This window comes from Oryctolagus cuniculus, chromosome 1 (genome assembly GCF_964237555.1).
Source record: "Oryctolagus cuniculus chromosome 1, mOryCun1.1, whole genome shotgun sequence".
NCBI lineage: Eukaryota > Metazoa > Chordata > Mammalia > Lagomorpha > Leporidae > Oryctolagus > Oryctolagus cuniculus.
Genome location: NC_091432.1, coordinates 58524390 through 58580517, shown reverse-complemented (window position 1 = coordinate 58580517; position 56128 = coordinate 58524390). Strand labels below are relative to the sequence as shown.

The following is a 56128-nucleotide window of genomic DNA, read 5'->3' as shown; positions in this document are numbered from 1 at the left end:
AAAGAAATAAAAGGCATCCAAATAGAAGAGAAACAAAATTATGTCTGTGTGCCTATGACATGATCTTGTGTGTAGAAAACCATAGTCAACAACAACAATAAAAAGTGCCCAAACTAATAAGTGAATACAGTAAGTTTCTAGGATCGAAAATCAACACACAGAAACAAGTTACTCTTACAGATACAAACAATGAACTATCTTAAATAGAAATTTTAAAAAAATCTCATTTACAAAAGTATCAAAAAGAGTGGAAGAAATATAAATAAAATTTACTAAGTAAAAGATTTATATGCAAAACTGTAAAACATTGGTGAATAAAATTGTGAAAGATGTAAATGGAAAGACATTTCATGTTCATGGATTGGAAGACTTCATAGGTTAAAATGTCCTTACTACCTAAGTGGTTAAAAGATGGGAAGTAATCTTTATTAAAATTCTGTGGAGGCCGGCACCGTGGCTCACTTAGTTAATCCTCCACCTGTGGCGCTGGCATCACATATGGGCTCCGGGTTCTACTCCCGGCTGCTCCTCTTCCAGTTCAGCTCTCTGCTGTGGCCTGGGAAGGCAGTGGAGGATGGCCTAAGTGCTTGGACCCCTGCACCCACATGGGAAACCAGGAAGAAAGACCTAGCTCCTGGCTTTGGATCGGCGTAGCTCTGGCCATAGCAGCCATTTGGGGAGTAAACCAATGGAAGGAAGACCTTTTTCTCTGTCTCTCTCTCTCACTGTCTATAAATCTACCTGTCAAATAAATTTAAAAAAATTCCAATGTTCTCTAATAATTTGATGGTGTCAGGTCGTAGATTCAGGTCTTTAATCCATGTTGAGTGAATTTTTGTGTGAGGTGAAAGGTAGGGGTCTTGCTTCATGATTCTGCACGTGGAAACCCAATTTTCCCAGCACCATTTATTGAATAGACTGTCCTTACTCCAGGGATTGGTTTTGGATCCTTGATCAAATATGGGTTGGCTGTAGATGTTTGGATTGATTTCTGGTGTTTCAATTCTGTTCCATTGGTCTATCCACCTATTTCTGTACCAGTACCATGCTGTTTTGATTACAACTGCCCTGTAGTATGTCCTGAAATCTGGTATTGTGATGCCTCCAGCTTTGTTTTTGTTGTACAAGATTGCTTTAGCTATTTGAGCTCTCCTGTGTCTCCATATGAATTTCAGCATCATTTTTTCTAGATCTGTGAAGAATGTCTTTGGTATCTTGATTGGTATTGCATGGAATTTATAAATTGCTTTTGGGAGAATGGACATTTTGATGATGTTGATTCTTCCAATCCATGAGCATGGAAGATTTTTCCATCTTTTGGTATCCTCTTCTATTTCTTTCTTTAAGATTTTGTAATACATATCGTAGAGATCTTTAACGTCCTTGATTAAGTTTATTCCAAGGTATTTGATTGTTTTTGTAGCTATTGTGAATGGAATTGATCTTAGCAGTTCTTTCTCAGCTGTGGCATTGCTTGTGTATACAAAGGCTGTTGATTTTTCTGCATTCATTTTATTTTTTTTCCTTTTTTTAAATTTTATTTAGTAAATATAAATTTCCAAAGTACATTTTATGGATTACAATGGCTCCCCCCCCAAAACTTCCCTCCCACTCACAACCCTCCCATCTCCTGCTACCTCTCCCATTCCATTCACATCAAGATTCATTTTCAATTATCTTTATATACAGAAGATCGACTTAGTATATATTAAGTAAAGATTTCATCAGTTTGCACCCACACAGAAACACGAAGTGTAAAATATTGTTTCAGTACTAGTTATAGCATTACTTCACATTGGACAACACACTAAGGACATATCCCACATGAGAAGTAAGTACGCAGTGACTCCTGTTGTTGACTTAACAATTTGACGCTCTTGTTTATGGTGTCAGAAATCTCCTTAGGCTCTAGTCATGAGTTGCCAAGGCTATGGAAGCCTCTTGAGCTTGCCGACTTCGATCTAATTTAGACAAGGTCATAGTCAAAGTGGAAGTTCTCTCCTCCCTTCAGAGAAAGGTACCTCCTTCTTTGATGGCCCCATTTTTCCACTGGGATCTCATGCGCAGAGATCTTTCATTTAGGACTTATTTTTTTTTCCAGAGTATCTTAGCTTCCTATGCCTAAAATACTCTCATGGGCTCTTCAGCCATATCTGACTGCCTTAAGGGCTGATTCTGAGACCAGAGTGCTATTTAGGACATCTGCCATTCTACGAGTCTGCTGTGTATCCTGCTTCCCATGTTGGATCGTTCTCTCCCTTTTTGATTCTATCAGTTAGTATTCGCAGATATTAGTCTTGTTTGTGTGATCCCTTTGACTCTTAGACCTATCAGTGTGATCAATTGTGAACTGAAGTTGATCACTTTGACTAGTGAGATAGCATTGATACTTGCTACCTTGATGGGATTGTATTGGAATTCCCTGGCATGTTTCTTTTTTTTTTAAATAAATTTTATTTTTTATTTATTTTTTTATTTTTTGACAGGCAATGTGGACAGTGAGAGAGAGAGAGACAGAGAGAAAGGTCTTCCTTTGCCATTGGTTCACCCTCCAATGGCCGCCGTGGCCGGCGCATCGAGCTGATCTGAAGGCAGGAGCCAGGTGCTTCTCCTGGTCTCCCATGGGGTGCAGGGCCAAAGGACTTGGGAGATCCTCCACTGCACTCCCTGGCCACAGCAGAGAGTTGGCCTGGAAGAAGGGCAACCAGGACAGAATCTGGCGCCCTGACCGGGACTAGAATCCGGTGTGCCGGCACTGCAAGGCGGAGGATTAGCCTAGTGAGCCACGGCGCCGGCCCATCCCTGGCACGTTTCTAACTCCACCATTTGAGGCAAGTACAATTGAGCAGTGCATTGATTTTATCTCTTGCTACTTTGCCAAACTCTTCTATGAGTTCCAATAGTCTCTTAGTAGAGTTCTTTGGATCCCCTAAATAAAGAATCATATCATCTTCAAAGAGCGATAGTTTGACTTCTTCATTCCCAATTTGTATCCCTTTAATTTATTTTTCTTGCCTGATGGCTCTGGCTAAGACTTCCAGAACTATATTGAATAGCAGTGGTAAGAGTGGGTATCCCTGTCTGGTACCAGATCTCAGAGGAAAGGCTTCCAACTTTTCCCCATTCAATAGGATGCTGGCCATGGGTTTTTCATAAATTGCTTTGATTTTATTGAGGAATGTTCCTTCTATACCCAATTTGCTTAGAGTTTTCATCATGAAAGGGTGTTGTATTTTATCAAATGCTTTCTGTGCTTCTATTGAGATAGTCATATGGTTTTTCTTCTGCAGTCTGTTAATGTGGTGTATCACATTGATTGATTTGCGAACGTTGAACCATCCCTGCATACCAGGGATCAATCCCACTTGGTCTGGGTGGATGATCTTTCTGATGTGTTGTTGCATTCTATTGGCAAGAATTTTATTGAGGATTTTTGCATCTATGTTCATCAGGGAAATTGTTCTGTAATTCTCTTTCAATGCTGCGTCTTTCTCTGGCTTAGGGATTAAGGTGATGCGGGCTTCATGGAAAGAATTTGAGAGGATTCCATCTTTTTTGATTGTTCTGAATAGTTTGAGAAGAATTGGAGTCAGTTCTTCTTTAAATGTCTGGTAGAATTCAGCAGTGAATCCATCTGGTCCTGGGCTTTTCTTTGTTGGGAGGGCCTTTATTACTGTTTCAATTTCTGTCTCAGTTATGGGTCTGTTTAGGTTTTCTTTGTCTTCATGGTTCAATTTAGGTAGGTTGCATGTGTCCAGGAATCTATCCATTTCTGATAGATTTTCTTGTTTGCTGGCATACAAGTCCTTGTAGTAATTTCTGATGATTCTTTTTATTTCTGTGGTGTCTGTTGTCATGTTTCCTTTTTCATCTCTGATTTTATTGATTTGGGTCTTTTCTATGTTTAGTTAGTTGGGCCAATGGGGTGTCAATTTTCTTTATTTTTTCAAAAAACCAGCTCCTCGTTTGGCTGATTTTTTGTAATTTTTTTTTTTGGATTCAATCCTATTGATTTCTTCTCTGATTTTAATTCTTTCTCTTCTCCTACTATGTTTGAGTCTGGCTTGCTGCAGTTTTTCTAGATCCTTGAGATACATTGAAACTCATTTATTTTGTGCCTTTCCAATTTCTTGATGAAGGCACCTATTGATATAAACTTTCCTCTGAACACTGCTTTTGCTGCGTCCCATAAGTTTTGGTATGTTGTGCTGTTATCCTCATTTACTTCCAGAAAATTTTTGATTTCTCTTTTAATTTCTTCTATGACCCATTGTTCATTCAGGAGCATGTTGTTCAATCTCCATGTGTTTGCATATGCTCTAGGGATTCCTGAGTTGCTAATTTCCAACTTTATTCCCCTATGGTCTGAGACGCTACATTATATGATTCTAATTCTTTTGAATTTGCTAAGACTTGCTTTATGGCCTAGTATGTGGTCAGTCCTAGAGAAGGTTCCATGTACTGCTGAGAAGAATGTAAAATCTTTAGCTGTAGGATTGAAAGTTCTGTATATATCTGTTAGATCCATTTGGGCTATAATGTTGTTGAAGTCTACTGTCTCCTTATTGATCTTCTGTCCAGTTTATCTATTTCTTAGAGTTGAGTATTGAAGTCCCCGAGTACTATTGTATTGGAGTCTAAGTCTCCCTTTAAGTCCTTTAACAAATCTTTTAAATAAACCAGTGCCCTGTAGTTAGGTGCATACACATTGATAATTGTTATATCTTGCTGTTGAATTGATCCCTTAATCATTATATAGTGTCCCTCTTTGTCTCTCTTAACAGTTTTTGTGGTAAAGTTTATGTTGTCCGATATTAAGATGGCTACACCCGCTCTTTTTTCATTTCTGTTGGCATGGTATATCTTTTTCCAGCCTTTCACTTTCAGTCTGTATGTATCTTTGTTGGCAAGATGTGTTTCTTGTAAGCAGCAAATAGATGGGTTTTGTTCCTTAAGCCAATCATCCAATCTGTGTGTTTTAACTGGACAGTTCAGGCCATTAACGTTCAATGTTATTATTGATAACTAGTAACTTTGCCCTGTCTTTTGCCAAAGATATTTTCTAATATATGTTTTGGACTTCCTGTAATCTTTTGCTGTGAAGTTTCCTTCCTTTACCTTCTTTCATATTGATGATCTTGGAAAAGACCTTAGAGGCACAGGCAGTCAAAGCCAAAATTAACATTTGGGATTGCATCAAATTGAGAAATTTCTGTACTGCAAAAAAACAGTCAAGAAAATGAAGAGGCAACTGACAGAATGGGAAAAAATATTTGCAAACTATGCTACAGATAAAGGATTAATAACCAGAATCTACAATGAGATCAAGAAACTCCACAACAACAAAACAAACAACCCAGTTAAGAGATGGGCCAAGAACCTCAGTAGCCATTTTTCAAAAGAGGGACTCCAAATGGCCAACAGGCACATGAAAAAAATGTTCAGGATCACTAGCCATCAGGGAAATGCAAATCGAAACCACAGTGAGGTTTCACCTCACCCCAGTTAGAATGGCTCACATACTGAAATCTACCAACTACAGATGCTGGAGAGGATGTGGTGAAAAGGTACACTAACCCACTGTTGGTGGGAATTCAAACTGGTTAAGCCCCTATGGAAATCAGTCTGGAGATTCCTCAGAAACCAGATTTTAGTGGTAATGCTTCTAGCTTTTCCCCATTCAATATGATTCTGGATTTGTATTTGTCATATATTGCCTTGATTATATTAAGGAATGTGCCTTCCATACCCAATTTGCTTAAGGTTTTGATTATGAAAGAGTGTTGTATTTTATAAAATGCTTTCTTCGCATCTGTTGAGATAATCATATGATTTTTGTTCTTCAATTTGCATCAAATTACTAGAGGTAACATTCGGGAAACTGCAGCACATTGGCATAGGCAAAGACTTCTTGGAAAATACCCTAGAAGCACAGGTTATCAAAGCAAAAATAGACAAATGGGATTCCATGAAGCTAAGAAACATTTTTAGAAAGCTTTTATTTAATAAATATAAATTTAATAGATACAGCTTTTGGAATATAGTGGTTCTTCTCGCTATACCTACCCTCCCACCCCCAAACCATCCCACCTCCTACTCCCTCTCCCATCCCATTCTTCATTAAGATTCATTTTTAATCATTTCTATATACAGAAGATCAACTCTATTCTAAGTAAAGGTTTTGACAGTTTGCACCCACAAAGACACACAAAGTATAAAGTACTTTTTGAAGACAAGTTTTACCATTAATTCTCATAGTACAACTCATTAAGGACAGAGTTCTACATGTGGAGCAAGTGCACAGTGACTCCAGTTGTTGATTTAACAATTGATACTCTTATTTATAACATCAGTGATCACCTGAGGCTCTTGTCATGAGCTGCCAAAGCTATGTAAGCCTTTTGAGTGCACAAACTCTGTCAGTGTTTAGACAGGGCTATAAGCAAGCTAAGAAACTTCTGCACTGCAAAGGAAACATTCAGCAAAGTTAAGAGGCAACTGACAGGATGGAAAAAATATTTGTATACTATGCAACTGATAAGGGATTAATATCCTAAATCTATAAAGAGCTCAAGAAACTCAATAATAAAACAATCTATTTAATAAATGGGAAAATGACTTTAAGAAGCATTTTTCAAAGGATGGAATTCAAATGGCCAAAAGACACATGAAAAACTTCTTGGGATCACTATCCATCAGGGAAATGCAAATCAAAAACACAAGTGTCACCTCACCACAGTTAGAATGGCTGTCATACAGAAATTAACAAACAATAAATGCTGGTGAGGATGTGGAGGAAAAGCTACCCTAATCCACTGTTGGTGGGAGTGTAAAGTAGTACATCCATTGTGGAAGACTTTATGGAAATTCCTCAGAAAGGTAAAAATAGATCTTCCATATGACCCAACCATCCCACTTATAGGAATTTACCCCAAAGCATGATGAAATCAGCATATGAAAGAGTTATATGTACTCCCATTTTTATTACAGTTCAATTCACAATAGCTAAGGTGTGAAATCAGCCCAGATGCCCAACAACCAATGACTCAATAAAGAAAATATGATACATATATATACACTATGGAATACTCCTTAGCTGTCAAAAAGAATGAAATCCTGTTTTGGCAACAAAATTGATACAACTGGAAACCATTATACTTAGTAAAATAATCCAGTCCCCAAAAGACAAATATTATGTTTTCCCTGATCTGTGGTAACTAATAGGGTCCAAAAATGTAATGTACATGAGCAAAATCGACACTTTGTGATTTGATTATTGTTTTACAGCCATTGTCTTTACTGTTGAGAAACAACGCTTTTCTTTCTTACTATTTGTTGAATTCTTAATGCAGTTTTAAGCTTATGATTATAAACTAAACTAAAGTGTGTCGTTGTAAAAAGTTAAAGAAGGAAGTGGGAGGGTGGGGTGGGAAGTGTTACTGTTTTTAAATCTGTATATATGTAATACATGAGATTTGCTCCCCTTATATAAATACAAATTATTAAAAATAAAATATATATCTTGGCCAGCTCCGTGGCTCAGTAGGCTAATCCTCCACCTGCGGCACCGGCACACCAGGTTCTAGTCCCGGTCAGGGCGCCAGATTCTGTCCTGGTTGCCCCTCTTCCAGGCCAGCCCTCTGCTATGGCCCAAGAGTGCAGTGGAGGATGGCCCAAGTCCTTTGGCCCTGCACCCAATGGGAGACCAGGAGAAGCACCTGGCTCCTGGCTTAGGATCAGCACGGTGCGCCGGCCACAGCGCGCCAGCCGCGGTGGCCATTGGAGGGTGAACCAACGGCAAAAGGAAGACCTTTCTCTCTGTCTCTCTCTCTCTCACTGTCCACTCTGCCTGTCAAAAATAAAAGAATAAAATAAAATAAAATATATATCTTTTAAATTTATTGAACATGTTGAAATAATAATAATAATAAATGGAATGAGATATGAGCCAACATTATGGTGGAGTGGGTTAAGCTGCTGCTTGCAATGATTGTATGCCATATCAGAGTGCTGGTTCAATGCCTGGTTTGACTGCTCCACTTCTGATCCAGCTCACAGCTAGTTGCTTGGAAACTTAGCAGAGATTGGCCTCAGTAATTGAGCCCATGCCACTTGTATAGGAGACTGAGATTAGTTCATGGCATCTATCTTTGGCATGGCCCAGACCTAGCTGTTGTAGCTACTGGGGGCGTGAGTCAGGGGATGGGAGATATCTCTTTCTCTGACTCTCCCTTTTGCTCCATCACTGTGCCTTTCAAATAAATAAATCTTTAAAAATAGGTTAAATATTTCATGTATAACTGGAAACCTTGGAACTCCTAGAAGCAAACATTTAGTGAAAGCTTCATGACATCGGTTTGGTGAGTGATTACTCAGATATGATACCAAAGCAAGGTAACAAAAGCAAAAGTAAACAAGTGCACTACATCCAACTATGAAATTTCTTCACAGCAAAGGAAATAATCAGTAAAGTGAAAGGCATCCTATGAAATGTTAGATAATATATGCATATCATATATGTCATATATATGCTAACATATAAATATATGTTAATTTCCAAAATGTGCAAGGAAATATTTTAAGCAAAACATAATAACCTTATTACAAAATAAGCTAAGAAACTGAATAGACATTTCTCAAAAAAACACAGATGATCAGCAAGTATATTAAAGATTGCTCAGTGACGCTTATCATGACGTGAAATACAAATCAAAAGCAAAATGGGTATCATCTCACACTTGGAAGAATGGCTATGGTAAAAAATGTAGATGAGGTGTTGTAGAGGATGTAGTGATTTATAATTCTTGTACACTGTTGGTGAGAATGCAAGATGGTACAGCTGGTACAGAAAACAGTATAGAGATGGGGCCAGCTCTGTGGCGCAGTGGGTTAATCTTCTGCCTGTGGTGCAGGCGTCCCATATGAGCACCGATTCTAGTCCCGGCTGCTCCACTTCCAATCCCACTCCCTGTAAATGTGCCTGGGAAAGCAGTGGAAGATGGCCCAAGTCCTTGGGTCCCTGCACCCATGTGGGAGACCCAGAAGAAGCTCCTGGCTCCTGGCTTTGGATTGGCTCAGCTTCAGCTGTTGCAGCCATTTAGGGAGTAAACCAGTGGATGGAAGACTTTCCTCTCTGCCTCTGCCTCTCACTGTTTGTAAGTCTACCTCTCAAATAAATAAAATATTTTTTAAAAGGTATAGATCTTTTTCAAAAAAGTAAATATGCAAAATTTGTGATCCAGCTCTCCCATTTCCAAAAAAATGAAGTCAGTATTTCAAAGAGATAATAGCACTCCAATATACATTGCAACACTATTCACAGCGATGAAGATGTAAAAACAATCTAATGTGTATTGACGGATGAGTGGATAAACAAAATTTGGTATGTACATGTGATGGAAAACTATTCAGCCTTACAAAGAAGAAAAATTCTGCAGTGAGTACAAAGTTTGTTAGCAAGACAAACAAATTCTAGATAACAGCTGTACAATATTGTATTTACAGTTAACAATATTTTATCATAATAAAAATTTTGTTAAGAAAGATCACATGTTGTGTACTCTTACCACAACAAAATAATTCTTAAAAATTATTAATTAATTTGATACTATGTACCCATCCCCTGTAGAGTTCTATGAATAGAGTGTTGAACTAGGCAAATGAGATCCCTCCCTTATGGTAGTTGTAGGGCAGTAGGTAGTAATGACCTTATTTAAACTAGTTCCTATTTAATTTAAAGTGTTGTAAGTGTAAGATGCATTTTAGGCTTTTCTGAAACTGTTTACCAGCAGAATATGACTTAGTCCAGACTGTCAGGGCAACCTTCAATTCCAAAGCAAATTTAAACTTGAGACCTAAGACTCCTATGACTAGGAGTTACATTTCCATCAGGAGGGTAGTAGTGAGATATGTGAGAAATCATAATACCATTTGGCCATAGCACAGTGACTGTTACATAAAATATTTATTTTAGTAATTCAACACTAATTCAACAAAGATCTGTTTTAGCACCTCCTGTATTTATAATATTAGACCATTAAATATGTATCCAAAACTAGTCATAACACTGAACCTTTGTACCAGGGAAAGAAAAAGATCTTCCACTATAATGAGTACTGATCAAGTGGCTTGGGAAAATGTTTCGTGGAATATGTGGTGAAAGGAATTATATTCTCTCAGATATAATCTGGAATACTTTCATGGAATCAGCAGCCTCCTATTTATACCATTCATCAGCCACAGTATTGCTTTAATACAACCTAAATGAGTTTTTTTTTTTCTAGGACAGATGGAATTTCACATCATGTCTGTTTACTCATTTGTTGCAGTTTAAGTGTATGAGTTATAAGATTCTCCTAGCATGGATCATCAGGCTTAACTCTGTTATGGAGAAAGTTGACCTATGTTGAAATACCAAACTATACCACATAAATATGTATAATTGTTGGGTTACTAAAAATTTAACTTAAATACTAAACAAACTCTTCCAGAAAACCCAAATTGTCTTTGAAGATAGGTGACATGAAAACCTGGTCCACAACAAATTGTCATATTTCAGAAATGTCACAGATTTCTGCAGCCACACCAGTCATTTTGATCTAAAAATCAATTTCATTGAAGAAAACTGTTGTAATTTCTGTTTCAAATCATTTACTTCAAAGACAAAATGGAGCCCTTGAGTATTTAGGAAAATTTCATTCATACACCTTCACATAATTATGTGTATATTTTATTTCTGTCCCAATAGATGTGTACATGTAATTTCTCTGTCCTAGGGGATCATCAGTGCAATTTTTCAAAACAAGTGAAGTAATTAATTTGTAATTTCAAGTGAAGTAAGTAATTTGAGGCTATGTCCCAAATGACCAAAACTTCACTTAAATAACGCTTTGCTGTACAGCAACAATTCCTTGGAGCCTGTCCCCAGTCTTGCAGCTAGATGTATCACTAGTTTGTGCTTATTTGTATGGATACAGAAATATTTGAATCTCCTCCATATACTACAAGTAACAAATTGACTATTTCAAGAAAAATTATAGAAATTGAGAAAATATTGCTTATATAAGTAGTGCTTGGTGTTTTCATCCACATCATATAAATAAACACAACAATTGAGGTATGTATTATTATTATCTCCTTTTTTCAGGAGAGGAAATGGAAGATCAGAGAACTTTTGCTAAGTTGCCTGAGATTCCATAGATGTAGTAAGAGGCAGAGCTAGAAATTGATTCTAGTTTTAGATGGCTAAAAGGTCCATGCTATTTCTTTTTGCACACCACTTTTCCTTCAAGAGAACAACCACATCCAACTTGGAAAACATTTTTGTCTTTCTTACATCTATTTTCTTTAAAAATATAAAATTCATTTCTGGCTTGGGCCTTAGAGAATTCTGACATGTACTCCTGTACTATTCATACCATGGTGTACCATTGTCATGATTCACATGTAACTTTAAACAGTTTGATAGAATGGTGGCAAAGAGCATGGCTGCTAATAATGATTCTTCAAACAAAGTTTCTTAAAGAAACAGCACATTATTTTGAAGAATATATGGTCTTTAGAGCTATGGGAAAGGATGAATACGACTGACATGTTCTCCTTGTCCTTCATCATGTGCTGTATTTTGAACAAAGGGATCATTATTCTGAAATGCAGATTAATCTATTTTTCAATGTAATTTGCTGGCTTCTCTGGACTGGCTACTTCTGTCCTGGCCATCCTAAGCCTCTCCCCTGTGTAAACTCTCCCAATTCTTATATCCCTATGGATGTTTACTAGAACTTTTATAACTAAAGCTTACCTGATCCAAATCCCAATTGCTCTTTGAATTATTTAATCCTAGTTCATAATGATTTTTATTGCCTCACAAAATCCCATAAGTATAGAAAGGTTTGGTGTAGGAAATACATCATAGGGTACTTTGGAAAATAGCTAGGATATTTGTCCATAAAACAATAAAATTGTCCTCTTCATCTTAAATATAGACACTGGAAAGCTCTTGGTATCAATGTTATAACTAATGATGTGGTATATTTTATTCCAAGAAAAGGAGAAAGAGAAAAAAGGGAGGGAAGGAGCCATGGAGGGAGGGAATGAGAGTAAAAGAGATAGCAACTGTATAACCGTTTCTTGTTCTAATTAACTATATAAATGGAAATACCATTTATTAAGATAGAGAATACTGAGAAAGCATCATATTTGGAATAATAATGAAGAGAATCAAAAGCTGACCTTTCTGTGAATGTTTAAGTTACCTTTTATGTTATTATAGTCAATGTTGTTATAAATAACTTATTTATATCTCATGTGCACATGAGGATTAGACTTGTTATGTGGCAACAAGTAGGAATACAATAGTTGGGTCCTAAGATAATTGAGCCTTCAATTTTAATACTCTGAAAAAGAAAATTTGTGTGCACAGAGTATTCTAGAAATAAGGCAAAGTTATTAAAAAATTAATTACAAGATCATGTTTAGATATATACATTAATAGTGGTGTCATTTCTACCAATTTAATCTTCTCTGATTCTAGTTTCAACAGGCACCATTAAATGGATAGATGGAGAATGACAATGACACAGCAGTGACAGAGTTCATTATTTTGGGATTGACTGATAACCCTATACTATGTGCCATCTTCTTTGTGGTTTTTCTAGCAGTTTATGTAGTTACTATAGTGGGAAATATCAGCATAATCATTTTAATCCGTTGCAGCCCACAGCTTCACACCCCAATGTATCTTTTCCTCAGCCATTTGGCCTTTGTGGACATTGGGTATTCCACATCTGTCACACCAGTCATGCTCATCAGTTTCTTAAGAGAAAAAACTACCATCCCTGTCACTGGCTGTATAGCCCAACTTGGCTCTGATGTCACTTTTGGTACTACAGAGTGCTTCTTGCTGGCCACCATGGCCTATGATCGCTATGTGGCCATCTGCTCGCCCCTACTCTACTCCACCCACATGTCCTCAACTGTATGTTTCCTCCTATTAGGGGCTTCCTACTTGGGTGGGTGCATGAATGCCTCATCATTTACAGGCTGTTTCATGAACCTGTCCTTCTGTGGCCCAAATAAAATCAACCATTTTTTCTGTGACCTCTTCCCCCTGTTGAAGCTCTCTTGTGGCCATGTTTATATCGCTGAAATATCTCCTTCCATCTCTTCTGGGTCAGTCCTTATAAGCACATTGTCTACCATTATTGTGTCCTACATCTACATTCTCCACGCAATTATGAAGATGCGCTCAACTGAGGGAAGGAACAAAGCTTTCTCTACCTGCACTTCCCACCTTACTGCAGTCACTTTGTTTTATGGGACAGTTTTGTTTGTTTATGTGATGCCCAAGTCGAGCTACTCAGCTGATCAGGTCAAAGTGGCATCTGTGATTTACACAGTGGTGATTCCCATGTTGAACCCTCTCATTTACAGTCTGAGGAACAAGGAGGTGAAAGAGGCATTGAAAAAGTTGGTGGCTAGAACACATTGGTTTTCCTGAATTAAATCAGACAGACATAACTCCGTATTTGAGAAACATTTGTGTTTGATATTTTAATTATATTTATGATTAATTTTATTATTTAAATTTTTATACCTTTTTAATTTTTTTTAAATTTCAGTGTTTAAAAACTTTATGCATTTCATATATACAGATTCAGGGACATTGTGATACTTTCCACCCTACCCTATAGTGCAAAGCTCTTATAATAACTCCAATGTTTGCTTTCATTTATAAAGTTGTGTCATTTATAGGACACATGCCAGATTCAAATTAAATGTGGATTTTTAAGATAAAAATATTTCAGAAAATAGTTTCTAACTTCCCTTATTCAACAATTACAGAGTCCAATTTCAATAAAAGACTTAATAGGGCATTTGGCTCAGTGATTGGGATGTCACTTGGAATACTCACATCCATTATCACAGTACTGGAGTTTGAGTCCCAATTCTGCTTCCAATTCTTTTTCTGCTTATGTGCACCCTGGGAGGTAACGGGTGATGGCTTGAAGGCTTAGGTCCCTGCCACCTATATATTAGACCTAGTTTGAGCTCCTGGTTTCTGGCATCGGCCTGCCATAGTTCCAGGTTTTGTGGACATTTGGGGAATGAAACAATATAAGACTGATATCCATTTGTATATCCCTCTGTCTCTCTCCCTTTCAAAAAAATCAAATAGAGACATATTTTTATCAAAAATCCAATTCCTATAAATAGTCTCTTGTAAAATAACATTTAGGAAATAAATTTTTAATTGATGTATATAATTGATAATGTTGACATGACAGATAATTTGGGTTACTTTTTCTAAAGATACTATCCTGCAGTAGTCAACAGATAATTAAACTTTTGGAAACAGTAATGTTAGTATCTCAGAAAAACTTCTATTTTTTAATCATTTTATTTAAGCCAAGGCAAAAATCCTGATTCCCTCTCTTGGCCATTAAGATTTTCAACCAAGATAACACAGAAGAAAATCTGAATAAATCTCAACTGACTCTTCTCATCACTGAAGTCTTAGAATAAGATTTTGGAAACAGACATTTCTTTGATTTGACTGGGACAGTATGACTTCTTTGAACAATAGCTTATGAATAGGAGAAGTTATGGTTCAGGCAAAGATTTAAGTGCCACACATTTTTGTAATGTCTTTCAAGGAGATGTCATTGCTGCCTCTCCCACAGCCTGGTTATTGTTTTTGCCTCCAAATTCATTCAGATTTCTCATTGACTACTACTGGCACACCTCTTCATCCTGCCTTCCACACTTCACTCTTCTATAGAGTTCATCCTCAGCTCTCTGTTTTTCTTCCTGCCTCCAAACAGCACCCTTGGATGACCTCATTTTCTCTTAGGAGGTCAGCTGCCACTTGTGTGTTGGTAGTATCCCTGTCTCCAGATAGAACTTTCCTTGGAGGACAGATGACTTCTTCATCAGCCTTTTCCCCAAGACTCTCAATTGTCCTAACTGAATATATTGTATTTTTGCAGAAATATTCCTTCTCCTCTATCTTCTTTCTAAATAAATGCCACCTCTTTGTGAAGCCTGGTTTGCTAACAGTTAGGATGGTCTTCACTGTACACACATCTAAATGGCTGGCCTCCTTTCTTCCTTTTACTTCTCTCAAAAGGAAGAAACATCACAAACTGGCTTCATTTTATCTAAGTCCCTTTAGTTTACAGGCTTAAGTGGTCACCCAACGACTGTGATATGTCCTGGAAAATATCTCTCCTGTGTATTTCAACTCGAAGGAATTCAGATAATTTAGTCACCATTTGTACAGGCTATGGTTGTAGCTGATGTTGTTAGTACTTTTTGGGTAGGACATATGTTTACATTAATTTTCTTCTCCGAAGTTCTGAATCAACTAGAGAGTGACAAAAGGAGAAGGTACATGGAAGAACAAAATATTACCTATAGAAATTAAAGATCTGAGAGAATGCAGTATATGGTTGTGAACACATGTGTTTTCATGTTCTGAATCCCAGAATAAAATGTTCTTTGCTTCCCTATCACTGGCAGTACTATGCCTTTACCCATCAGCATACAGTATGCCAGGGCAGTCAAGAGTATCAAGAGAAGGCTTATTTCCAAGAAACAGGAGGAAGGAGAAGAGTTAGGATGCTTTTGGGGAGTGAATTGTATCCCCCATATTATTATCCTAACTTTTAATCCCCAATACCTCATATGGTGACTTTATTTGGGAATAGGTTCGTTGCAGATATAGTTTGTTAAAATGAAGTCATACTAGAGTGACCCCTGATCCAATGATGGATATCCAGTTGAAAGGGGAATTATGGACACAGACAACACAGAAAAATGTCATGTGGAGATGAAGATAGAGATCTGGAATATACTGCAAAATGCTAAAGGGTGCCAAGGATTGCCAGCAAACATCCAGAAGCAGGGTAAAAGACATGAAACAAATTCTGTCTCGCTACCCTCAAAAGGAACTAAAAGTGCCAAAACTTCGGTCTTGGACTTCAAGCCTACAGAACTGTGAGACAATTCATTTTTGTTGTCTAATCCACCCAGTTTTGGCCTTTTGTTATTGTAATCCTAGCAAAATAATGTATCTGTATATCTAGTTTTTCCCTCGAAACCCACTTTGAGTTAATTACTCCTTCCAAGAGAGGAGGAACTGAAGACTTAGAAAGAAGCCACATGTGAGGTGTGCTAGTGAATGCCTCTCCAAAAGAGGGGGAAAGCATTAAGAATGGTACAAAGCATGTTATTCAAAGAAAAAGAGTCAGTAAGTAAAGACCAATGATAATAACAATATCCACATTGGGAACAATCGGAAACCCATTTCATCAGTTATTTTCAAGTCTTTGATTTACTGAGGAGTACAGATTGTTGCCTAGAAAGCAGGGATTTGAACTAGAATGATTTTTTTTAAAAGATTCTATCCTGCTATGTTATCAAGAGCCTCTTAGCCTAAAACATTTTGTGGAAACTGTTCTCTTCTGAAATGGATTGGTACTTCTGGAGTTGTAGACGTTTCTTATGATTCTGTGAAACACTTTGTGTAATGGAATATTGGAGGTTAAAAGCAAAGGAGCAAGGGGTGAATTCTTTGGGGTAATAAAATCATGCGTATATTATGATTGGTGGTGGTTATTCTGGTGTATATATATATATATACACACACACTCAAATACATTTATATATATATATTTGTCAAAAATCATCAACCTGTAAATATATTTAAGTTCAGTATGTGGAAATTATATATCAATAAAATTATTTTTAAAAGGGTTCTACAAGAGAATTATTTGTTTTACCTTTCATTTTTCCTCCCTTTTATTTGCTTTTTAGTTATAAAAAAGGAAGAAATGCCATGTATTTTATTAAAAGATTTTTTTTTAAACTTTTATTTAATGCATATAAATTTCCAAAGTACGACTTATGGATTACAATGGCTTCCCCCCCATACCGTCCCTCCCACCCACAACCCTCCCCTTTCCCACTCCCTCTCCCCTTCCATTCACATCAAGATTCATTTTCGATTATCTTAATATACAGAAGATCAGCTTAGTATACATTAAGTATGGATTTCAACAGTTTGCTCCCACACAGAAACATAAAGTGAAAAATAATAGATGATTTTTTTAAATGATGATGAAATCAGAGCAGACCTATTGTCATGTTTAATCCCAGTGAGAGTCAAGTTGGGAGTTGATAATTTCTTCTTCTTTTTTTTTTTTTTTTTACAGAAGATCAGTTTAGTATGCATTAAGTAAGGATTTCAACAGTTTGCACCCCCATAGAAACACAAAGTGAAATATATTGTTTGAGTACTCGTTATAGCATTAAATCTCAATGTACAGCACATTAACGATAGAGATCCTACATGAGGAGTAAGTGCACAGTGACTCCTGTTGTTGACTTTACCAATTGACACTCCTGTCTATGGCATCAGTAATCTCCCTATGCTCCAGTCATGAGTTTCCAAGGCTATGGAAGCCCTCTGAGTTCTCCGACTCTTATCTTGTTTAGACAAGGTCATAGTCAAAGTGGAGGTTCTCTCCTCCCTTCAGAGAAAGGTACCTCCTTCTTTGAAGACCTGTTCTTTCCACTGGGATCTCACTCGCAGAGATCTTTTGCCAGAGTGTCTTGGCTTTCCATGCCTGAAATACTCTCATGAGCTTTTCAGCCAGCTCCGAATGCCTTTAGGGCTGATTCTGAGGCCAGAGTGCTATTTAGGACATCTGCCATTCTATGAGTCTGCTGAGTATCTCACTTCCCATGTTGGATCACTCTCCCCTTTATTTACTCCATCAGTTAGCGTTAGCAGGTACTAGACTTGTCTATGTGCTCCCTTTGACTCCCAGTCCCTTCACCATGACCAACTGTGAACTGAAACTGATCACCTGGAACAGTGAGATGGCATTGGTACATGCCACCTCGATGGGATTGAATTGGAATCCCCTGGTATGCTTCCAACTCCACCACTTGGGGCAAGTCAGCCTGAGCATGTCCCAAATTATACATCTCTTCCCTCTCCCATTCCCACCACCAAGTTCAACAGGGATCACATTTCAGTTAATTTTCAACACTTAAGAATAACTGTGCATCAATTACAGATCTAAACCAGTCATATTAAGTAGAACAGATAAAAAAAACTACTAAGAGGGATAATGTATTTAGTTGTTCATTAACAGTCAGGGCTATGCTGATCAAGCCACCATAGATTTTTATTTATTTATTTGACAAGTAGAGTTACAGACAGTCAGAGAGACAGAAAGAAAGATCTTCTTCCTTTGGTTCATTCCCCAAATGGCCGCAATGGCCGGAGCTGTGCCAATCTGAAACCAGGAGCCAGGTGCTTGTTTCTGGTCTCTCATGTGGGTGCAGGAGCCCAAGCACTTGGGCCATCCTCCACTGCCTTCCCATGCCATAGCAGAGAGCTGGACTGGAAGAGGAGCAACCGGGACTAGAACCAGCACCCATATGGGATGCCGGCACTGCAGGCGGAGGATTAACCTACTGTGCCACGGCGTCGGCCCCAATGCCATGTATTGTTTTAAGAACACTTTTATTTAATGAATACAAATTTCATAGGTACAACTTAGGAATATAGTGTTTCTTCCCCTCATACGCGCCCTCCGACCCCCCACTTCTCTCATCCCATTCTTCATTAACATTCATGTTTAATTAACTTTATATACAGAAGACCAGCTCTATACTAGGTAAAGATATCCACAATTTGTACCCACACAAAGTATAAAGTACTTTTTGAGAATAAGTTTTAGATTTAATTCCCATAGTTCAACTCACTAAGAATTGAGGCCCTACATGGGGCCCTACAGTGACTCCTGTTGTTGATTTAACAATTGACACTCTTATTTATGATGTCAGTGATCACCTGAGGCTCTTGTCATGCTGCCAAGGCCATGGAAGCCTTTTGAGTCCAAAAACTGTATCAGTGTTTAAACAGGGCCATAAGCAACGTGGAAGTTCTCCCTTCAGAGAAAGGTGGACCTCCTTCTTTGATGGCCCCTTCTTTCCACTGGGGTTTTACTCACTGAGATCCTTCATGTAGATCATTTTTTGCCATGTCTCTTGGCTTTCCATGCCTGAAATGTTCTCATGGGCTTTTCAGCCGGATCCAAAACCCTAAGAGCTGTTTCTGAGGTCAAAGTGCTGTGTAGGGTGTTTGTCATTTTATCAGTCTGCTCTGTGGACTGATTCCCATGTTGTAACATTTTCTCCTTTTTATTCTATCTATTGTTACTACCAGAAACTTGGTCTTATTTATATGATTCCTTTGATACTTAATCCTATCTGTATGATCAATTATACACTTAATATGATCACTTTAACACATAAGATGGCATTATTACCACCCAGCTTACCGAATTTGCAGTCCATGGTAAGCTTTTAGTTTTACCCTTCGGGGTTAGTCTGTGGGAATATATGCAGACCTGTACAGCTCCTCCCTTTCTTATTCCCGTTCTTACTTTTTACTGAGAACTATTTTCAATTCACTTTATACATCTATGATTTTTCTATGTTAAGTAAAGAGTTCAACCAAAGGTATTAAGTAGAAATAAAAGAATAATAATAAAAAAAATAAAATAATAAACTGATCCTCGACAGTCAAGACAAGGGCTGTTCAAGTAATTTCTTCTCATATTGTCAATTTCACTTCTACAGGTTTCCTTTTAGGTGCTCTGTTACTTATCACAGATCAGGGAGAACATATGGTATTTTTCCCTTTGGGACTGGCTTATTTCACTAAATATGATGTTTTACAGATTTCTCCATTTTGTTACAAATGACTGGATTTCATTGTTTTTACTGCTTTATAGTATTCCAGAGTACATATCTCATAATTTCTTTATCCAGTCTTCAGTTGACAGGCATTTGTGTTGATTCCGTGTCTTAGCTATTGTGAATTGAGCTACAATAAACTTGGGGGTGCAGATAACTCTTTTATTTGCTAATTTCATTTCCCTTGGGTATATTCCAAGGAGTGGGATGGCTGGGTTGTATGGTAGGACTATATTCAGATTTCTGAGATATCTCCAAACTATCCTCCATAGGGGTTTTACCAGTTTACATTTCTACCAAGAGTGGATTAGGGTACTTTTTCCCCACATCCTCACCAGCATGTGTTATTTTTTGATTTTTGTATGAAAGCCATTCTTTCTTGGATGAGGTGAAACCTCATGTGATTTTGTTTGCAATTCCCTGACAGCTACTGATCCTGAGCATTTTTTCATGTGTCTGGTGGCCATTTTAATTTCCTCTTTTGAGAAATGTCTGTTTAAGTCCTTTGCCCATTTCTTGACTGGGTTGTTTGTTTTGTTGTTGATTTTTTTTGATCACTTTAAATATTCTGGTTATTAATCTTTTATCAGTTGTGTGGTTTGCAAATAATTTCTCCCAATCTATTGATCACCTTTTTACTTTCCTGACTGTTTCTTTTGCTGTACAGAAGCTTCTCAATTTGATGTAATCCCATTTGTTAATTTGCCTTTTATTGCCTGTGCCTCTGGGGTCTTTTCCAGGAACCTTTGCCTTTGGCAATGTCTTACAGGGTTTCTCCAAGTTCTCTATTAATTTCATGGTATTGGGTCATAGATTTAGGTCTTTAATGCATTTCAAATGGGTTTCTGTGTAAGGTGTAAGGTAGAGGTCCTGCTTCATATGTCTGCATGTGGAAACCAGTTTTTCCAGCACCATTATTGAATTGACTGTTGATCCGGCTGAAATGCCCATGAGAATATTTCAGGCATGGAAAGCCAAGACACTCTGGGGGAAAAAAAAAAACCTAAATGAAAGATCTCCGCAAGTGAGATCCCAGTGGAAAGAACGGTCATCAAAGAAGGAGGTACCTTTCTCTGAAGGGAGGAGAGAACTTACTCTTTGACCATGGCCTTGTCTAAATATGATCAGAGTCTGTGAACTCAGGGGGCTTCCATAGCCTTGGCAGCTCATGACAAGAGCCTAGGGTGATTACTGAGGCCATAAAGAAGAGTGTCAATTTGTTAAGTCAACAACAGGGGTCACTGTGCACTTACTCCTCATGTAGGATCTTTGTCCTTAGTGTGCTGTACATTGTTATAACTAGTACTCAAACAGTATTTTTCACTTTTTGTTTCTGTGTGGGAGCAAACTGTTGAAACCTTTACTTAATGTATGCTAAACTGATCTTCTGAATATAAAGAGAATCGAAAATGAATCTTGATATGAATGGAAGGGGAGAGGGAGTGGGAAAGGGGAGGGTTGCAGGTGGGAGGGACGTTATGAGGGGGAAGCCACTGTAATCCATAAGCTGTACTTTGGAAATTTATATTCATTAAATAAAAGGTAAAAAAAAAAAAAGAATTGACTGTTCTTGCTCCAGTGAATGGTTTTAGCTCCTTGGTCAAATATGAGTTGATTGTAGATGCTTGGATTGATTTCTAGTATTTCTATTCTGTTCCATTGGTCTATCCAATGGAACCTGTACCTGTTTTTTTTTTTTTTTATTATAACCGCATTGTAGTATGTCTTGAAATCTGGTATTGTGATACCTCTGGCTTTGTTTTTGTTGTATAAGATTGCTTCAGCTTCAGGGTCTTCTGTGTTTCCAAATGAATTTCAGCATAATTTTTTTTCTTGATCTGAGAAGAGTGTCTTTGGTATTTTCATTGGTATTGCATTGGATCTGTAAATTATTTTTGGAAGAATGGACAGTTTGATGATATTGATTCTTCCAATCCATGAAAATGAAAGCTTTTCCCATTTTTGTCTCTTCTTTTATTTCTCTCTTTAAAGTTTTGTAATTCTCATGGTAGGGATCTTTGAAATCCTTGGTTAAATTTATTCCAAGGTATTTGATATTTTGTTTTTATTGTGAATGTGATTAACCTTAGAAGTTTTCTCTTGTGGAATTTTACGTGTATAAAAAGGCTGTTGATTTTTGTGTGTTGAATTTAGATCCTGCTATTTTACCAAGCTCTTCTATGAGTTTCATTAGTCTCTTAGTGGAGTCTTTTGGGTCCCCTAGATATTGCACCATGTCATCTGCAGATATGGAGAGTTTGGCTTCAACTTTACCTACTTGAATCACTTTGATTTCTTTTTCTTGCCTTATGGCTCTGGCTAGAACTTCCAGAACTATATTGAATAACAGTGGTGAGAGTGAGCATCCTTGTCTGGTTCTGGATTTCAGTGGGAATGCTTCCAGCTTTCCCCAATCAGTGGGAAGCTGGCCATGGGCTTGTCATAAATTGCCTTGTGTTGAAGAATGTTCCATCTAAACCCAATTTGCTTAGAATTTTCATCATAAAAGAGTGTTGTATTTTTTTTTTTTTGATTTTTGACAGGCAGAGTGGATAGTGAGAAAGAGAGAGAGACAGAGAGAAAGGTCTTCCTTTGCCGTTGGTTCACCCTCCAATGGCCACTGTGGCCAGCGCGCTGCGCTGATCCAATGGCAGGAGCCAGGTACTTCTCCTGGTCTCCCATGGGGTGCAGGGCCCAAGGACTTGGGCCATCCTCCACTGCACTCCTTGGCCACAGCAGAGAGCTGGCCTGGAAGAGGGGCAACCAGGACAGAATCTGGCACCCCGACCGGGACTAGAACCTGGGGTGCCGGCGCTGCAAGGCGGAGGATTAGCCTAGTGAGCCGCAGCGCCGGCCAGAGTGTTGTATTTTATTAAATGCTTTCTCTGCATCTATTGAGATAATCATATGGTTTTTGTCCTCAGTTTGTTAATGTGAAGTATCACATTGATTGATTTGTGAATGTTGGACCATCCATGCATACAGGTATAAATCCGACTTGGTCCAGGCAAATGATCTTCCTGATGTGTTTTTGGATTAGATTGGACAGAATTTTGTTGAGATTTTTGTGTCTATGTTCATCATGGAAATGGATCTATAGTTCTCTTTCTCTGTTGTATCTTTTTCAGGTTTAGGAATTAAGGTAATGCTCGCTTCATAGAAAGAATTTGTGAGGATTCCCTTCATTCAATTGTTTTGAAATACTTGAGAAGAATTGGAGTTAGTTCTTCTTTACATGTCTGGTAGAATTCAGCAGTGAATCCATTTGGTCCTGGGCTTTTCTTTGTTGGGAAGGCCTTTATTACTGATTCAATTTCTCACTGGGTTATGGGTCTGTTTAGGTTTTCTATGTCTTCCTGGTTCAATTTAGGTACCTTGTATGTGTCTAGGAAGCTACCCATTTCTTCTAGTCTTCACAGCTTGTTGACATGCAGCTCCTTGTTGTAATTTCTGATGCCTCTTTTTATTTCTGTGGTATCTGTTGTTACATTCCCTTTTCATCTCTAATTTTATTTTTTGGGTCTTCTCTCTCCTTTTTTTGTTTAGTTGGGCCAATGGTGTGTCAGTTTTGTTTGTTTTTTCAAAAAATAGATCTTCATTTTGCTGATTTTTTTTTGTTGTTGTTTCAATTCTGTTGATTTCTTCTCTATTTTCTTCTACTGGTTTTGAGTTTGGTTTACTGTTGTTTTTCTAGATCTTTGAGGTGCATAGATAGATCATTTATTTTATGTCTTTCTAGTTTCTTGATGTATGCACCAATTGCTATAAACTTTCCTCTTAACACAGCTTTTGCTGTATCCCACAAATGTTATGTTGTATTGTCGTCTTCATTTGTTTCCAGAAATTTTTTCTCTTTCGATTTCTTCTATTACCCACTGTTCATTCAGAACACATTGTTCATTCTCCACGTTTGCATATTTTGTAGAGATTTTTGAGTTGTTGATTTCCAGCTTCATTGCATTGTGGTTCAAGAAGATGTATGGTATGATTTTCATTTTTTTTAATTTGCTGAGACTTGCTTTATAGCCTAGCATGTTTTCAATCCTATAGAAAGTTCCATATACTGGAGAGAAAAATGTGTACTCTGTGGCTGTAGGGTGGAAGGCTCTGTAGATATCTGCTAGGTCTATTTCATCTATGGTGCCAATTAACTCTGTTGTTTCCTTTTGATTTCTGCATTGCTGAAAATGGGGCATTGAAGTCACTCATCACTATTGTATTTCAGTCTATAGCTCTCTTTAAATCCCTTGATATTTCTTTTAAATAACCAGGTGCCTTGTAATTAGGTGCATATACATTTTAATAGTCACATATTCCTGTTGAATTGATCCTTTAATCACATTTATTTATGTATTTCCTGGCTTTTTCATTTTGTTCATCTTTGGCATCCATTGTCATTTTCTTCACTGGGTGATGGGCAATAAGGATAAAAATTTGTACACACTCTAGATGAGAATATCTTCTTCCAAAATATTTTTATTTCCTTCTGTCAGGAAAATATATCATTGGATTGATGCCTTTGAGAAAATGGAAATATTGTGCCAAAACAGATCCTTCACATAAAGAAACAACTTAGGTCACTTTAAACAATGTAACCCCCTAACTTGCATCCTAATAGAATGGAGGTAGTATTTCCAGTGTGGACTGGATATTGTGATTTTGGGGAATGATCTTTTACTAGCTTGGTATTAAATACACATAAGGTAGAGCCCTTTGAGTAATTGAGTAATTTGAATATGAATGTTGCTAATACACAATGGAGGCATTCCTGTCAGACCCAGACAAGTAGAGTCAGGAGGTCATGAAGGGAAGGGTTTCCAGGGGTGCAGGGCTAACTCATGTTTGTTTGCCTGACATAAGGAACACAAGACCTTCTGAAACCCAGATGAAATTCTTTCACATCCCAGTCATGTGTTATGTGCCTTAAACACCTTCTTGTCCTTCATGTCTTCTCTTATTTCTGTAGCAAGGTTTATTCAAGACCACAGAAGTTCAAATAAGAAATTAGTCCAGAAATGTCTGTCTCTATCAGTGAGCTGACACCAGCTCCTTCAGTGACTTCTGTGATCAGTGAACCTGGATTCAGAGCAGCTTAGATGGACTTCTCCTTTTTGCCTTTAAAAGCTTCCTGTTACTGGGGCCGGAACTATAGAGTAGAAGGTTAAGCCTCTGCCTGCAGTGCCGACATCCTGTAAGGGCACAAGATCCAATCCCAGCAGCTCCACTTCTGATCCATCTCCCTGCTGAAATGCCTGTGGAAGCAGTAGAAGATGGCTTCTGGCTTCTGGCTTTGGCCTGGCCCAGCCCTGGCTGAAGCAGTCATTTGTGGAGTGAACCAGTAGATAGAAGATTGGTTCTCTCTCTCCCTCTCTCCCTCTCTCCCTCTCTCCCCCTCCCTCCCCACTCTGTATTAAAAAATACATACATAAATAAAAATAACAACTTCCTGTTACCCCAGTCTCTCCAAATGGACCTAATGGCTTGACACAGCCTTGCACTCTGGATTATAATCTCCTGTCACTCACTCAGAAATGAATTCAATTCCTCTAAGAGCCTGACCTATAAAAACCTGTGTCAACAAGACTTATTTTCCTGTGACTTGTGGGAACCAGAAGTCTAAAGCACAAGCAAATTTTTCCATTGAGAGGCAAACAGAAACTGACAGAAGGGGCCTGATAAGAATCAGGTGAGCTTTAAGGCCTGGCCAGATATGATGCCCAGGCCTATATATCTCTTCATATGGGGTACCAGAAGAAACACCATAAGGAGGTGTGAACCTCTTTAGGGAAGGCACCCTGTTGACTTCCATTACCTAGCTGGCCTGGGAGGAGAGCTGGCCTGATTAGAAGAAATTTTCTCTGAAAGAAAATTTACAGTTCTGCCTGCAAAGTTACTAACCCTACTTGGCCGTCCCTTCAGCAGTGGTGGTTACTTTGGAGCTGGGCCAAATCTAGGGCTTCTCAGCTTAGAGCCAACAAGGTCTGTTGTTCTGACCTGGGAGACTTTGACTCCAGGGCAGTTTTGTTTCCAGTGACAACTGTTGGCTGGAAGAGCTGCCAGGGCTCTCCAAAAGCTGACTCCTGAGTCCATGTGAAGCCCTGGCTCTCCACATCAAAAACCAATGCCATTTGCAGTGGGCTGACCAGGCAGATCACTGGATAAAGCAGCCATTAATCTGTGTGCCGCCAATTTCACATGCTACTGCTGCCCAGCCTGCTCCTCTTTCCTCCTGGTTTCTGGTAAAGGAGACCACGGAGGCAGCCATTAGGAGGATGCAAGTCAAGGGGATGTTCAGTCCCCCCTTTGGTGGACTTTCTTTGGTGGACTGAGATAGGAATCTAGTCACAGACATGTTCTGATAGTAGTTTCTCCGTGAGGCGGACAGTACCCACGAGGAAAGCTATGTCCTCAAATTCTTAAAAATTTTTGGAAAGTATATTTTTCATTTTATACAAATAAGTCATACTATAAGCATATATACTCATATATGTAATTTTATCAATAAATTATGAAAAGCAGATGGGACTTAGTCTGTTCACGTTTAAGATAAATTACTTTTTCAGTATAAACATGCTTTCCAGAGAACTCTCTTTTCTCTTACACTTATCCAGTGATCCAGTGAAGTGAGTGACTTGAAATATCCTCCTCACTTTGCTGCCTCATGGCCTAACCTTTTGCTGAAATTCTTTTTCCCATATTAGTTACTTATTGAGTACATTTCCTATCATCACTTTAAAATTGGCTGAATCACAGTCACTATGTTATCATATCACAGAAACATTAAGCAAGTACCCACTCTCTCCCTTCTTGAATCATAAAGATAAGAACAAGGAATAGGACCTCAGGAGTGAAAGGTAAAAGAAAAAAAAAATCCCTACTTGCGAATGTCTATTATGATGAATAAGCGGTGTAAGAAGGGGCGGGTTATCTGGAAATGTTACGATTGAATTGAAAATTAGAGAAGAGCAGTCTGTGTGAAGGAGTTTTTCTCCTTTAGCTTGGCTTTGAATCTAACAGGGTTTGCTCTTGGGAGAGCAGCGGACATAGTGTGAATGATAACACATTTTACAAATACTTGAATCTAGTCTCTTTCCTTCCTAGTCTACCCTGGGACTTCAGTTGGTGGACTGCTGCCAGCAACAGCACCTACTCAACTAAATTGGAACTGTAGGAGTCGCTCTGGGATATTCCTTCTTCCTAATCTCCCACGTCTTACAATCAACAATTTCTGCCAGTTCTCTCCCAAATTTTCCTCAAAGCTTTTCTCTCCATATTTTCTATCAAACTGCTTAAAACATTTATCTTCTGTCTCCTGGAGCATTTTCTCTTAGCCGAGTTATCCATAGAAATAAACTTCACTCTGTTGTTACAGTGATCTGAACACATTAACCATTTTACTTCCTTGCATGAAGCCTTTTAATAGTCCCTCACTGGATAAAATGCACCTTAAAATGTAATTTATGACTCTTTGTGAACTGCTTCTATTTGACATCTATCACCATTTCTCCTCAATCCATTATTAAAACTTCATAAATGTTAAAAGACTTGCAATTCCTCCAACTATCCTACCCTTTCATTCTTACATGCCATTTCCCATGTTACCTCTTATACCCAGGGCACTTTTCTGATGCCATTATCTTACTTTATCTAATTATATTATACAACTAAGTTTTAGTGCTTTATTCTGCAGAAAGTGTTATTTTATAGTCGTGGCTGGCAAAAGTACCATGACCACCCCGACCTATTTTGGAATACTGGTCCTCATTGTACTTCCTGTATTATAAGTACCAAATCACTTTGAAACTATCTACACAAATACGTAGGTTTTACACAGTGTAGTATGTGTTTTGAGGTCAGACAGTGGTTTCAGTGTTTTGCATCAGCACAATTCCTGGCACATAAACACTCAGTAAACCATTATATTGAACTGAACTAAATCTAACAAAACTGAAAGTACATCCTTCTGGGTTCTGTGTCCCTCTAAATGCAAAATAAATAACTGGGGAGAGAAAGGCCTTGGAAAGGTCATGGGGATTTACTTTGTGACTACAGCTGACCGTTAGTGGAAAGTGGACCATATTCTCTCAGTGTGCAAAGGGGAAATTCAGACATCTGTTCTGCTGTTTTGGGGACAGCTGTATTGTTTTGCATGCCTAGAATGTATCAACTATTTTCCACATGTTACTGAATTTTCTTTATTTTTAATGTTTTGTTATTGTAAATACTATATTAAAATGAGATATTCAAAATAGTGCCTACAGAACTGTTATTTCACCATTTTCTTTTTTATAACTTTGTATTAATATAGACAAGGATATTTAATGTATTTCATAGATACAATTCTAATAATAGAGTGATACTTTCCTCCCAACATCCTTCTTGCCACCTTCCTTTCTTTTTTTAATTTTTGCAGTAATATATTTTCAGTTTTCTTTATTACCATAGGTTTAATGCTCCACTTGTTAAAGAATCACCAAATAAAAAGTAGAGAGGTCGCTGTTCCACAGGAATATAAATAAGGGCTGTAAATGATAGTCAAATCACAAGATGATAATTTCACTTGTATATATTAAGATTTTTGTAATCTATATATTAACTACCACAAATCAATGAAAATGTATGATATTTGTCTTTTGGGTTCTGGCTTATTTCACTAAGTATAATGGTCTCCAACTACATCCATTTTGTTTCAAAAGACAAGATTTCATTCTTTTTTATGGCTGAGTAGTATTCCATCATGTATATATACCACATTTTCTATAGCTGGTCATCAGTTGATAAATATCTGGGTTGATTACATATCTTAGCTACTGTGAATTGAGTTGCTATAAGCATGGGGGTATAGGTAACCCTTTCATATGTTCTTTTCATTTCCCTTGATAGATCTGTTTTCAGATTTCTGAGCAATCTCGATTCTGTCTTACATGGTGGTTGGACCAGTTTATATTCCTATCAACAGTGAATTAGGGTACCTTTTTCTTCACCATTTTCTATGTTTTAATTTATCTTCTTATCTTTCAATATTTGTTCTGTATTTTCCACTAAAAATATTAAACTCTATAGTTTCCTCATATTTCTCACCCTATTATACTCACATGAGGACAATTGAATTCTAAGACTTTCATTCAGATTCCATAAGCTGTTGTATCAGTATTTGCTTTAGATTCCTGTTTGCCAGATAATCTATCCTCACTCTTTCCAGTTTTTTGATGATGATGTAAATGAAAACAGGTTATTATCGTAAGAAAAAAAAACCAGAGTGATTTGTAACAAAGTTTCTAGCTTTTTAAAAACAGGTTTTGATTTCTTTATAGGTCCAGATTCATGGAATTATAATTATTGTTAACATATTAATTGCAAGCTTAGATTTTAAGATCTCTTTTTAGATCCACAAGTAAGGATTATATTATGCCGATATGAGATTGTATGTTTTATGAATGTTTAAATATGGACAGGATTCTAACAAAATCATGTGTCCAGATTGTCCATGGGTTGATTATCCATGGGTTGATTGTTCATGGTGTCCAGATTGATTTCCTAAAGATGAGGATCAATAGGTTTTCCCACCCTTACTCTTGTTTTAGAGACTGTACTATGTTGGCCCTTGGTAGGTAAAATTTGTTTAAGAGATTTATGCAACATACCAGCTTAGGCTGGATTACCCTGCTCAGATCTTTTCATCATTACCAATACTAACATCTTTGGACTGATTGTGGCAGTATGGTATAGATTAAGTACATGGACTATAGGAAGAAAAGACTAAAATATATACCTATCTTGACAAGGTGTTTGATCTCTGTAAGACTCAAGTTTTCTCATCTGTTAATTAAGGGGAACTTATAATACCTACATCACAGAATTATTGTGAAAATTAAATAGGAATCATGGTGGCTTTAGAACCAGACTTTCTGGATTCAAATACTAATTCCACATCTGCGTAACTGGGGTTGTACTTAACATTTCTATGGCCATGTGATTTAGTTGTAAAACACAAATAATGGTGCACCTTTTGGGGATGTTGTGAAGAATAAATGAGTTCATTGCATAATGCACTTAGAATGGGACCTGGCACAAATTATTGTTTGCTAAATAAAAGGAAAAAATGTTTTGGTATCCTTAGGAGTTCAACAATAGTGGTAATTATTACTACCTTTAATACTGATGCTAAGCTGTCTTTTAATTGAAACACAAATTTATTGAGATTATTTAGCACAAAGAAATATCATTAAAATTAAAGCAGTCAGTTAAGCAGCCTCTGAGTACGTACTAAGTGTGACATGGGTAGATGAAAACTATACAGTTCATCTTAAATACAAAGAATGGATCCTAGAATACATATTTTGACAATTTTCTTTCTCAGAGCCTCCTTTACATCTCTGTTCCTCAGACTATAAATGAGGGGGTTCAACATGGGGATCACCACCGTGTAGAACACAGACATCGCCTTGTTCTGGTCAAGTGAGTAGCTGGACTTGGGCATCACATAAATGAAGGTAATCGTCCCATAGTAGAGAGTGACTGCAGTGAGGTGAGAGGTGCAGGTGGAGAAAGCTTTGTGGCGCCCCTCTGTGGAGCGCATCTTCAAGATGGTGATGAGGATGCAGATGTAGGAGACAGCTATGACAAACACTGTGACCACGATGATGGAGCCAGAAGAGATGGAAGGGATAATTTCAGTAATGGAGACATCTGAGCAGGAAAGTTTCAACAAGGGGGAGAAATCACAAAAAAAGTGATCTATCTGATTCGGTCCACAGAAGGAAACGCTCAATAAAGAACTAGTAAACGTGGAAGCATTCACACAGCCACCCAGATAGGAGGCCGCCACGAAGACAGTGCAGACTCCAGGGGCCATGTGGGTGGAGTAGAGCAGGGGTGAGCAGATGGCCACGTAACGATCATAGGCCATGGCAGCCAACAGGAAGCACTCAGCTGTCCCAAACATCGCCACAGAATAGAGCTGGGCTTCACAGCCAATGACAGGAAGAACTATTCCATGACCAAGGAATCCCATAAGCATTATAGGTGTGACTGATGTGGTAATTCCAATGTCCACAAAAGCCAAATGGCTTAGGAAGAGGTACATGGGGGTGTGAAGGTGGGAGCAGCTTCTTATTAAAGTGATTATGCTGACATTGCCTACTAAAGTGACAACATAGATTCCTAGAAACATCACAAAGAAGATGACACAAAGTGTAGGGTCCTCTGTCAACCCCACAAGGATGAATTCTGTCACAGTGCTGTGGTTTCCAACCTCCATCTCCTTTGTGACTTGTTCCTGTTGAGGGAGATGCAGATATTTTTTAATACGTTCATTACACACATTCCTAGTTTCTGTTTGTTATTTCTGACATTTATTTACTGCGACTATGACTTCATCTTCTGCCCAATCTGTAAACAAAGGCGGTTTATAGGATTGAGGCTTTTTTTTATTGTGGTTGCTCATTCCTCTTTGTATAAAATGTAAATTGTTCAAACTCAGTCTTTGGGACCTCAGTTAAATATTTTTCATCTCTAATATTTATGTATAAATTCATTTGAAACCATGACTCCTGGGTGAATCTCTGCGCTAAGGTCTAGATCTATAGTTTCAGTTACATATCAGGACCCTCCTTTTGGAAATTCCACCAGCGCCTCATTCATATCAACCTCATCCTATTCCTTGACAACTACTCTTACATTTTGTATCTGGGAAATGACTCCACCATCCACCTAGTCTCTCCTGTCTGCAACATGGTATTACTCTTAGCCTTCTTCCTCTAATCATACCGCATCTAATAAAATTTTATTGATTCTGTCATCAATTGAGCTCCCAGTATTGTGTCTTTATCACTTGTTTCCATTTGCTACATGATCCAGCAACACTACTCCTAGGTATTAATCCTGAAGAAATGAAGACTTATATTTACTTAAATGCCTATACATTAATGTCTATAGCACCTCTATTCATAATTGCCACATACTTTAGGAATTGCAAATATCATCCAACAAGTATACTGATAAACACACTACTATATCCATGCAATAGGATACTACTTAGCAAAAAAGGAAAAATATCATTTGGATAAATTTCCAAGTCATGTCAAATGAAAGAAACCATTCTCAAAAGATTACACACTATCTGATTCAATTAATATGATATTCTTGAAAAAATATATTTGTGGAGACAGATAAGTGTTTTTCAGAAGTTTGAAGTGGACAGAGATGAATTCTAAAGGGTTAGATCAAAGGATTTTGGTAGTTTGTGTATCTCTTATGTATCCTGATTGCATTGATGATTATACACAAGTCTGAAAGTGAGTTAAAATGCTTGGAGATATTTACCAAACCATGATATTTGCTGTATGTTACTTTTAACATAAAAAGGAGGGCTAATATTCCTACAAATTAGATCAAGCACCAGAAGGATAGTATCCAAAATATGATGGATTAAAGAGAATAATCCCATTACCAGTTGTTTTAAAGCAATAATTTTTAAAAAGTATACTCTTTTCCAAAGAAGGATATGCTCATGATTTGCAATAATGAAAATACTAAACTTAAGTTTTCCCTACTGGTCTTTGCTTTCTTGAATTCCTGCATGTATTTCCATTAAAGAGTTTAGTAATTTGGTGTTTTTATGACATTTTGCTGTGACAAATCTCTTATGTTTGGAGGCAGTCTTTCAAAAGCAGAATTAATAACTGATAAGAGAAGATGACAATTTCAGGGCATGCTGAAGATTCAGTGAAAAGTAGAATATAAAGTTATAAGAATGAGAAAATAGACTTGTGAAAAATTTTAAGCATTTCTGCCAAATATAAAATAAAAAAACTGGGGGCTGGTGCTGTGGTATAGCAGGTTGAGCTGTCATCTACAGCACCAGCAACCCATATGGGCACTGGTTTGTGTCCCAACTGCTTCAGTTCCCATCCAGATCCCTCTACTGCTCCTGGGAAAGCAGCAGAATATGGCCCAAGTGCTTGGACCCCTGCAGCCACATGGGAGACCCAGATAAGGCCCCTGGCTCCTGGCTTCTGTCTGGCCCAGTCCTGGCCATTGCAGGCATTTGGGGAGTGAGCCAGCAGTTAGAAGACTTCTTTCCCTCTACCTCTATCCCTCTGTGTAATTTAACCTTTCAAATAAATAAATAAATTGTTAATAATAATAATAATAATAAATTTAAACTGGGATTTATTTCAGACCTAAAAATTTCACTTGTACACCTTTTTCATTCCATTAACTTCAGCTAAATAACATCTCTTTAAGTAATTGCTATTGATTTACAATTTTTTGCATGCTTTTTTTTTTATATTTCCACATTATTTAACTGAAAAGCCCATATAATCCATTTTGATTTCTCTTAATTTTCAGGTATATGTATGTAGAATTTATATACTTGTAATCCTATTGAATGTTCTATTTTGTAATTGACATTTTTACTTAGTATTATCTGTAAAATATTACATGTTTTTAAGTAATCTTCATAACCAAAATATATCAAACTCAGGATGATATTTATGGAACTCCAGAGTCCATCTTCAACCACTTTTTTAAATGCTTCTCTCTACCTATACTTCCTTGCAAATTTTCTACTTTTTGAAAGTCCTGTGAACAGTCACTGAGGTTTACTATTCAATGCTATTGGTTCTACTTTTCACAGAAACACAATTTTCTGTGAACAATATTTTTGCTATTCCTAAGGTCTTGGATATTTACTGTAAATGACTAATAGCTGTAAATAGTGTCTTAAAATGTCTGAATTTTTTTTAAAAATTCTAAATTTACTTCAGAACAGGTGGGCATTTAGTTTTTCCAATGATGAGACCTAGAGTTATTTAAGTGAATTGTGAGGCATGATGAATCAATAGTTAAGAACCTGCAACTCATTAAAAATGTATTCTCTTCTTTGAGTGATCTTCATTGGGTGTGCTTAAATTACCCAAATGGCAGACAGCTTACTGCCTTTGCTGTTAACGCTATCATTTTAAAAATGTATTAATTTATTTCAAAGAGTTACAGAGAGAGGCAGAGGGAGACAGATCCTCACCTGCTGGTTCACTCCACAAAAGGCTGCAATGTCCGGGCCTGGGCCAGGCCAAAGCCAGGAGTCAGGAACTTCATCCAGGTCTCCCACGTGAGTGTCAGGGGCCCAAACACATGGATCATCCTCCGCTGCTTTTCCCAGGCCTTTAGTAGGGAGCTGGATTGGAAGTGGAGCAGCCAGAAATCAAACCAGTGCCCATATGGGATCATGGTGTCACAGATGGTGACTTTACGTACCACACTGCAACACCGGGCCCTAGCTCTATCATTGAAAAAAATGATATTTAGGGGTGGGTCTCTGGCAAACCAAGTTAAGCCACCACTTGGGATACCAATGCCCTGTAATGGTATGTCTTTTTCAAGGCTTGGCTACTGTACATTTCCTATCTAGCTCCCTGCTAATATGCCTGGGAGGTAGTGGATGGTCCCCAACTGCTTGGGTTCCACTTGGGAGACCAGGATGAAGATCCTGGCTTCTGATTTCAGCCTGTCCTGGCCCTGGCTTTTGTGAGCTTGTGGGGGGTGAACCAGCAGGTAGAACATCTCTTTCTCTCTCTTTTTTTCTCTATCACTCTGCCTTTAAAATGAGTAAATCTTTTGAAAACATGGCTGATGATCTTATCAGTTGTTCCCATGTGTGTTTAATGGTACAATGCGTATACTTTCTATATAAAATTGCTGAAATATTTTAATACAGCGACCACACATCCATTGACTTCACTTTTCTTAAATCAAGCATCCATGGTTCCTTTGGCTGTCTCGCCTGTAGCATACTTTTTACCTTCCCCTCCATGCTCTTTGTCAGCATCTAAAAATACTCTGAGGAATAAGGCCAAACCCTGAGCAGCATAAGTGCATTTTTACTACTGGACTCAAGCAGATGTCAGTGGGGGCAACATTGCTTTCATTTCTGAGCCTCAATCTGTGATGGCAGCAGTCATGGAGACTGGAGTCAGCAATCGTACTTCTCCCTTTGACCATCTGTATTAGGATGCATAAATCTCTGACTCATCATTTGCATTAGTAAAATGAGATTATTTTCCCCTATAGTGAAGCTTTGTTTGAAATTAAAAGAAATATCTATAAAGTCCCCAGAGGTATTTGGTCATGTGTGAGGGTTTAGTAACTAATTTTCACTAAATAAAAATGAAGTATTCATATAGTTTCAATTACTCATTTTTTATAAGAAGTATAATTGTCCTTTAATACATGTCAGGAGATTTTCACGAATTCCAAAATAAAGCAAGAAGTGCAGCATCTAATCGCTTCTTGGTTCTAGACTATGCCATTCATATATATATATATATATATGTATGTACATATATATATATAAAACATATGTATGTGTGTGTGTATATATATATACCAACTGATACTTGTCCTTCCCTTCCTCTCCTCTGTTCACCTACAGTCTGTTCTAGAGTTCTCCATTTTGACATAACTTTTATGCTTGTCCACCCACATCAGGCACTTTGACATTTAAATGTCCTTTCTCTCAATGCATTGTTCATCTTTGATGATGAATGACAGTCTGAGTTTCATCCAACACAATATCAGGTTGTTTCTTTCTGATTTCCTTTTCATATTTTCATTAGCATAAGCTTATTAATGGCTTTGGCTGCTGCAGACTAACTGTCCCAAGGAATGAAGGGCAGGCTGCTTTGTGTGTTCTCTGTGTAACTATTCCATGATCCATGTTTGTGGAAACCTCACAATTTCTATCAGAATCATAGCTAAGGTTGGGGGTAGTTCTTTTATTTTAATAAAATTGAATGTTGAATATAACACTCACCTTCAGAGCCAAAATTATTGAATCTGAATTCCAAAAATAACTTCAGAAAGCAAGGTTTTCCGCTTAGTTTTATGGGTGGTGAAGGGGTGAAGACTTACAATATGAAATGTTGACGTCCCACCTTGGATAAAGAATGCAGTTACATCGTACATGCTGGGAGGATAGAGGTGGATGTCTTTGTATGTCTGGCAGGAAATAAAGGAAACCTCTAATAGAGTGTAGCAAAGCCCCTAGGGCTATTGTTGCTTGCCCCCTTTGAGAGAAAGGTCCTTGGGTTGTACAGAAATAACATAGGGAGCCAGGTGACTAATTAAAATCTTGGCTGGCCCTCCCCAAAGGGGCATCAATATGCCAGGGTATACTTTATATTATGTCTTTTTTTTTTTTTTTTTTTGACAGGCAGAGTGGACAGTGAGAGAGAGACAAAGAGAGAAAGGTCTTCCTTTTGCTGCTGGTTCACCCTCCAATGGCCGCCGCGGCCAGCGCGCTGCAGCCAGTGTACGGCGCTGATCCGATGGCAGGAGCCAGGTACTTATCCTGGTCTCCCATGGGGTGCAGGGCCCAAGCACTTGGGCTATCCTCCACTGCACTCCCTGGCCACAGCAGAGAGCTGGCCTGGAAGAGGGGCAACCGGGACAGAATCCGGCGCCCCGACCAGGACCAGAACCCGGTGTGCTGGCGCCGCAAGGTGGAGGATTAGCCTAGTGAGCCGCAGCGCCGGCTATATTATGTCTTGTTCCCCCTGTCTCATGACATTTATATTATGTCTTGTTCCCCCTGTCTCATGTGAAGGAGAGAGTTTTTGGTTTCCCAGAAGCCTACCCTATGTTTAGAACAATTATCTGCTAAAATGGGGTCAGTGTGATGATGTAAGAGTGTTTTTCAATTGAAATAACCTTTGAACTAAATTGAAAAGGAGTTAAAGGAAGGAATAGAAATGAAGAAATTTGTTACTGAGTTGATGGCCATTTAACTGCAGGGAAAAACCCCAAGATGATTCTTTTTGGAAGTCTGTATACTCAGACTTACGTATCTTATACTCAGCACCCCCAGAGGCAGCTTTACTGGCTGCGCCACAATGCTGGCCCCAAAAGAGTAATTTTTAATGTATATAACCTAATAAAAATGGGTTTCTTTTAGCAAATAAGGTTTTACCACCTTCCTAAAAGTTGCTGATCCATGGAGGCTTGGGCAAAAAATGATCCTTCATGTAAACAGTGGCCTTTGGAACCAAAAAACCTAGGTTCAGTTTGAGGTACACGTACTTAGTAAAATTGTTCACATTATTTGAGATGTAAGTTCATGATCAGTGGATAACTTTATTAACACTGAGTTAACAATTTCTATCTCATAAAACGGTCATAGGTTTTAAATAGGATAGCATGTATAAGATGTGGGAAAATTAACTGATGCTGTCTATTTGTCTTAAACATACATGACAGAAAGAATACAGTGCCTTATCAGTATTGACTGACAATTCACAGTTATCAGATTCAGGAGGGACCTTGTTAAATTTTACAAACTTTTCTGTTTGATCCTCAGTGCTAAACATAATCTTCTTTGAGATTTATGACATGCCAACTGTCGCTCCTCCGCGGGCTCGCGGGAGAACGACACCGGACCGGACGCTGTTGTTTAAGCGAATGACTCTGCGTTGTGCGCTCAAGTTTGCTCCTGTGCTAACCGCATTCTAACTGCATTCCACTTGGTGTGCTTCCGCATTCTTGTTATTCTTTCGGCGCGTGGTGTGAGATGTCTGCGGTGCCTCACCGCGCTTAAGCGAATCCCCACCGCGCTGCTTCTATCTCGCCTTTATAGTCCTCTCCCACCAATCCGTGCTCTGCTGCCCACGTGCTGAGCACGCTGTTCTCCTCCAATCAGAGGTTGGATCAGGAATCAGCTAATTGACGAAGCAGCTGTGTAAGATTTGTTTACTCCCTCTCAACGCCATATGGTGGGAGATCAGGCGCATAGAGTTAGTCTCAATAGTCTCAGTAGTCTATTCTAGTCTGGATAGTCTCAGTACTTATTTCGCCATGTTGCAGGAGACGGGCCCTGCTCCCCACAGGGCCCTGCTCCCCAAACCAACCATCACACTTCCTTCCTGCCCCATTGATCTTCCTGCCACTGCTCATTCACTGAGAACTTTTGTATTCACATCAGAAATTTCTTCTTTATAGCTGTTTTTGACGGCGATTTCAAAACCTAAAAAGCTCAACTAACAATGTAATCTCAAATTTGCTCTACTTTCTTAACTCCAAAACACTCTGTTCATCCATACTCTACATATGAAACCTATGATGTTCATACCATAAATTTCACCAATTGTCAATTGTATTCAATCACTCAAACATCTCAGATTATGGTCAGAAACCAGCAGGAACTAGCCTACTGTCCAACAGAAGTAAGGGTATTGGCTCAATATAGACAGGAGGCTCTATAGGACCCTCACATACTTCCCACAATGAAGAGGAGGCAAATACCTATTAAAAGATTGAGAGGAGTCATATGGAAGGATTCTGAGAAGGAAATTAGGGATGTGAGTTTGATCTTGGGGCAGACTTCTGTTTTTGAAGTGATGTTAGGAGAAGTAGGGATTGGGACCTGTCTTAAGGTGATGATCACAGTTAAACATTTGGGTATCCCTGGTAATCTGAGGGAATAGATAATCAGACCTGGGTACATTATTAGTAAGATAACAGTGGATACTTCAAAATGGGATAATGATGGCATTTATAGTGACTTATCTGCATTTGTCTTCCCAGTCTGATGAATGACAGGGATATTTTTTTAGTTCCAACAAGGTATATTTTTCTGGAAATATTCATTTCTTACTGCTTATCAAACTTGTTGGTATAAAGCTGTTCATAATTTTTGAGTTTTTGTTATTTGAAAGAGAGATAGATTATCTGCTATTAACAGTCTCCAAATTCCCGCAACAGCTGGCGCCGAACCTGGCTGAAGCCAGCTACTCAGAACTCAACCCAGGTCTCCCATGTGTGAGGCAAAGATATAAGAACTTGAGTCATCACCTGCTGCCTAGCTGAGTATGCATTAGCAGGAACCTATATCAGAAGACACACTGATATGGGATATAGGCATCCTAAGCACTATTTTAATTTATATACTACAAAGACCACCTCTACAATAAATGTTTATATTTTTAGATTTTATTATTTTGTTTTTACAATAATTTACTACTGTATTTTTATTTATGACAAGTGTTTGCCCATAAAATGATGTGCATAATGCACATATAAATATGGGGTCAGACTCACATACTTTGACATAGAATGACAAACCTAAGCACTTATGAGGCCCATCAGTTACTTGTTTTGAATTATTATAATGAATATTTATTATATTTATTATTTTATTTGAAAGAGCATCAGAAAGACAGAAAGAAAGAAAGATCCCCTATCTGCTAGTTCACTCCCTAAATGGCTGCAACAGCCATGACTGGAGCAGGCTGAAAGCAGGAGCCTGGAACACTGTCCGGGGCTCCTACATGGGTGTCAGGGGTCCAAGAACTTGGGCCATCACCTGGTGACTTTTCAGGCTTATAAGCAGAAAACTGGATTGGAAGCAGAGTAGCCAGGACTTGAATCTGCACTCTGATCTGAGGTCCTGACATCAGGTAATACAACCATGGCCCTGTCTACAGTGTTTTTTTAAACCTTTATTATCCCTACAAAATGGATATTTAGGTCTCCATTTGCATGTCTTATTTATATAATTAATACCACTGAGTTTTTCTTTATTAATATTCCTGTGTTTTTTTGATTTTTAATAAGGCTTAGGGTGGGAGGCAGATTAGGGGAGGGAGACACATGAAGAGAAGTCTTCCTTCCCCAAGTGCAGGCATCAGCTGTGACTAGGCCAGATGGAAGCCAGGAGCCAGGAACTCCATCCAGCACTCCCACCTGGGTGACAGAGACCCAGAACATGAACCATCATCTGCTTCCTCCAAAGGTACACATTCTCCAGAAGCTGGATCAGAAGCAGAGGAAGGACTCAATACCAGGCACTCTGATGTACGATGTGGGCGTCCCAAGCAGTAGTGTCATTAGCTGTGCCACCACACTCATCCCTGTGGTTTTTGATTTTGCTAATATCATTGAATGAAAAAGCCCTAGACTTCTTTATTTTCTTTATTAGACATTTTCTTTATGTTCTCTTTTTCCTATTATTTATTAATATAAAGAAAATAGATTTCATGCATTCCATACGTACATTTCCAAGAAGACAACCACACCTCCTTCCCTCCTCCCTCCCCTTTGTGCCTCCCTCTCTCCCTCCTTTCATCATTGTTTGCAAAGACATAATTTTAGTCCATGTTATATTCACAGGCTTAATTCACCACCAGCCATAATATTCAACAAGTAAAAAGTAGGAAGATCACATTTCCACGGTCTTTCTTGGCTTTCTTGAATTGAAAAATGTATATTGAAGGTGATTTCATTGTTTTCAGTTTTTCCTTTAAGTTACTTTCTAGCACATTATCTTGAATCTGCATCATATTTCCCTTTTTCCTACTATGATAATAATTTTGAATGATATCATGGGCATTGTGAAAGATAGATTTAAGAGATGGGATTGTGTTATAGTCCTTCAAAATATATCTATTATATTAATATACTAAAATTTTTTCATTCAGTTATGGACATTTGGGTTCATTCTGGTTTTTGGCTTCTATTAAAAAAAGCTTCTATAAGTATCTACATACAGGTCATTGGGTAGACAAATGTATTTCTCTTGAATAAACACATAGTGTTGGGATTGCTGGTTGTTATGCTTGGTGTATGTTTAAAATTTATAACAAATTGCAGAACAGTTTTTCAAAATGCAGGACCATTTTCCATTTCCACCTACATTGCACTTAAGTTCTGTTTGCTGTGTGTACTAGCACTTAGTATTGTCAATTTTTTAAAAAGTAAAAATTCTAATATGTGTGTAGTATTAGCACCTTTGTTCTTTAATTTGCATTTGCCTAGTGACTGGTTGCATCAGTTTCAAGTACTTTTTGCCAATCGTGTCTCTTTTATGAAGTGTCTATTCAAATATTATACCCATTTAAAAAGTTGAGTTATTTTTCTCTTGTCATTGATTTGTAAGAACTCTTTATGTGTTAGGATACAAGTCCTTTAATTGAAATATATTCTGTAAATATTTTATTAGTCTGTTATTTTATTTTTTTAAAGATTTATTTATTTATTTATTTATTTGAAAGTCAGAGTTAAACAGAGAGAAAAGGAGAAGCAGAGAGAGAGAGAGAGAGAGGTCTTCCATCTGCTAGTTCACTCTCCAATTGGCCGCAATGGTTGGAGATGCACCAATCCAAAGCCAGGAGCCAGGAGCTACCTCCAGGTCTCCCACATGGGTGCAGGGGCCCAAGGACTTCGGCCATCTTCTACTGCTTTCCCAGGCCATAGCAGAGCACTGGATCAGAAGAGGAGCAGCAGGGACTAAAACCGGCGCCAACGTGTGATGCCAGCACTTCAGGCCAGAGCATTAACCCATTGCGCCTCAGCGCCGGCCCCTTAAATTTTCATTTTTTTTTTCATAGGCAGAGTGGACAGTAAGAGAGAGACAGAGAGAGAAAGGTCTTCCTTTTCCGTTGGTTCACCCTCCAATGGCCACTGCAGCCGGCGCACCGTGCTGATCTGAAGCCAGGAGCCAGGTGCTTCTCCTGGTCTCCCATGCGGGTGCAGGGCCCAAGCACTTGGGCCATCCTCCACTGCACTCCCGGGCCACAGCAGAAAGCTGGACTGGAAGAGGAGCAACTGGGACAGAACCCCGACAGGGACTAGAACCCGGGGTGCCGGCACCGCAGGTGGAGGATTAGCCTAGTGAGCCGTGGCGCCGGCTTAATTTTTTATTTTACTTGAAATGTAGAAAGAGGTATCCCATCTACTGGTTCAATCTCCAAATGCCTGCAAAAGCCTGGAAACCAAAACTCCATCTGGGTCTCCAACAATGGTGGCAGGAACCCGGTTACCTCTTGCCACCCCCATGGTACACATGAGCAGGAAAATGGAATCAGGAATTGAGCTGGGACTCTAACCCAGGTACTCTGACACGGGATGTGAACATCCCAAACTGCATCTTAACCATTAGCACCAAATACCAACTCCACCATTTTCATTTTTAAAAAGTGTCTTTCAAAGTTCTTAAAGCATTCATTTTTATGAAGTCCTGTACATCATTTCATTTTTTTTCATGGTTGAAGTATTTGCTGTCATATTTAAGAAATTTTATCCTCACCTCATTCAGTAAGGTTTTCTCTATACTGTTTTTCTTGTTTTATTTCCTGGATATTCTATTATGTTGTTTTACATTAGTTACAGCATCTTTATTTGTTTTTAGATTATTTATTTATATTTACTTATTTATTTGAAGGGCAGAGTTGGAGAGTGGGAGAGACAGAGAGGTCTTCCATCTGCTGGTTCACTCCCCCAGTAGCTGCAATAGCCAGGGCTGTGCCAAGCTGAAGCCAGGAGCCTGGAACTCACTGGGGTCTCCTACATGGGTGGCAGGGGCCCAAGGGCTTGGCTGTCTTCCCCTGCTTTGCCAGACACATTAGCAAGGAATTGGATGAGAAGGGAGCTGGAGCATCTGTCATGTGACCTGGCACCCATATGGGATGCCAGCATTGTAGGAACCTGCTATGCTGCAATGCTGGTCTGTAAGATGTAGTTTAAATTTGCATTTGTATTACATTTGAGGTGAGTGTTGAGATTTTACTTTAAATTTGATGTTTAATTGTCTCAGCCCATTTTCTTGAAAAATTGTTCTTCTGAATTTCATTGTCATTTCTGTAAAAAAAAATCAATTATAGATGTGTGGATATATTTTGGAGCCTTTAAAAATACCAGCACTGTGGCACAGGTTAAAGCCCTGGCCTGAAGCGCTGGCATCCCACATGGCTGCAGGATCCAGTCCCAGCTGCTCCTCTGCCGATCCAGCTCTCTGCTGTGGCCTGGGATAGCAGTAGAAGATGGCCCAAGTCCTTGGGCCCCTACACCCACATGGGAGACCCTGCAAGAAGCTCCTGGCTCCTGGCTTCAGATCGGCACAGCTCTGGCCGTTGCAGCCATCTAGGGAGTGAACCAGTGGATGGAAGACCATTCTTTCTGTCTCTCCCTCTCTCTCTGTAACTTTTTCAAATAAATAAAAATAAATCTTAAAAAAAATCCATTAAGCTATATGTTTATCCTACCACAATCTTTTGATTACTGTTTACTGATTTATAGTAAGACTTAAAATTAGGTCATCTGAGTCTCTCATATTTGGTTCCCTTTTCCAAAATTGTTTTGTCTTTTTCCAAATCAATTTTAGAATATTTATCAAATTCTGTTTTCAAATTTACTGAAAATTTTATTGCTAATGCATTGAATTCATAAATCATTTTAGGAAAGAATTGATGCAATAATATTGAAAATATGAAATATTGTGAATGTCTCAATCTATTAGGATTTTCTTTTATTTTATCATCCATAGTTATTTGTTTTCAGCATACTTATCCGGCCTATATTTTATTAGGTTTATCTCTAAGCATTTCATATTTTTGGTGTTGTTTTGAATAGTATTGATTTATATTTTAACATGAATTTGTTTTAATTTTCAAGTGCTTTTTGCTAGTATATAATTAAATTTTGCATTTTGACCCTGTGTGCTATGAATGGGTTAATTTAAATTAAAAATTAAAATAATTTTAAAAAATTGACTTTTGTCTGCCCGGCCTCAGTCACAGGCATGCAGGTATGTTCGTTCATCCTCTGTCCTTGCGCCCCATTTCCTACACTTTCCTCTTTCCAACCGCAGGAGTTGCTGTCTCCAGCCCACCTCCAGGGTCTGCTGAGGGAAGCCGGAAGAGACCTGTGACCTGGATAACCTGCCAGAGACTCAGCCACCAGAGAGGAGTCCACTCCCCTGCCACTGCTGCCAGCACGCCCCGACCACCTGCTCCCCTTTCCCTCAGCTCCATTCACAAGGCAGCCGGCTTCTCCAAAGTGGTATGATTGAAGGGACCATAATTTCATCGAATTTTATGTTGAAGACTGTAAATATGTTAATATAAATTTTGAACAATCCAAACTTACATTCAGTTGTCTTGGAAGAAGGGATCATTTTAAACATTTAAATGAAATTAATCTTTTCCACTGTATTGATCCAAATGATTCGAAGCACAAAACAGATTAATTTTATGTTGTTAACTGAAAGAAGAATCTGGCCAGTCATGAGCAGGGTTACAAAAAAAAAAAAAAAGAAAGAAAAAAGAAAAAAGAGCAAAGCTTAATTGGCTTAGTGTGGACTTCAATGATTAGAATAACTGGGAAGATGATTCACATGAAGGCATGTCTGAATTTGATCACTCCTCTGAATTGATGAACAACATGGGTGGACATGAGGATTCGATTTAACAGAAGGAGATGGAGCAGATGACGAATCACAAGATGGTGATGCTGACAAAATGTCAGATTTGGAGTAAGGAATGCTGTCATCACCTGCGTTTTGAGAAACTTCTCTGCAAAGTTTTGAATTGAGAGAATTCATGAGTTGATAGCTCTAAAGGCAGATGCTGTGTAGGCTTCCTTTAGCCCATTTTTCAGCCTGTTTTTAAAGGATTCACTAAGGGTTGATAACATACAATTTTATGGGGCAATTTTAAGTAGCAACTTTGTGCATAAACATTTCCCAGACTTCCATGAAACTGTTGAGGTCCTAGATAACTGACACAGCAGTTGTGATCAATAAAAACAGTTCACCTAAGTCTCCTTTACTTCCTAACATACTGACAGGATGGGAAACTCTCAGCTGAGGGAGAGATGTAAATACATTTTAGATTTTAGGACATGCACACAGAGTGACTGCCACCTTACACGTAAGCTGCTGGTGCTCTGGCGTGTCCTTCAGGATTGCTCCACTAATGTTTATTTTCCAAAACACATACTGCACATTATTACATGTAAGTTATCTCTTGTCAGTGCTCCAGCTGTATCTAAGCCAAAACTAGTGAATGCCCTAACTTAGAAGCTTTTTGAAGCCTTTTCATTTGTTATTGTTTGGCCCTAAAACTTTTACACCTCTTAGTATGGAGGACAAAGAAAGCTGTGCATTGTTGCTTGACAGTCTATACAGATTTATATTTGCACTGTTAGTATGGCAAATTTTTGAAAAGGTGTTAACACATTATGGGAATTTTTTATTTCTTATTTTGATTTAGATTATACCAGGGTTGAAAAACTTTGGTTTTTCATGGCATATTCATGACAGTAGCGACTTTTGAAAAGTGTCTACATTCTTTCTAATAAACTGTTGGAAGGCCTAAAAAAACTGACTTTTTTTTGAATTTCCTATATTCATTTACAAATTCCCTCACCATGTATAGATTTTTAAGTTGTACTACTCAGAACTTATAATAGTGTCAAAAGTTAGAGTGAGAGTGTACTTTCTAATCTTATTTCTTTTTTTTGAAGAAAAGTCTATATAACTAATGTGATAGTGAAACAGTATATGATGAACAAAACAACAAAATAGTAATGAAAGAAGTAAAATAACTGAACGAGTCAAGAGGAATATTGTGTCCATGGACTGGATGACAACATTTCAATGATACAAATTTTCATATTGATATATATCTATATAGTGTTAATGCAATTATTGTCTTAAATTACAAAAAGTTACTTACTAATGAAAAACAATCTGACTCTAAAATTTATATGGAAAGAAAAATAATTGCTAAAAAACAATAAAGAAACACAACCCAAATTAAAGATTGTGTGGCAACAGTACTCAAGACAGTGTGAGCCGGCGCCACAGCTCACTAGGCTAATCCTCCGCCTGCGGCGCCGGCACACAGGATTCTAATCCTGGTCGGGACGCCGCATTCTGTCCCAGTTGCCCCTCTTCCAGGCCAGCTCTCTGCTGTGGCCAGGGAGTGCAGTGGAGGATGGCCCAAGTGCTTGGGCCCTGCACCCGCATGGGAGACCAGGAGAAGCACCTGGCTCCTGGCTTCAGATTGGTGCAGCACGCCGGCCGCAAGGTGCCAGCCAGAGTCTTGGGGGGTGAACCAACGGAAAAGGGAAGATCTTTCTCTCTGTCTCTCTCTCACACTAACTCTGCCTGTCAAAAAAAAAAAAAAAAGATTCTTTTTCTCTCTCTCTCATTCCCCTTTTCTTAAAAAAAATAAAAAAGAAGACAGTGTGGTATTAGTGGAGAGACAGACATACATCTATGGAAAGGAATAGAGAATTTGGAAATGTGTTCACACAAGTACAACCAAGTGATCGTAAGTTATAAAAGCAATTCAAATGATAGTCTTTTCATCAAATGATGTTGGAATAATGGGACTTTGATAAGCAAAAGTAAGTGCACAAATGATCCTGACTCAAAACTGAAACCTCACACCTAATAACAAAAATTAACTTAAAATGGACCACAGACCAAAATGTAAAGTTTAAGACTATAAAACAACACTTTAAATTTTTAAAAGATTTATTCATTTATTTGAAAGGTGAAGTTACAGAGAGGCAGAGGCAAAGGCAGGGAGAGGGAGAGAAAGAGAGAGAGATCTTCCATCCTCTGGTTCGCTCCCCAATGTCCACAAAGGCCAGGGCTCTTGGCCAGATAGAAGCCAAAAGCTAAGAGCTTCATTTGGGTCTCCCATGTGGGTACAGGGACCCAAGCACTTGGGTCATCTTCTGCTGCTTTCCCAGGAGCATTAGCAGGGAGCTGGATCAAAGTGGAGCAGCTGGGATGTGAACCAGGCCCATATGGGATGCTGGGGGTGCTGGCAGCAGCTTAACCCACTATACCACATCTCCAAACTTGACTATAAACCTCTTACAGGAAGACATAAAAATCTTTATGACTAGGGTGACAATACAAAAATGCAATTGATAAATTTAAAGAATGAAGCACTATAGCAAAAATTAAAACTTTTGCTTCCTGAAAGGCTCTGTTGACAAGATTAAAATACAAGCCATGTAATGGGAGAATGAATCTGTAAATCACAAACTGGACAGAGTACTCCTATATGGAACATTGTTAACAGTCACTCCAAGGAAACAAACCAAGAAGAAAATGGACAAACAGGCCGATTTGAACAGGCACTTTATTAAGACATGTGATAGCAAGTAAGTACATGGAAACATGTTCAAAATCGCTAATCATTAGAAAAGTAAAATTAAAGCCATAAAAAACACTATATAGATATATATCAATATGAAAATTTGTATCATTGAAATGTTGTCATCCAGTCCATGGACACAATATTCCTCTTGACTCGTTCAGTTATTTTACTTCTTTCATTACTATTTTGTTGTTTTGTTCATCATATACTGTTTCACTATCACATTAGTTATATAGACTTTTCTTCAAAACAAAAAATGGTGAAAATACTAACGCAGGGAAGGATATGCAGAAATTGGATCACTAATATAAGACGTATGACACTGAATCTGCTAGAGCCTTGTTCCTGGACTTCACAGGCACCAAGAATATGAAAAACATGCCTTTTCAATTTGTATCCTTTTGATTTCTTTTTATTGCCTAGTGGCTCTGTCTAAAACCAGAACTATATTGAATGGCAGTGGTGAACGTGGTCATCATTGTCTGGATCCAGATCTTAATGGAAATGCTTCCAGCTTTTCCCCATTTCTTTTTTCTTTATTTTTTTAACTTTTTAGCAAATATAAATTTGGAAAGTACAGCTTATGGATTACAATGGCTTTTCCCTGCCCCCCATAACTTCCTTCCCGCCCGCAACAATCCCAACTCCCGCTCCCTCTCCCATTCCATTCACATCAAGATTCATTTTCAATTCTTTATATACAGAAGATCAATTTAGCATATATTAAGTAAAGATTTCAACAGTTAGCTCCCACACAAAACATAAAGTGTAAAATACTGTTTGAGTACAAGTTATAGCATGAATTCACATTGAACAACACATTAAGGACAGAGATCCTACAAGAGGAGTAAGTGCGCAGTGACTCCTGTTGCTGACTTAGCAAATTGACCCTCTTGTTTATGGCGTCTGTAATCTCCCTAGGCTCTAGTCATGAGTTGCCAAGGCTATGGAAGCCCCCTGAGCTCGCCGACTTTATCTTATTTAGACAAGGTCATAGTCAAAGTGGAAGTTCTCTCCTCCCTTCAGAGAAAGGTACCTCCTTCTTTGATGACCTGTTCTTTCTACTGGGATCTCACTTGCAGAGATCTTTCATTTAGGTTTTTTTTTTTTTTACCAGAGTGTCTTGGCTTTCCATGCCTGAAATACTCTCATGGGCTCTTCAGCCAGATCTGAATGCCTTAACGGCTGATTCTGAGGCCAGAGTGCTGTTTAGGACATCTGCCATTCTATGGGTCTGCTGAGTATCCCGCTTCCCATGTTGGATCGTTCTCTCCCTTTTTTATTCTATCAGTTAGTATTAGCAGACACTAGTCTTGTTTGTGTGATCCCTTTGACTCTTAGACCTATCAGTGTGATCAATTGTGAACTGAAATTGATCACTTTGACTAGTGAGCATTGGTACATGCCACCTTGATGGGATTGAAATAGAATCCCCTGGCACATTTCTAACTACCATTTGGGGCAAGGCAGCTTGAGCATGTCCCAAATTGTACATCTCCTCCCTCTTATTTCCACTCTTACATTTAACAGAGATCACTTTTCAGTTAAATTTAAACACCTGAGAATAATTGTGTGTTAATTAGAGTTCAACCAATAGTATTAAGTAGAATAAAAAATGCTAAAAGGGATAAAGTATTAAGTTGTACATCAACAGTCAGGACAAGGACTGATCAAGTCACTCTTTCTCATAGTGTCCATTTCAACAGGTTTCCTTTTTGGTGCTTGGTTAGTTGTCACTGATCAGGGAAAACATATGATATTTGTCCCTTTGGGACTGGCTTAATTCACTCAGCATGATGTTTTCCAGATTCATCTGTTTTGTTGCAAATGACCGGATTTCATTGTTTTTGACTGCTGTATAGTATTCTATAGAGTACATGTCCCATAATTTCTTTATCCAGTCTACTGTTGATGGGCATTTGGGTTGATTCCAGATCTTAGCTATTGTGAATTGAGCTGCAGTAAACATTAATGTGCAGACAGCTTTTTTGTTCGCCAATTTAATTTCCTTTGAGTAAATTCCAAGGAGTGGGATGGCTGGGTCAAACGGTAGGGTTATCTTCAGGTTTCTGAGGAATCTCCAGACTGACTTCCATAGTGGCTTGTCCAGTTTGCATTTCCACCAACAGTGGGTTAGTGTCCCTTTTTCCCCACATCCTCGCCAGCATCCGTTGTTGGTAGATTTCTGAATGTGAGCCATTCTGACCGGGGTGAGGTGAAACCTCATTGTGGTTTTGATTTGCATTTCCCTAATGGCTAGTGATCCTGAACATTTTTTCATGTGTCTGTTGGCCATTTTGATTTCCTCTTTCGAAAAATGTCTATTGAGGTCCTTGGCCCATCTCTTAAGTGGGTTGTTTGTTTTGATGTTGTGGAGTTTCTTGATCTCTTGTAGATTCTGGTTATTAACCCTTTATCGGTCGCATAGTTTGCAAATATTTTTTCCCATTCTGTCGCTTGCCTATTCACTTTCCTGTTTCCTTTGCAGTACAGAAACTTCTCAATTTGATGCAATCCCAAATGATAATTTTGGCTTTGACTGCCTGTGCAGTCTGTGTTCATCAGGTATATTGGTCTGCAGTTCTATTTCTTGTATCTTTTTTCTGGTTTTGGAATTAAGGCACTGCTAGTCTCATAGAAGGAGTTTGAGAGGGGTTCCCTCACTTTGAATTACTTTTGAATCATTTAAGATGAATTGACATTAGCTCTTAAAATATTTGGTAGAATTCATCAGGGAAGCCTGTGTGTTTCTTTATTGCAAGCATCTCAGTCTTGGTCATTGGCTTAGTAGGTACTCTGTGTCTTTGTGCCTCTATTTGATTAAATCATATGTGCCCCTGTATCTTCTAGATTTTGCAAATTGTTGACACATAGCTGTTTTTAGTTATTCCTGATGATTCTTTTTATTTCTGTAATATCTCTTTTTCATCTCTGATTTCATTAATTTTGATCTCCCTTTTTTGGTTGGTTTGGCCATTGATTTACCGATTTTGTTAATTTTCTAAAAATTATATTTTTACTGATCTCTGGTATTTTTATTTCAATTTTATTTTCTAGTTCTTAATATTTCTTTCCTCCTACTAATTTTGGGTTTGGTTTGCTCTGGGGTCTCTAGGTCCTTGAGATGCATTATTGGATAGTTCTTTGATACCTTTCCAATTTCTTGATGTAGGCACTAATTGCTAGAATCTTTCCTCTTGGAACTGCTTTTGCTGTATTCCTTAAGTTTTCATATGCTTTGTTATCATCATCATTTGTTTTCAGGAATTTTTCAGGTCTTTTTAAATTTTATTTTTGTCTGTAAGCCACTGTTCATTCAGAAGCAGGTTGTTCAGTCTCAGTGTTTTTGTTTTCTACAGTTTTGTATGCTATAGATTTTCAGCTTTATTCCATTTTGATCAGGAAACATACAAGGGATGATTTCAGTTTTTTTGAATTCATAGATGTAGGATAAAATGTTCTATAGATGTCATATCCATTTGGTGCATAGTGTAGATGAGCTCTATTGTTTTGTTTTGTTTCTCGTTGATCTGTCACCTGATGAAAGTGGGATGATGAAGTCCCCATTATTTTTGTATTGGAGCATTTGCCTCCCTCTAGAGCCATTAATATTTGTTTTAAAATGTACTTGAATGGAGAATGTTAGAGCTCTGCATTGCTGTCTCTGAGGTATATGAAATCAGTCAAGAAGCCCAAAAGAATCAGTACTCGCTTTACTGTTCCTCAAGTCCTGAAGTCCCTAAGCGGTCCACCTTTCTTTCATCACTCAAAGTCTTCCTCCCCTTGTTTGTTGTGTACATCCAGGGTTTCTTTTTGGTAATATGGGGGAGATCTTAAGAGGAATGGTTTTACCTCATCTCCTATGGAACTAGAAACATACTTTAAAACATTTTTAAAAACTTAGTGGCTTATTGATTTTATTTGAAATAATTAAGGCAAGTTTAATTACCATATTCACATGTAGACATCTCTATACTTTGAACAGAAAGTCTTTTTATTTTTTTAATTTATTTTTTAAATATTTTATTTATTTATTTGAGAGGTAGAGTTACAGACAGTGAGAGGGAGAGAGAGAAAAAGGTCTTCCACCCATTGGTTCACTCCCCAAATGGCCTCAATGGCTGGAGTTGAGCTGATCCAAAGCCAGGAACCAGGAGCTTCCTCTGGGTCTCCCACGTGGGTGCAGGGACCCAAGCACTTGGGCCATCTTCTATTGCTTTTCCAGGCCACAGCAGAGAGTTGGATTGGAAGTGGAGCAGCTGGGACTAAAACTGGCACCCATATGGGATGCTGGTGCCTCAGATTAACCTACTGCATCTCTGCATCGGTCCCAGAAAGTGTTTTCTAAAAAGAAATGTGCCAGAGACAAAGTCCTCTTGTGGGACAATATTCTCAAATAGTTCCTCACTCCACCCCTCGCCACAGTATGTGACTTAAAAGAAGTCAAATTGTAAAGAAGATATTGTAATCTTTATCTTTTGTGTAACTGTTATGTTATCTCATTTACATCCTATTTAAAATGAACATGGGGGAAGAAACATAATAGGAGTATTCTGAGGATTTACTGAATTCATTCTTGTAAATCACTAACAACAGTACCTAGAATGGAGTCAACAATCTGGTATTGTCAACTGCTATTGCTAATACATTTACTTCTGTAATTCCACTACTAACATTTGACATTAAGCTCTACTGTCCAACTTTGCAAATATATAATTTAGGGTATTGTGATTACACATTTTTTTTACTTAAGTAAACAGGAATACTAGTTGTTAATCTGGGTTAAAACATTTTGAGGTAGGGTCAAGCTGGGTTGCATATCATATTAGGCTGCCACTTGTGACTCCAGCCTCTAATATCAGAGGGCTGGTGCTAGTCCCAGCTGGTCTGCTTCCACCCAGCTCCCTGCTAATGTGCCTTGCCAGACAGCAGAACATAGCCCAAGTAATCAGGTTCCTGCCACCCATGTGGGAGACCCAGATGGAGTTCCTGCCTCCTGAGTTCAGCCTGGCCTATACCTGGCTATTGAGACCATTTAGAGAATGAACCAGGGGATGGAAGATCACTGTCTTTCCCACTCTGCCTTTCAAATCAGTAAAGAAATAAAATCTTTTTTTGTGTGTAGAAAAATTTTGAGGTAGTGGTCTAGATATGGTAAATATGAGTTTTTGTAAAAGTCACAGATGTAGCAGAATTAGATCCAAACATTCAGTAATTCTATCATGAAGAAATGTTCAACTGATGAGTAGTAAGAATCCAGTTAGGAAAAACAGTGGCTTCAGCAAGAGCAAAAGTTTAACTTAGCCATCCATTAATTTATTAGTTTTTCATTCATTCATATCAAATACGCATTTAAACTCATTGTTCTGTAGTAACTGTGTGAAAATTAGAAACTTGAGGAAGAATAGTTACTGTAACTATCTGTATGAAGCTTCCATTATTGTAGTGATAACAAACACAGAATATGTGACTACCAGTTCATTGTGGGTTTGAAGAATATGCTCCCACAGCTCTATAAGGAGATGATGGCGTCCTTACTTTAATCTAGAGCTTTTGTTCTCACAAGATACTGCATTTGAAAGAGTAGAGAAAGAGAAAGAGAGAGAATCTTCTATCTGCTGGTTCACTCCCCAGATGGCCACAATGCCCAGGGCAAGCCAAAATCAAGATCCAGGAGCTCCTTACAGGTCTCCCATGTGGGTGGCAGGGAGCCAAGCACCTGGGCCATCTTCTGCTGCTTTCCCCTGGTGCCTTAGCAGGGAGCTGGATCAGAAGTGGGGCAGCCATGATGTGAACTGGTGTACATATGGGACACCAGTGTTGTGGGCACTGGCATTACTTGCTATGGTACAACACTGCTCCTGATCTAGAGCTTTAAAGAGGCTTTTTGGAACATGGGAAAAAACATTTTGTTCTGTACCTGCAGTGTAAGAGGTTTTGCCCTGCCTGGTGCAGGGAAAAATATTTCCAATAAAGTACTACATATTAGAGGGTCGTGAGGCAGCAACAAACATGGGCCTCCCTCTCGCATCTACCCTCCTTTTTCCTTCCTTTATTTTTCTTTTAATGCTTGCAATGACATACTTTCAATTTACTTTATAGCCACAAGCTTAGTCCTCCATTAAATAAAGAATCCAACAAGTAGTAAGTAGAAAGACTAATGTTCCTCAGGAGGGTAGACAAGGGATATAAACAGTAATCATATCTCAAGATGTCCATTTTGCTAATATATACATATTATATTTTTGTACCCTTTTCTCCACATCCTCGCCGGCATTTGCTAATTTTTGATTTTTGGATGATAGCCCTCTATTGGATGAGGTGAAACCTGATTGTGGGTTTTCTTTGCATTTCCCTGCTAGTTAATGTTCCTGAGCATCTTTTCGTATGTCTGTTATTTTTGAAAACACCAAATCTTTACATTTATGGCTGTGATTGGTGTAAGGAGAATGAAATGGAAGACAGCAACAGAAGAAGCAAGTTGATTAAGATTGTATTTATCAGACTTCTCTAGAGAAACGATTCATATCCATTTCTCTCTGTCTCTCTCTTCCTGCTGTCTCTTTTCCTCTCCTTCTCCCTCTCTTTCTGCCTCTCTCTCTCCTTTCACTTCTCTCCATGTCTGAGATTTTAAGGGTTTTGCTCATGCAGTTGTGAGAGCTAGCATGTCCAAAATGTGTAGGGTAAGTTGAAAAAAACATGAGCCAGAATTGATGTTGCATCTGAAGGCAGAATTCCTTCCTCTTGTGAGGTTCCCAGTCTTTTCTTTTGAGGCCTTCAAATGATTGGACAAGGCCCACCAGTATTGTGGAAGACAATAGGCTTTATTTAATGTCTGCTGATTTAAATGTTAATCACAACCACAAAAACACCATGTGAATAACATTTAGACTCATGCTGCACTAAACAACAGGACACCATAGCCTAGTCAAATAGACACATTAAATATTACCCCTGTGATGGTTAATTTTAACTCAATGTTAAGAGAAGCAGCTGGAAGTGTAAGTGGTGACAGAGAAGGTGGAGATAAGTGGTAGGTAACTGTTGGCCTCAGGCCTCAGAAAGTATAAGACTCATCTAATATAGGAGTGTGGGTGAAGATGAATAAAATTATTCTCATGCTTCTGAATCCATGAATTGATTGATTAATGGTGCCTATTACCAGAGACTAAGAAGTGGGTATACAAAAGTGCTAGGGAAAGATAAATAAACATTCTGGTTTTCAGCATATGGATATAAACCAAGATTCTCCAGGGAACAAACTAAGTCCCTTAATATTCTTTGCTGAATGTGGAAGGGAACATGATGAAGTCACTCCAGAAATTTGTTCTGATCATTCCCTGAGGAGTCCAAGAAGCCTTCTACTTCTTCAGAGGATGTGGCTTCTTGTGATCTGACCGAGGCATACATAAGTTAGTCAGGGGCATCTCCTCCTTTCCCATATATCCAAGGCTGGAGTTCAAGGCCAAGAAAATAGAATCTGACAGATTTAAAGCCCATTATTGTCAGATAACCTTATTGGAACAAAAACACCTCCAAAGTATAGTCAGTTATATTTTGTCATGTCATCTCAGAATTTATATCCATACTTAACTGTAGTTATGCACACTTAGCATAAGATGCTATTGAAAATAGACATAACCTTAAAGAACTGGAAGTATAACATGGAAATTCCACAATTTACTAAATTTGGAAAAATAGCAATAGTTAAAAATAATTTTCCTACATTTTATGTGAAACAGTATGTTTTTAAATTATGAGTTAAATATATTAAAGATATCTTACCATGAGACTCTGATTTACTATTTGATATTTGAAAATCCACTCCCTATGTTGATTGAAAAGTTTCACTCCGGATACAGATATATTCCAACTGTAGTTACTCAATTGCCTTTTATTATCATATTCATGGGATATTATATCAAAATCTACAAAAACAGCAGCGGTCACCAAGACAATACTTTCCTTCCAAGCTCTCTTTTCAGAGCCTCTTTAATCTCATTATTCCTGAGACTGTAGATGAGGGGGTTCAACATGGGGTTCACCACCATGTAGAACACAGACACTATCTTGTTCTGGTCAGTTGAGTAGCTGGATTTGGGCATCACATAAATGAATGTAACAGTCCCATAGAACAGAGTGACTGCTGTGAGATGGGAGGTACAGGTGGAGAAGGCCTTGTGGCGCCCCTCAGTGGAGCGCATATTCAGGATTGTGATGAGGATGTAGATGTAGGAGACAGCTATGACAAGCACAGCAACCACAATGATGGAGCCAGCAGTAAGTGAGGGAACAAGAACAGGGATACTGACATCGGAACAGGAGAGTTCAACTAAAGGAGCAAAATCACAGAAGAAATGGTTGACTCTGTTTGACCCACAGAAGAGTAAGGAATGGAAGCATATGGCAAACGGCCAGGTATTGAGAAAACCAACTGCATAAGTTATGATGAGTAACTGGACACAGACATGTGTAGACATTTTGGTTGAATAAAGCAGGGGGTTGCAGATTGCCACAAAGCGATCATACGCCATGACAGCCAGGAGGAAGCCCTCAGCTGTACCAAAGAAAGCAGCTGAGCCAAGCTGAATGGCACATCCAAAGTAGGAGATTGTGCCTCTCTGTCTTAAGAAGTTTACAAGCATGTTGGGTGTAACAGAAGATGAAATACCCATATCAACAAAAGCCAGTTGGCTCAGAAAAAGGTACATGGGATGATGGAGCTGAGAAGAGATTCTGATAAGAACGATTGTGCTGAGATTGCCAGATATGGTCACCAGGTAGATGCATAGGATGATCACGAAGAGGACGACTCGTAGCATGGGATCATCTGTTAAGCCCAATAAAATGAACCCTGACACTGCAGTGTGGTTCCCATATATCAGGGAATCCATGAGCCAATGTAGCTGTTGTAAAATCAACCTGTGATGAAAAGAGTTCTTCAAAGATTGTATAACTGTGAAGGTTTCCTTTCATTAATGCATACATGTATGTTATTATAAACACAAAATGATTCATGCAAATTTTATATTAAATATGTTTTATATTCTGGATTCCCAGAGTGTATATACTCATACTAAGGTGTATTGAGTCTTCCTATATTTAAATTTCTTTTTGTAGGAACTTCCAAAATTCATTTGAAGTAATGTCTGTCTCTGTCACTGTGTGTGTGTGTTTGTATATTTATTGTTATTTGAAAGAGATAAAGAGGGGCCGGTGTCATGGCATACTAGGTTATTCCTCCTCCTGCAGCACTAGCATCCCATATGGGTGCTGGTTCTAGTCCCGGTTGTTCCTCTTTCAGTCTAGCTCTCTGCTGTGGCCTGGGAAGGCAGTGGAGGATGGCCCAAGTGCTTGGGCCCCTGCACCTGCATGGGAGACCAGGAGGAAGCACCTGGCTCCCG

The 56128-nt window shown here is 38.4% G+C and overlaps 3 protein-coding genes and 1 pseudogene across 3 annotated transcripts; 2 read left to right on the top strand and 2 right to left on the bottom strand.

Moving 5' to 3' along the window:
* The first annotated feature begins 8746 nt into the window (after window positions 1-8746).
* LOC100339956 (olfactory receptor 5P4) lies at window positions 8747-13498 on the top strand. The gene is made up of 2 exons (XM_002708784.3): window positions 8747-8755; window positions 12560-13498. The coding sequence occupies exons 1-2, from the start codon at window positions 8747-8749 to the stop codon at window positions 13496-13498; spliced, it is 948 nt and encodes a 315-aa protein (XP_002708830.2).
* A 16581-nt stretch (window positions 13499-30079) lies between these two features.
* LOC100345910 (olfactory receptor 5P1-like) lies at window positions 30080-31036 on the bottom strand. The gene has a single exon (XM_070060158.1). It carries the CDS (start codon window positions 31031-31033, stop codon window positions 30080-30082), a length of 954 nt encoding a protein of 317 aa, XP_069916259.1. The 5' UTR covers window positions 31034-31036.
* A 106-nt stretch (window positions 31037-31142) lies between these two features.
* Window positions 31143-47987, top strand: LOC103350939 (prostaglandin E synthase 3-like; annotated as a pseudogene).
* A 6683-nt stretch (window positions 47988-54670) lies between these two features.
* On the bottom strand, window positions 54671-55619 carry LOC100340464 (olfactory receptor 5P6-like). Its single transcript, XM_002708786.3, has one exon. It carries the CDS (start codon window positions 55616-55618, stop codon window positions 54671-54673), a length of 948 nt encoding a protein of 315 aa, XP_002708832.1. The 5' UTR covers window position 55619.
* Window positions 55620-56128: the final 509 nt, after the last annotated feature.

What these genes read in the sequence shown, in the direction of transcription:
- LOC100340464 (XM_002708786.3), bottom strand. Translation starts at nt 55,618, where the DNA reads ATGGATTCCCTGATATATGGGAACCACACTGCAGTGTCAGGGTTCATT.
- LOC100345910 (XM_070060158.1), bottom strand. Translation starts at nt 31,033, where the DNA reads ATGGAGGTTGGAAACCACAGCACTGTGACAGAATTCATCCTTGTGGGG.